The 72089-nt window shown below is 37.3% G+C and overlaps 5 protein-coding genes and 1 long non-coding RNA gene across 6 annotated transcripts; 4 read left to right on the plus strand and 2 right to left on the minus strand.

Moving 5' to 3' along the window:
* The first annotated feature begins 6834 nt into the window (after window positions 1–6834).
* Window positions 6835–9517, plus strand: LOC131328823 (protein MAIN-LIKE 1-like). Its single transcript, XM_058361753.1, has 6 exons — window positions 6835–6861; window positions 7005–7037; window positions 7141–7164; window positions 7271–8098; window positions 8191–8346; window positions 8999–9517. The coding sequence occupies exons 1-6, from the start codon at window positions 6835–6837 to the stop codon at window positions 9515–9517; spliced, it is 1587 nt and encodes a 528-aa protein (XP_058217736.1).
* Window positions 9518–11765: 2248 nt separating this feature from the next.
* LOC131328831 (PKS-NRPS hybrid synthetase cheA-like) lies at window positions 11766–16309 on the minus strand. The gene is made up of 8 exons (XM_058361765.1): window positions 16157–16309; window positions 16031–16092; window positions 15549–15614; window positions 15057–15108; window positions 14763–14903; window positions 13447–14669; window positions 12024–13344; window positions 11766–11933 (listed from the first exon to the last, which is right to left on the minus strand). The coding sequence occupies exons 1-8, from the start codon at window positions 16307–16309 to the stop codon at window positions 11766–11768; spliced, it is 3186 nt and encodes a 1061-aa protein (XP_058217748.1).
* A 452-nt stretch (window positions 16310–16761) lies between these two features.
* On the plus strand, window positions 16762–19700 carry LOC131334201 (F-box protein CPR1-like). The gene is made up of 2 exons (XM_058369118.1): window positions 16762–18024; window positions 19341–19700. Exon 1 carries the CDS (start codon window positions 16835–16837, stop codon window positions 17927–17929), a length of 1095 nt encoding a protein of 364 aa, XP_058225101.1. The 5' UTR covers window positions 16762–16834; the 3' UTR covers window positions 17930–18024; window positions 19341–19700.
* A 2557-nt stretch (window positions 19701–22257) lies between these two features.
* On the plus strand, window positions 22258–30270 carry LOC131324229 (uncharacterized). The gene is made up of 5 exons (XM_058356118.1): window positions 22258–22417; window positions 25031–25254; window positions 27886–28143; window positions 28604–28755; window positions 29857–30270. Exons 1-5 carry the CDS (start codon window positions 22331–22333, stop codon window positions 30054–30056), a joined length of 921 nt encoding a protein of 306 aa, XP_058212101.1. The 5' UTR covers window positions 22258–22330; the 3' UTR covers window positions 30057–30270.
* LOC131324238 (uncharacterized) lies at window positions 22444–24210 on the plus strand. Its single transcript, XR_009199271.1, has 2 exons — window positions 22444–23861; window positions 24073–24210. It is a non-coding gene; the product is annotated as an uncharacterized LOC131324238 (long non-coding RNA).
* A 1454-nt stretch (window positions 30271–31724) lies between the features above and the next one.
* LOC131317357 (uncharacterized) lies at window positions 31725–38354 on the minus strand. Its single transcript, XM_058346915.1, has 5 exons — window positions 37732–38354; window positions 36481–36584; window positions 36023–36199; window positions 32930–34803; window positions 31725–31964 (listed from the first exon to the last, which is right to left on the minus strand). Exons 1-5 carry the CDS (start codon window positions 37962–37964, stop codon window positions 31815–31817), a joined length of 2538 nt encoding a protein of 845 aa, XP_058202898.1. The 5' UTR covers window positions 37965–38354; the 3' UTR covers window positions 31725–31814.
* Between the last annotated feature and the right edge of the window lie 33735 nt (window positions 38355–72089).

A 72089-nucleotide genomic window follows, 5' to 3' on the forward strand; every position in this document is an offset into this window, starting at 1 on the left:
TACAACCCATGCAAAGCCTATAGAAAATCGAACCTCTTTAGACCAATGAGGTAATTAAGTTACTGCCTACAAGAGTTCCCAGCCACCACATCAATACTAAGCATTTGGCAATACGCACGGGTATGATTCACCGTTTACCTTTGCAGAGAGAGAGAGTTCAGTCCGGAAGAGTTTTTGCCGGGAAGGGGAGTACGTGAATGGGGTTGCCTTTCACCCTTGCTCGTCGGCTACCAGGGTTCAGTGGATGAGGAGAATGGAATGACGAAGCGAATTTGGGTGAAGGACGCAGTGATATTGGTGAGGTGTGTAGTCCTTTTGGAGCCAGGGGGCCGTTGGTCAGTTGGGAAGGAAAGAGGCGTGGGAAAGGACGTGTAATAGTTGCAAGTGACTGGGGTATTTGTGAAAAGTAAAAAAGAGAAAATATCTTCGCACGTTTAAAAGTAGTATAGATGTGTTCCCCTTCTTATCTATTTAACTAGAAAGGCCCACTAAATGGATGTTAATGGGACCCTCTATTACATCTATGAAAAAAAATTAAAAGGATTTGGGGGCATTTGCCTTATGTGCCCCGAGGTGGGTCCGTCCCTGCACACACCGTTTGTAACTTAAGGAAAGTAAAAGAAAAGAAAGGAAAAGAAAAGAGAAGAAAAATGGGTTTAAAAATTTACTATTTACAAAATTAAATTTTTTTATTTTCTTCGTTCTTTTTCTTCCAATCAAACAATAGAAAGCAATTTTTTTCTTTCTTTCTTTTCATTTCTATTTGCTGAGTTCCGAACAGAGCCAAAACATTTTGCGCTCTCTCTCTCTCAACCTTCTTAAACTACCAAAGAGATGTTCAATCTTCCATTAACTCCAGATAGAGACACGGAGAAAACACAAACACGCACACACAGATGGATGCCGGATTTTCCAATGGAGTTGATCGTGGAAATACTCCCGCGGCTTCCCGTGAAACCGCTTTTGCGTTTCAGGTGCGTTCCTAAACGCTGATAGACGTTGACAATTTCATCAAGTCGCATCTCAAGCCATCAACCCAAACAAGAAACCATCTCAGCCTTACACTCGGTATTATATCTTGTCTTCTGTAAACTTCGATTTACCCACTTTAATGTTGGGTTCTTGTTTGGTTTGCATTGTAATGGTGAAGAAGATATTCTTGCCATTGGGAACCCATCGACCCAAAAGTGCCAAAAGTTACCATTTTCAGAGAGAGATTACCCGGCCTATGATTCATATGTCAAGCATGAAAAGTACGGTGTCGGGTATGATTCCGTTACTGATGATTATAAGATGGTGAGTTTTGTTCAGTTTTGCAGTCCACATGGTACAGACTCTTTTGGCTCCTCAGTTAAGGTCTACAACATGAAAGTCTAATTCATGGCGAAAGATTCTGAGATTTCCCTTATTTTATTTCTTATGGGCGATGTTGTGCCGTGCTTGTTGGAAGTGCTTTACACTTGGGTGCGAGTCGAGTGCCATTAGATGCTGCTAAATTTGTTGTTGCTTTTGATCTTACAACTGAGGACTATTGAGTGGTGTCGCAACCTGAATTTCCCGAGAATGCCTTTGACATGAATGTAGCAGAGTTGGGAGGGTGTCTATCCATGCTTTGCAGTTATAACCAAGTCCGAGTTGATGTGTGGGTGATGAAAGATTGCGGAGTGAAGGAATCGTGGAGCAAACTATTTTCCGTAGCACAACCGGAAGTGATTCGATCGTTTGATTCTATGATTCTTGTAGCCATGGAGTGGTTGCATGTGGAGTCTTATTTGGTATGATCCCGAGCATAAAACAGTTAAGAAGATAAAGACTCGTGACATATGGCTTTGAAAGTACTCCAAGATTTGGGATTCGACCTTAAGGAGCACTCAATGTCTTTAAAGAAACGTTGCTCATAAAAGACAGTGATCATAATTTTTTTACATTTTAGAAATTATCTAATTCAATTATTTAGCCGATCGCTATTTGGTAAATTATCGGTGGGACTATTCGCAATCCTTTAATTTCTCCATTAGTCCACTTTCTTCATTTACTCCATACAACCCATTAATTTCTTTTTATTTACTCCATATAACCCATTAATTTCCCCAAATCTTCCGTTATACCCCTCTCCTTTCAAAACACCAAATCTCCATAGCCACCACCACCAAAGCTACAAACAACACTGAGACAGCCTACTTGTCGGTTGAGGGGGAGCAGGTCACAATTTATAAGGAATGATCCATCCTACTTGTACAATGTCTTTTAAAGCCGTGAAGGCGAGCTAAAGAACGTAGGAACTTCACAGTTAAGCGTGCTCATCCTGGGGTAGTCCAGTGATGGGTGACCCTACTAAGAAGTCTACGGTCTTTGGGCGCCTAAAACGGACAATATTGTACAAAGATGGATGAGATTGTCGTGGGCACATGGCCGCACCGGCTCTCTCTCTCTCTCTCTCTCTCTCTCTCTCTCTAAGAAGTCTACGGTCTTTGGGCGCCTAAAACGGACAATATTGTACAAAAATGGATGAGATCGTCGTGGGCACATGGCCGCACCGGCTCTCTCTCTCTCTCTCTCTCTCTCAAAACGAAACTCACTTGAGAGCCGATCAAGCACACAGAATTTTTAATTTTTTGAACCAGATTTTCGGTGTTTCAGGTCCGAAAAAATGTAATGTTTTCGACATTTGAATACCGTAATATTTAAATAATTTCGACAATTAGTTACTGAAATGTTTATATATTTTCAGCAGTCAATTACCGAAATGTATATATATAGAAGACTTTTCTAATCTTCAGTAATATAATATTGTCAAATAAATTTTCGGTAACCTAATACCGAAGTATATACCAGAATTCGGCAGTTAATTACCAAATTATATATGTATTTTCAACAGTTAGTTACTGAAATATAAATATGTTTTCGACAGTTAGTTACCGAAGTATATACCAGAAGGGCAAGTAAGACATTTTGCATTAGGGGCTCATGTTGTAATTATTTAAAAAAATTTAATGGACTAATAGAGAAAATAATGGGTTGCGAATAGTCGTCCCCTTGTCGGTTGGCCTTGACGGTAGAATTCTAAAGGTGAAAAAAATTATGAGGAAGGTCTTCAAAAAAATTCGGGGGCTGCTATTCGCAGCCCCGTATTTTCTCCCGTAGCCCGTTACTCCACGTAGCCCATTTGCAATATTTTAAAAAAGAAAATTTTCTCCATGTAACCCATTAAATGTACCTGATCTTCCTATTATACCCTTCCCTCTAAAAAATTACACTTAAACTCCCCCACCCATCCAAATAGAAACCCTAATCCCAGCCAAATACCCAGCCCACCCATTACGTCTCTTCCCACGCCACTCCATTTCCGTCGCCCCCCACCTCCACCTCCATAGCCACCACTGCAATACCGCCACTCCTGCCGCCGCACCACCGCCGCACCACCGCTGCACCACCGGCTCAGGTTCTTCTCTCTCTCTGATCTTCTCTCTCTCTGTTCTTCTGTTCTAATCTCCCTCTGTTGTTCTTCTTCTTCTCTCTCTCTCTCTCTCTTTGTCTCTCTGTCTCTCTGTGTGTGTGTGTGTTCTTCACCACCGCCACCCCACCACGCCAACCCATTTACATACATGTATTTGTGTAGAGAATTTGGTAATTAGATCCCGTATTTTTGTAAATATTTTGGTAATTAGATCCCGTATTTTTGTAAATATTTTGGTAATTAGATCCCGTATTTGTTTAGAAATGTTGGTAACTAGATCCCGAAATTGGTAGCAAAAAACGGTGAATGTGCCCGATTAGTAAGCTGTGAGATGCTACGGACTCCACATCCTCCACGGCTCCACCTAATTGGACTCCACATTCCCTGGTTCTAATCGATTAACCCTAACTTAGAGCAAAGAATATGAAATAGCTCATAACCATACAACTTAGACTAGCGCATAACCAACTAGGATTTAACTTATCAGAGAGTCGGATATTTTGTGTCCTCGACTTCATTGTGATGATTGAGCCATGGCTGCCTCCTTTCGCAGAAATCTTTAACCTATTTAAATTTAAAACATCCAAATGGAATAGATCCACCACCAAATTTGACCTAATTATGCAATAGAGTGGAACCTTGATTGATACATGCAACAAGGTGAAAAGATCATAGGTTTTCACAATCACCTTAGACGCGTACCCGATGAGAAGGGATTCAATTGAATGAGTAAGGGCTGGACTCTGAAGATGCTCTTCAATTAACTCATAGTCTAATTATAAGCCAAAAAATGCGCTAAGGTTCCTTGCTGTTTTTCAGTAAGCATTTTCTAGGATCTTAGCTTTAGATTGTCACCATCTTCAGCTATTACAAGAGTTACCACTAGTTCATATGCAAGGCCCTTTTCCCAAACAAGAAAGTTATAGTTAAATAAACAAGAAAGTTAATAGTGATTCCCAAATGGAAAAAATAATCAAGAGCTTTGCATACTTCAACAAAAAAAAAAAAAAAGGATTGGAAATTAGTCTTTTTGAAAGATATATTTAGGTTTTAAACAACGTTGCCAATAGCTTGTGTCCCTCGACAAAATATTAGTAAGGGTATTGATATTAGTCTTTTTGAAAGACGTACTCATATAGGGTACTGAGATTAGTTTTTCCGAAAGACGTACTCATATTTGAAACAGCATTCTCATACTCAACAAAATAGTACGAGGAATTATTACCAGACGAAATCAAAAGCTAAGGTATGGCCTTCATCATAAGTTGTCTTGGTAATTTGCTATTCTTCCTGTCCCTTCTCTGTTTTGGAATATATTTTGCAGAACACTTGGTACAAAACTTGTCAGACTCGATTTGTCAACCAAACAATGAACATATAAGAGGGAGAGCAATGAACACTTTGTTGCAGTGAGCCAAATGAGTTTGAAAATGTTATTGAGTTTGCTTTGGACATTGGTTGTCTCTATTTGCATCATTTGTATGAATTGGAGGAAGTCTGAGTATGTTTTTACAACAACGGTTGAAAAGCTATAGAGTACTATTATGGAGTTTTCATTTTGTCCTGCTATAAGCCATAGCTTACTGATAGTGCATAGTCTTATAGGCATTCTTACTTGTTGTTGTCTTTTCAGACTTGTAAATTTGTATTATTGTTATGATATGCAGGTTATTATGCGTCCACCACGTGGAGTTCGAGGCCGAGGTCGGGCCCGGGGTGTCCTTCAGGACGAGTCTGAGGCTCCTGAGGTAAACAGCTCAAGTCTTTCTCATAGACAAATTCTGCCATCTTCCTTCGTAGTGTCTCATGTTTAACAAGTTGATCTTTTTATCACATAGGTGGTATTCGACCTGAGAACACGAGACTTGACATACCTGCCCGAGTTTATACTCAATAAAAAAACCACTCGGCTTAGGTCGGATCTGTCCCACATATAGTGTAAGGGCATGTACGAACAGTGTGAAACATTTTGTACAAAAAACTGTTTTAGTTTGTGTACAAAAAGCTAAAAAAACCACTCCGCTTAAACTCGGATCTTTTTATCATGAATGTTCGATACTACTTGATGTGTACCATTCCTTGTTATGACTCATCGATAAGAGGGTATCGTTCCCTCTTTAAAGACTACGCATTTTTGTCCAGTATCCAGTAATACAATTTGACTGAATGTGAATTAACTAGCTAGCTTTAAGTTCTGTCATGCTGAAGTGGCGTAGAAATTGATGATGGCATACTGTTTGCAAGATTGATGATGATAACTTCAACCACTTGAGCCACGTTGAAGTATGTTTGCTGTTTGTTTATAAAGGATACGGGCATGATCAACCAAATTGATAAATAAGAACTGTATTCAAAATATTTTGTTGAAAGCATCGGAGTCAAAGTGGATATGTTTAGGTGGACAAAAATAATGAAACTTTGTTACTAGTAGTTTTTTGTGGAAGATTTTTTTCTGGTAATGGAGTTCAAGGATGTGAATAGGAAAAGTTTATGTCTCAGGCATTAACTGTTTGTAAGCAACAGTGTATTGCCTTTTGGTAAATTGGAGACCAGAAGCAGAAGCTTCACGTATGATAAAATGTTCTGACTTCTGAAACAAAATTATTTTTCGGTAACCAATCACCGAAATTGTTTATTATTTTCAGTAATCAGTAACTGACATGTTATGCTTATTTCGGCAACCAGACGTTAAAACTTCATGTGGAAATGGAATAACTTGTAATTGTATTATTTAGGTTATACGTTCACTGCCTCAAGTTCGAACTCGTGGAGGCCGAGATCGGGGCCGTGGCCGGGGCGAGGCCGAAGTGCATCGTCAGGAAGAGGAACATGCTTTCGTCGAGGACATACCTTTGGATGAGGTTAAAATTTTCCAATTTCACACCAGCTTTGTAGTAGTTTGTATTTTATCTTTGTTTGTTTTATGAAACGTTCGGTACCAAAAAATTGAAATATGTATGAACTGCCTCTTTTAAGACTAACTTGTAATTGTATTATTTTCATATACGTGTAGGTTATGCGTTCACTGCCTCGAATTAGAACTCGAGTAGGCCGAGGTCGGGGCCGGGGCCGGGGCAAGGCCAAAGTGCCTCGTCAGGAAGAGCAAGATGTTGTCTTCGAGGACATACCTGAGGATGAGGTGAAAATTTTCCAAAAAGGGTTCCACTACATTTTTATTTTGTTGAACACTAACTCATATTATTTGCAATCTATAGTTTTTTAGTTTTAGGAACACTAATATGTACTGTTTTTGTTTTTTCTTATACGTGTAGGTTATAGCACCGCAGCCACCGGTAGAGGAAGATGTAAACTTTTTTCAATTTCAAAATTGCTTTGAATAGTATTTTGTAATCTTTATTTGTTTTATGAACAATAATATGTATTGTATGTTTTTGCATATACGTGTAGGTTATAGCACCGCAGCCACCGGTAGAAGAAGAGGTAAACTTTTTTCAATTGCATAATTGCTTTCAATAGTATTTTTTAATCTTTATTTGTTTTTTGGGACATTCTAATATGTATTGTATGTTTTTGCATATACGTGTAGGTTATAGCACCGCAGCCACCGGTAGAAGAAGAGGTAAACTTTTTTCAATTGCATAATTACTTTCAATAGTTTTTTTTAATCTTTATTTAATTTATGAACAATAATATGTATCGTATGTTTTTGCATATGCGTGTAGGTTATAGAACAGCCACCGGAAGAGGTACATTTTTTTCAATTTTATACTCGCTTGCTTTTATTACTTTTTTTTAATAGTTATTTGTTTTATGAACACTAATCTGTATGGTATTATTGGCATGTATGTGTAGGTTATTCGAGCCCGGCGTCGACGTCGGGGCCGTGGCCAGGGCCGGGCAGAAGCACAGCAACATGACGATGCGCCTTTGGATGTGGGTGGTCCGGAGGACCTATCCTTGCTAAAGAGTTTTCACACACATGTGGCTAAAGCCATTTTGGAGGGAGAAGAGAGGGGTACATTAAGATTGCATCAACACTCGGGTCTTTTGGGCAATTGGGTAGTTACAGAAGACAGGTTCAAACAAAAGGTATTGAATTTGGGCTTGCTTCCATTGTGTAGCATAAATAAAAACGCGCAATGCAATTCCTTTAGAATTGCTGCATTTGTTGAAAGGTGGCATCCGGAGACGAACACCTTTCACTTTGACTTTGGTGAGATGGGGTTGACATTAGATGACGTAGAACATCTACTAGGGATACCTGTTCGTGGATTGCCTGTGTACACGGAGGACGAAAGGACGCCAAAAGAACTGTTAATGGATTTGCTTGGTGTGTCGAACGAAGTTGCGACAAATGCAATTACTGTGAATGCAGTTAAACGGTATACAGTTAAGTTGAGTTGGTTGGAGATGAATTTCAAAGACGTAAATGAGACGGACACAGACGAGCGGGTTGTGTGTTGTGCTCGTGCGTACCTGCTATATGTCATTGGGTGCACCCTTTTTTGTGATAAGTCAGGTGGGTTCGTACAGCTTGACCTCCTTCCACTATTGGAGGATTTAGATCAGGTTCATACGTACGGATGGGGCTCTAGTTGCTTGGCATATTTGTACAGAAATCTTGGTTATGCGAGTAGGAGGAATGCAAAGCAGATTGGTGGATTTCTTATATTACTAGAGGTACACCTACTTTTTCTGATTATGAAAAAACCAAAAAGTTCATGTTACGGATATATGATTGTAATATGCTTCACATGCGTATAATGCTATAGGCGTGGATAAACGAGCACTTCCCAACGCTACATGCTGTTGTTGACCCAGAGTACACGGAAGAACTTCCACGGGCACGACGTTGGTGTCTGCATAGCGAGAGTGGCACAAGTGTACAGCATTACCGGCGCGTGTTGGACAACTTACTTGTAGATGAGGTAGAATTCTAACACACTCTGCATTCAACATTTTGTAGAATTACGATGCCAATTATAAGCTGTCTTACAATATTATACAGTTTGAGAGTAGAAATTAAACTCTTCCACTGAGGACAGAGAACTGTAAGTACAATTATTTTATAAGCTAATCAAATATAGGAGAAGTTCCAACTTAACCTGTGTCAATATTCTCCAAATTCTCGGTAACACATTGAGATGCATGACATGGCTTTTGCTTAAAAATATCTACTATCAAACCATTAGCCTTCTCCATTGTCTTCCTTAACTCATCTTCTGAAGTATCGTAATTCTAGCACAGTGATGCAGGGACATTAATCGAGCAGAATCATTAATCGTGAAATTTCTTAAGCGTATGGGGACATGAATAATCAAGATAGCCTGCTATTGTAACCCTGCCTCAAATGGCTTTTGTTCAAATGAAGAAAACCCAATAGGAGTTCATGCCACTTTTCAATTGACGTGTGCACTACTTTGCCTCCTTGGCCTACTTATAAGCCAAGTTCCACATATATGCCAGACTTTAGTTTTTGAATGAATGATACAGTGTTAGTTGATGGCTTTTGCCGGATCGTTTGATTAACTTGTTAATTTATTGTACTATTACATATCATATGTTTTGTTTGACAAACAGGTGATATTTGACCCGTACAAGGCCCGCAGGCAAAATGTCTCTGAGATTGCTTTCTACACTGGTCCCATTCGTGCCATGTCCTATGTGGAGCCATACCTCCCCGACAGAGTCTTGAGGCAGTTTGGACTATTGCAGCGAATACCCGCAGACCCTATAGCACCTCAGCGTGCATCGCGAGGCCAGCACACCTACAACGTTGTTTACGAATGGACTGAAGGTTTTTGGTCTAGCCCTGACTACCACTTGGTGCCTGAGGATAAGAGAGAGCCTACACCACCTGGGATTCCTTGGGCGTGTACTGATGACTACATTCCGTGGTTGAGGGTGTTCTCGCACCCGAGGGTGGGACATGGTTTGGCACCTGGTGGAGGGCGTGTTAGGCAGGGTCGTGAGGAGCAGGTTCGGGTTGTGTTGGATGTGGTACACAGGGCTTTGGGCGATACCGAACTTGGAGCTGTTGAGTTGCGGCAGGCACTGCAGGACGTAGAAGCTATTTTACGGCCCACATTTGTTACTTAGGAGTTTGCGGGGTGTTTTGGGGTGAGGTTAGATGTTGGGTTTATGGATAAACAGTTCTTATTAGTATTTTGAATTGTGTAAGACATTTGCTACTTGGACATGTTGGGCTTTTTTTTTACGAACATTTGGTCAAGCTTGTTCTGCTTTTTTTGAACTACTATGAAAGTGTCTTTCACAAAAACAAACTTTCAAAATTTCAGGCCCTGTCCACATGGTCCTCCACAGGAAGAGAATCTTTGTAAATATGATGGAGTCCAGTACCTTGTCCAATCACAACATTTGTTTGAAGTTGCAATTTTCTCCATACATCACATTATCTACTCCCCCAGGCCAATTCAAAATTCTGTATAGAGCCCCCATACTCACATGCTCCTCCTCAGGGAGAGAATCTAAAAAGGCATTTATGTTCTGTAAATCGTACAAATTATTCAGTATCGAAGTGCTGAAATATTTATTATAACAACTTCAGGTTCTAAATGCTGAAACTTTCACAATTTTTGGTAGGACACTACTGAAAAATTTTAATAATTTCGGAAAGCAAATGCTGAAATGCTGAAATCAACCTGCAACCGAAATTAATAACACTTTTCAGTAATAAGGAACCGAAATTTTATAATTACTTCAGCAAGCAAATGTTGAAAAAGGGCAGAATCTTTTTCCCCAATAATTTCGGCAACCAAACTTCTGTATAGTGCCCCCACCCACATGCTCCTCCTCAGGGAGAGAATCTTTCGTAAATATGTGCAGTGCCTTGTCCAATCAGTTGATTTGTTTTGAACTTGCAATTTTCTCCATACAGCCCATTATCTTCATCTCAAAGCCCCAACGTATATGCCTATAAATTGGGAGCTGACAGAGGGAGTTTCAGACTCATACCTCCCTCTATATTTCCAACTATTTCATACAAAATTTAACCTGTGTCCCAAATTTGTAAACCCTATGGCCGGAGTTTCAATTAACATATGTACATCCCATAGCGTACATATATTTTCATCAGTCAAATTATTTCGATGGCTTGTGCATTGTCATGCTTTTTCCAAGCTAGGTAATCAAGCCGTGTCCATCCGAATATGAGGTATTGGGAATATTCAACGTCCTGACCATTCGTTCCCTTGTCCGAATAAGAGGTGTTGGGAACGTCGGTCAGTGTGCGTACATACTACAACGACCACATTTGGTTTTCTTGTTGAGTGGAAGGCACGTCACCTACCCTCCCTCTCGACGTCGTCGGAGTTGTAGTCACGTCGATGCTCCTGTAGCTGTGAAGGTGTGTGGAGCTTCCTTCACTTCCCCTGACGTACCCTGTCCGGGGCTTACAATAATACGCAGTTGTGCCTTGTTGCTGTGTAGGAGCCCTGAGCCACCCCAACCTGCTCCATCGTAAAATAGTATCGTTTGACATTTTCAATGTTATTTTATACTTGTTTTATATAAGTTTTGTATAAGTTGTGGTGCTCAAAGTGTGACAAAACGAGTCTTATAATCTTCTGAAACATTGTAAATGTTGGATAGACACTCAAATGTTGTCTTGTATTTTCTGTAAAGGGGGCGACAATAAAACATTCTCCTTTAGCCCAAAAAAAAATTTCATGGGCCCTTCGACAGTTACTTACCGAAATTAAGATACATTTTCATCATACAATTACCGAAATATAATATTTTGTTCAACAGTTATTTACCGAAAATGTTCGTTCGGCAGTAGTTTACTGAATGTTGAACTTATTTCCGACATGTAGTTACCGAAATATAAACTTTATTTCAACAGTTGTTTACCGAAATGTTATGTATGATTTTCAACAACTATTTACCAAAATATAGTGCTAAGGGAGAAATTACGGGGCTGCCAATACTCGGCCCCTCTGTAGATTGTGGTACTCATATTTGGGCAAAAAAGATTCAGATTCAACTCCATCAATGACACTTGGTGCCTCAGAGAGTCCACCTAACTTTTTGTTCAAAAATAAAAACATATTTCAGCAGGCACATGATGAAATAGAATGATTCGGTATCCAACTGCTGAAATATTATACAAATTTCGGGTCATAGATGCTGAAAAAATACAAAAATATCGGTATGCAGCTACAACAAGATTACAATAACTTTGGAATGCAGCCTCTGAAATGAACTTGTGCTCAGTCAATTTGTTCACATAAACCCCATAAGAGCGAAACCAAACTCCATGAATGTGCTTAGTTAACAACATTGCAATATAAAGCGTCAACATGATAACCATACGTATAAAACAAAACTAATCTACGTCAATCGACTCAGCGGTTGCTACATCACTTCCTATTATGGCTTTAAATGCTTCCATTTCGGCAGAAAAAAGTGTCTCCCATTCATTGGCCTCCTCCCATCGAAATTTGAACCAATTGTTGGCAATAGGCGGCACGGGGGAACATGCTTTTAGATCAACCTATCAAAGTAAAAAGACTTTAAAAATTGCACATGAAGGCAATTTGTAGTAATGTTGAATTTATGAGAAAGAAAATTATACAGTATGTACCTGTACGAAGTGATCTCCGTTCACAAGTCCAATTCCAAGAACCCTTATTTGGTCTGATGATGGAGGACGAGAATGGAGTGGAAGGAAAGTAAGGCATTGAAGTTGGGATAGGAGGACAACCACCACATTATAAGTTGAAGCTACAACGTGACCCATGTCAGGAAAAATCATCCACCTATCTTCGGGTGCAGTTCCGTCTTGAAAGAACGACAATCTATAACGCAACTTGTTAGCACCTCCGATACCAGTAATCTTTTCGTACAGGTCATAATGGTTATTCACCTCCAAGAGCAAATCATTTCGGCATGTCTTCCAATTGTGCTCGAATTGGTGCATAAAATAAGCTACCGCTCGGTACCCACAATTTCCATCACTTGTCACATCCGTTATAGATTTTACGTGCGGCCGAATTGGTTCCGGAAAGTTATTAAGGTACGGTCCTACAAAAAGGGTTCCAAGAAGTTTTGGCTTCTTCCGCCTCGGTAACTCCTTTGCCGCCTTGGGGGTTCTCACAATGGCCTTTCCCTTGGGGCTATTATCATCCACCGCATTGATGCTTTTTTTTTTTGTGGTCTTGTCGGGAGTTTCCACATCCGCCATGGCATTCGCCTTGGGCCTTTTTTTCACAACTGCCTTAGCCTTAGGGGTTTTTTCCTTGACCGACTTAGGAGTTTCCAAGGATGCCTCAACATACTCAAACTCAGACGGGTTCCTACGCATTGACTTATTGACCGAACCGGACTTTCGACCGCGGGTCTGGACCTTCTGTTGGGGTGAAGACAGGGATATGGTTGATGGATTCAAAATGGGTTTCAAAGTCTTCATCCAATGCATATGGGTCATAGGGTTTTGGCCAACCATTTTGGCCATAAAGATATTCCAATCGGCATTCATTAGTTTCAAAATTGCCCCATCATCTTTATGTTTCTCAAACGAAAGCATCTTCCAATGATCATTAATCAACGACAACGGTATGGGTTCACCCCGATTCTTGAATGGAGCAATCTCGTGAGCACAAGGTAAACCATGGATTCGGCGAATAGGACAGCCACAGTCAACCTTGTCCTCCACGACCATGTCATCAATTTTCTTAATCTCCGGCAACATCAAACCCATGGCAGTCTGTGAAGTAGCTCCCCTTAAATGGTCAAAGATAGGAATTCTAAACTGGTGCTGCCAACAATTCAAACTTTTCTCAAAGCTACCCTTTATATCCGTGATTTGTAATTTAACCAAGTCGTGCATTTTAGCCCAGGCCGCCGAGAAGTTGGCTTGGCAATTCGCAACGTGGGATTTCAGCTTCGCATGTTCAGACTCAACCCTGTGGAAATGGTAAAGGAAAGTTTTAGGCATCGAAATATCAATATCTAATTGTGAAAAGATATGGACACAGTGAAACATGCATATGGTGCTAGCCATTTACCTATTGCTTGTCAGGTTGCCAAAGTGCATTACATTGTTCGTCCAAGCTGATACAAATTTCTGCCTATACGGTCCCAACCAATTTGTCTCAACGTACAGAAGCGCATCTGGATATAGCACAAACTCCCGCTTCATTGTACAAAGTGTTTGCTCGTATAAAGATATAGTCGGTGAGTACACCAGTGAATCCCAAGCATGCTTAAATAGAGCCCAAGTCGTCTCATCAAACATCTTTCTACATTTGGCATATACATTTTGCCCAATATGCCATCGACAAAGAAGATGGCTGGCCGTTGGGAACACTCTTGTAATGGCATTCACTAGAGCTAACTCCCTGTCTGTCACAATAACACCGGGAAGTGCAGCAGGATCCATTATACTCTTCAATTTCTCCAACACCCACGTATAGTTTTCCTCTTTCTCCCCATCAATGAATGCAAAGGCAGCCGAAAAAGTCCTCTCGGTGGATGTAATGCCAACAATCTGGAGCAAAGGAAACCTGTATCTGTTGGTCTTGTATGTGCAATCCATCAACAAAACCCGAGGGAAAGCACGCAACATGTCACCAGAAGTAGGATGTGACCAAAATAAGTCCTTCACACAGTCATTGTCATCTTTCCGATTAAACTCGATGTACCCATATTCTTGTAACTTAGCCAATAAATATTGCATTTGAGATCTTCCCGCTCGGTCCTTAAACCCATGCTTGTAGCGTGCGTTGTAGATGGTTTTAATTGAACTTACATTGAATTCATCCTTGCCCTTTATTAGACTTAGGATCTCTCGCGGTGTAGACAATGACGAAACACACATATCCACCAACATATTCGACTGCTCCAAAGATAACCTCGCGGGATAAGCGTGCCCCTCAAGCTGTTTCGCAGGAGGATGATTGTGATTGCCGTTGTAGACAGTGACAGTCCAACCTTCCAACCCCTTAACACATCTCAGTTGAAACGGGCATTCGCATTTCTTAGTTCCTGTGACGCGTGCTATCTTCTTTGCCTTCGCTTCTTTGCCATTGCCATTCTCCTTCACATTACCTCCTTTGTCCTTTGCCTTGTTGATAAACGGTCTAAACTTTCCACCCCGTTCGCATGCAAACCGCATCCTTGGCCTTCGGTTCTTTGTCATTCTCTCTGCCGACTTTATGATAATTACAAACCCATTTTCCTTACCGGTAGATGTTATCCAATCTCTCAACATATCTTCAGATGCAAAAACCTACAAACATGATTCAACAAAAACATTTAATAACAGTAAACAAAGAAAATCCAAAGAACCATTGAATCATCCAACTATTTTGAAAACACTCACATTCTCCGTTGTAAACTCTCGTGTCAAATCATATAGGGCCATTGGACCTATGTGGCTGCCGTGCGCACTCACATTCTCCGTCGTACACTCCGGTGCTATGGTCACTGGACCTATATGGCTGCCGTGCGTTGAAGCGTCACCCTGAAGAAAGTATCAAAAATTCAAAAGTCCATTAAAACAAGTTTTATACCTCTCTAGATCTGTTTTGGTAAGTGAATGTCAAAAATACATAGAATTCGCATAAGTATCACTTTCGGTAACCACATGTCAAAAATATATACAAAATTCGGTAACCAACTGCCGAACGTTCGGCATGGCCAAAATTACATAACATTTCAGTAAGTACCTATTGAAAATAACATTACATTTCGGTAACTACACGTCGAAAATATGTTCAACTTCGGTAACCAACTGCCGAACTATGCATAGAAAAATTATTATACACAACATTTCGGTAAGTAGCTGTTGAAAATAAGATTACATTTCGGTAACTACACGTCGAAAATATGTTCCAACTTCGGTAACCAACTGCCGAACTATGCATAGAAAATTATTATACACAACATTTCGGTAAGTAGCTGTTGAAAATAAGTTTACATTTCGGTAACTACACGTCGAAAATATATTCCAACTTCGGTAACCAACTGCCGAACTATGTATAGGAAAATTATAACATAACATTTCGGTAAGTAGGTATTGAAAATAGGATTATATTTCGGTTGTTACACATTGAATATATATTCAAATTTCGGTAATCAACTGCCGAACTATAGAAAAAAATTATACATAAGATTTCGGTAACTACACGTCGAAAACATGTTCAAAATTCGGTAACCAACTACCGAACTATGTCTACAAAATTATACATAAGTAAATAAGATTATATTTCGGTAACTACACGTCGAAAATATATTCAAACTTCAGTAAACAACTGCCGAACTATCTATAATGGGAAAACCATGCATACATTTCGATAAATTGCTGTTGAAGAAAAGATTATATTTCGGTAAATACATGTCGAAAATATGTTCAAACTACGGTAAAGAACTGCTAAACTTAATACTATATAGGAAAATCATACATACATTTCGGTAACTAGCTGTTGAAAAAAAGATTCTATTTCGGTAACTACATGTCAAAAATGCATACAACAAAAAAACAATAAACATATATTTCGGTAATTAGATGCTGAAAATGTATCTCAATTTCGGTAACTAGCTATCGAATATGGTAATATTTTACAGTGGTTAGCTACCGAAATTACTTACTTTATTCTGTTCATTCTGTTCATTCTGTTCGAACCAGAAACATCGACGAAACCCTTGAAAAACTGGGTTTACAAAATCCAGACGCCACAACAACAAAACAGAGGCATTGTAAACGGAAAAACTTACCTCCTCACGCGGCTTCCAAGATACAGTATCCATCACAATATCATTCTTCTCCTCTCCCATGATATGGTTGTCAATAAAATTTGATTCAATTTCAAAATCAAATCCTACAAGTGGGTCAAAAAATGGATCAATGGAAGGACTTGAACCTTCCATTGATACAATATATGGTCTTTGCTCCTCCTCCATTGAAAAATTTGAGAGAGAGGAAAAAAGAGAATGATGATTTAGAGAGCCGAGAGAAGAGAAGATGAACTGGTACAAAGCTGAGAATGAAGAACTGGAGGTTGTGTGCGTTTTTTTTATTTTCAAACGTGAATGATGATTTTGGGAGGATTTTGAGGGGAAGGGGGTACTGGATAATTTAGGGATTTTGGTTATAAGGGCATATAGGTCATTTCATGTATAGGTATAAGGGTAAGTAAGTCATTATACATTAGGGGGTCATGTTGTAATTACTTGCAAATTTTTAATGGGCTCCGGGAGAAAATAGAGGGCTGCGAATAGCGGCCCCCAAAAATTCACTGATGACAAAAATACTCCAAAATATACAACAGTACAATCCAGGAGTTTACCCCTTTTCTTTTCTTTTTTGACAAGTGGAGTTTACCCCTTTTTCAATCACACATTTTACAATAGAGACACGGAGAGAACTGAGGCAGAGATAGAAGGGAAGAGAAAATGCCGGATTTCCCGATAGATTTGATCGTCGACATACTCTTGTGGCTTCCCGTGAAACCGCTTTTGCGTTTCAGGTGCGTTTCTAAACCGTTTTGTGCTCTCATAGACAGTCGCAATTTCATCAAATCACATCTCAAGCGATCTACCCGAACTAGAAACCATCTCACCCTCGTACTCTGGGATTATGTTGATTGTATCCCATCTTCGGTTAACTTCGATTCGCTGGTTAACTTCGATTCGCTGGATAATGCCGTAGAACTCGACCACCCTTTTGGGTCTAGTTTTTGGCCCACTGCAATTGCGGGTTCTTGTGATGGATTGATTGGTTTGCGTAACGATGAAGAATATAGTCTTGCTATTTGGAACCCATCTACCCGAAGGTGCCAAAGGTTACCATTTACGAAGATTGATTACCCTGGCTATGATATCTATTTCAAGCATGAAATGTACGGTTTGGGGTATGACTCCGTTACTGATGATTATAAGATGGTGAGGTTTGTTCAGTTTTTTCAACGTGGTACAGACAATTTTGTCTCCTCAGTTGAGGTCTACAGCATGAAGTCTAATTCATGGCGAAAGATTCGGGATTTCCCTTATTGTCTCTATCACGAGCAATGTTGTGCCGTGCTTGTTGGAAGTGCTTTACACTGGGTAGTGCGTCGATTGCCTTCTGATACTGCCAAAATTGTTGCTGCTCTTGATCTTACAACTGAGGACTATCGAATAGTGCCACAACCTGAATTTTCTGACAATGCCTTTGACATGGATGTAGCAGAGTTGGGAGGGTGTCTATGCATACTTTGTGATTATGTCCAAGTCCGAGTTGATGTGTGGGTGATGAAAGATTGTGGAGTGAAGGAATCGTGGAGCAAACTATTTTCTGTAGCACAACCGGAAGTGATTCAATCATTTGATTCTTTGATTCCTGTAGCTTATTCAAAGATTGGTTGTGAAGTCCTATTGGTTCAAGACAATACAAAGCTTGTTTGGTATGATCTCGAGCATAAAACAATTAAAAAGATCAAGACTCATGATATAACGGATGGTTTTGAGTCATTTGTCTGTGTCGAAAGCCTTGTTCCACTTAATGGATGATGCGTTGTACTCAATGAAGAGGGTGAAACTTATGCCACGGATTAGCACGATAAAAGGAAGGAGAAGAATACACCAAATCAGAAGGGTAACCAGAGGTAAATAACACAAGTCATTGTTGTTTTCCGACGATATCTTTAATGTCGCTTGATTGATGGCGGTCGTGAAATTGAAAATTGTTTCAGTTGGCATTTGGAAATCTCTGTTTTGATTTAGTCGATTAGACTTCTGTGTATATGTGCTAGTGTGCTATCAATGTTTCAGGAGAATTAGTTCTGTGCTTGCGTGTTTTCAGATATATGTTGATACTATGACATAAGATAGTCTTCAACTATTTAGTACAAAGTGTGAAATACTATGGCATCCCATCTAATATAAAATGAGACTATTGTGGTTTAATATAATGTCAATCAACACATCTTACGATTCTTATCAAGAAAAGCTCTTAAGTTACATGGGCCACAGGCATTTTGCTCGTTCATTAACATAGTTTATGACAAATCCCTCTTTTGTACGTGGGTGGCATCCCTTGAAGCCTTCTTCATAAAATTTTATTACGCATCAAAAAAAAGTTTATGACGAATCCCACCCTTATTCATTTCCTCTTAACATGTGATTTGTCTTATGACCATTATTCCTTCTAAAAATTGTGCCCAAAAAGATAGTTTAAGATTTTGGGCATCTATAACAGTCATCCTCAAATCTTAGATTTTCATATTAATGAGAGAGAGTGTGCGTATTTGTCTCCGTAGACCTTGTTAGTTGTTACATGACGACATAGAGTTTCAATTTTCTTATTTTATGAGGATTATGGAACTCAAGTTTTGGCTTTGTTATGGCTGGCAGTATTCCCTTTCAGAGAGGTAGATTGCCTTCTATAGACTGTCTTTCCATATTGGTTGGCAAGTATTTTGCTATTTTCCCTCTCATTACTTACCTCTTTCTTAAGACTTTTTCCCTTGAATTTCCTTTGTTTCTATGAGAGAGAATTTCTTCTCGATGGGGTACAGAGTGGTTCTTTAGGCAAGTGGAGTAATTCCGTCGATTGTCCTTATTCACAATGTATCCTGCTATTATCATATATTCTACTGGTATTCTCTACATTTGGCATCGCCTGCTCTCTAAAATAGCTTTCTTTTAGTTATTTTGGGTTTTCAATTGGTTAAAGGGGAATAGGAGAGCCGGAAGTGAGACTCGAACCGCAGCTTAAAAGTTCACTTGCTATCGCCGTCTGTGTTTCTAGTTGTAGCTGTGCAAATAGAGTCTAGTTGAGTTTCTTACTTTGCCTAGAGTGGTGGGCATACATTGATGCATATTGAATTGATCTCTTTCTTGATACTATCCTAGTATCCTTAACCTCGTTAGCTGGAAATTCACTAACTCACATAACCATCAATAATCTTCTCCATATCAGGTTTTTTTGTATGATCACTGCCGTGATGGTTCGATTAGATAAGTGGGCATGTCAACTGAGTACTGAGGATCAGAAATTCAAAGAAAAGAAAAGAAAGAAGACCAATATACTGGTAGTATATCATAAGGGTAACCTGTATGTATGTGTGACGAAAATACAGTGGGGAACTCTTGCAGTTAACGTATCCCTTTTGTTTAGTGATAATTATGGTTTGTGTATACTTCGCTTAGTGTACTTTATGCTAAAGTAATCAATAGCCATCTTTTGGCATGTAATGGATCCCTTCTTGTGTAATGAAGTTCGTTGGGGCTTCAGTTTAATGCTTTGCATGGGAACTAGTAATGTTGGATCCTTCTTCAATTTCGTTTTGCTTAGCAAGTTTCCTATATTGGTAGGGCTGCTCATTATGGAGTGGTTTGGTGAAAAGAAAATGTTGTCCTTTCACCTGACAATCTAGCACATGTGTCTTTGTTAACATCTCGAGATTGATGGGTTTTTCTTTTGGCTTTTTTATATGAACCCTCATGCTTTACATGGTTGTTTTCGACTTTTCGTTATGTTACTATGTACCCAAATAAGTAAGGGTTACGAAAGGAGTTGTGCTCGTGTTTATGATCAGGGCCCAAACCAGCACAGCTTCAGGAAGTTTAACAAGTTGGAAGTTGGAGCTGAGCACAATTGTTGCTTTTGATTAAACACAGGAATTTTCCTTTGGTTATTCATCAAGGATCTCTTGCATCATTTCCCATACCGCACGTTTTCCTATATGACATAATAAGCATGTTTTTGTTTTTGTAACAACAATCCGACATGTCATTGATTTGAATTGTTAGCTAAGATATTTGCATAGTAAAGATAGTAGCCGTTTCCCTCGATCCATTAACATCTGAAACGAAAGAGTATTTTCTTATCTAAATTAACCATAAGGCGTATTGAGGTTGTTGACAATTGTTGTGCGAACCGAGACAGCAGTCGATGTTTTGCAGATAATGGTTCCGCTCATGTTTGGTGAAAGTTATGGGGGGCTACAGTCGTATGCTTTGCATGCGAACTATGGTTAGATTCTCCTTGATTTCTTTTTGCTCCTAAACTGGTTGGGATTCTTGGGAATGCTCATTACGTAGTGACTCGGGTGAATAGAAAAGTGGTGTGCTTACATTTGACAATCCATCGCACGGTGTCTACATCATCAGGATTCGGTTAATTATCTGATTGTCGTTAACACGCAGCGTATGGCCTGGCCAAATCCTTTTCGGCTAACCGTGCAGATTTTGGATCTATTTGAAAAGGCTTACAGGGGCTGCCTTGAAAGGGAAAGATTTAAACAGTTATTGTAGAAGAGCTTTCGTGGAACTGTTGTTAATACTAGTTCAATCCCATTGAAAACTTCGTTTGGGTATTATATCGTCCTCATTGTGAAGACGGACCTGGTTCTATTGAACATCTCTTGTATAGATAGATAAAACGAAAGCTTGGTTGATTTACATTGGTTTTTGGAGTACTTTTTTATAATAAAAAAAAAAAAAACTAAAGAGAAAAAAGATATAGTAAGCTCCATAGGTCGAGCCTAAGTCACATAATGCGCTTGCGTACGCGTGGGCATGAAAACGTTTTTTAAGGAAGTTCTAAACTAGTAATTAAAACTCGCAAGAGTGATAATTGAAATTGTGAGTGAAGGCCATACTGAAGGATTACGTTATTGAAGGCCGAGCTCCTTTTGGTTGATTTACATTTGGTTTTGGTCATTTGTTACAGAATTTTGTATATTCTTCATAAAAAAATTTGGTATGGTCCTTCTATTTTACACAGAATTCAATCTTCGTCCTGTATATTTGGAATTATTTTAGAAAAATGGTCCCTCTAATTTATACGAATTCTATTTTCGTCCCTAAACCACCATTTCTAAAGTTATTCCTAAATTCTTTGATTTCGAATACCACACCTACCTAGCTATTACCTCTATTTCCGTTAGTTTTCTCCCAAACTTCAATTGGATCATGTTTGAAACCCTAATACCAAAAAAACAACAATAATTATAATGGGTGTGGATGTGTGTGTGGAGAAATTTTTCGGTACTGGGTGGGTACTACTTGGCCGTGCCCACGTGGTGCCCGAGCAATCTATCCGGGCCGTTCGAAAGTGTGTTAGATGGCCCAGATTGAAATCCTCTCTCTCATTTCATCCCACCACTCTCTCTTCTCTTTCTCTCCTTTTTCTCTCACAAAATCTAAGCTGTCCAAAATCGAAATAGACGCCCTGGATGTGCCGAGCGGGCATGTACCTACCAGGCACTGAAAAATTTCTCGTGTGTTTGGGTGTGTGAGTGGGTGGTGCTAGCAAATTTTGAAAAAACAAATACAAAAGGGAAATGATAATGTTAAAATTGTTTTTGTTTGTGCTAAAATTCTATTGCATAAAATCTTTGTATCAACACAAACAAAAACAGTTTTGGTATTAGCAACGCCCATAAAAAAAAAACCCCAATTTAAAATGTCTATCACATTACCACCGAAGGTGGTAGCCCGAATGGTAGGGCCTCCCTCTTACCCAAGCGAGACTCGGTTTCGAGTCTTGAACTAAGTCTCGCCAGTGGCAAAGGACTAGGGGGTTTGTGCTCCTGACACCTTGTATTTAGGTGGTGTTATGGTAACGGCTTGTCCTCACGGATAATAACTATGGCTCAACCGGACATTCCATAGCGGGTCGGAAGCCCATATGGTCACGTCCAATGGGAGTTGCTACGCTGTTCGTCCCCTCCTACCTTTTGGTGATTAAATAAAAATTGTCTACCACATCCGATTTTGCCCATGGTCCCAAAACCGGATCAAACCGGACCCGTTTCACCCCTGCTTACATGGCGTCACGCTATTGGCTTACTTGACGACGTACCACGTAATGCTATTAAAATGAGAAATAAATTACTCTGCATAGAGCATATGCACATACCTGTTTGGATCTTCAATTGATCGAGTTAGAGGGAGAGAGCTCCAATGGCGGAAGAATCCGAGACCCAGACTTCAACCTCCCAACAATCTCCGCCTCAGCCTTCCTCGCAAGGCCCACCCAATCCTCCCCAGGTAATTTGTTTTTTGGTTTTCTCATTTTATTTATCATTGTTATCACCGTTGGATATATTTTGTATATAGTACATGTTTTGTTCTTACAAGACCCACCGAATTTCGCTAGGAGTTATGATTTTTTTTTTTTGTTTTTATAACGAAATGGGTTTCGGTGACGATCTGTTGTGGGGTTTTGATTTGGTTCTCATACACCTCTGTTGTTCAGATTTCAGGCTTTTTGTTTTGGATTGGTTTGGTTTTTTTTATAACTAGGGGTCTCCAATTATTATGTCTCTGAGAGAATCTCCAGCCCTTAATCTAATTGGAGTAAAAATTTGAGCAAAAGCTTCATTTCGGATGAAATACTCGGATGGATGGACTAAAGTATAAGCACAAATTTGAGTAAAAGCTTCATTAATAGCATAGCTATAAATTGTGAGCAAAACAAGCCTTCAAAAATTTGAGTCTCCCTTGATTTGGTGAAAGTTTGATTATAACCCAATTTGATATGAGTTTGAGTAAAGGATTGGAGTAAGTTTGGAGGGGATTTTACTCAGAATTTGGTTCTGAGTCAATTAAAAGGGTAAGGGCCAGAGATGCTCTTACTAAGTAAGAGACATACGCAAGTGGCCATATAAATGAAAAGGATGCTACCGTGATAGTTAGGTGACAACCATGTAAGCTATGCAACAGAATTTGTCACGGACGATGTGATTCATTACAATTTTTGTACCTTGATTTATTTCAAAAACTTGCATGCGATTTTCGTACATAGATTAATTTCACGAAGGAGTTACTATGACCATGCAGATTTTATGTTGTATTTTCTTATTGGCTTACATGGTGATCACCATACTCTTTTTGGTTGTACTTTCCAATTTTTTTTTTTTTTTTGAGATCTTTCTAAGACAAGTAAGCCTCTCCAGACCATACAAGTGCACTTCGAGCCCACCTCTTCTATCTGCCTCTCAGTATATGGAGGAGCTTTCATGCCAAATACTTTCATTCCTATCATTAGCTGATCCTCAAGAGATACCGCTTCCTCATGAATTTCACCCATTGAGCAAAGATTTTCCTACTCACAGCCCCAGACCACATCTTTCTTAAACAAACTCAATAGTGAATCCATGACTTAAGGTTCCTGTTATTCTAGTGTCACTTCTAGATTCCAAATATTTACAGGGTTACAAGTTTAAACAGACAACATGTTATTCTTATAGTTGTAGTAAAAGTCGAGGATTATAGTATTCATGCTCATGCTATATTGGATCAGACAAGTCATTCCATGGTACATCATATTAGAATTCAAATTTGAGGCTATAAGCCTCTAGCAATTGAAGTTGTTGATGCTCCTCTTTCTCCCTAAGTACTTTTCTCAACACCAAGATGGTAGTTATGGATGTTTGTCGTGCCCCACTTTCTCCCCTCTTTTCTATATTTTGGCTACACTCGAATAATTTATGTTGTGTTTGGATGAGTTTTTGAGAAATTTTTGAAATTTTTTGTAGGGTTATGATTGGAGAGAGAAATGAGAGTAATGATTAGAGAGAGATAGAGAGAGAAATGAGAATAATGATTGGAGATAAGGGGTGAGTAGTGATTGAAAGTAGGGGTAATGAGTGTTTTTTGAGTTGCGAATTTTTTTTTAAAGCGCTATCCAAACAAGGCATTAGGCACATGGGTTGTCTACATGATCCCGCCCTAGATTGGGACACCTTATAATTTAGGGGAAATACATGACTATCTATTAGGAGCCATAGATGTGATGCTTTTGGTGAGTTGTCAATGGCTTTGCATGACCCTGCCCCAGCTTTTGACACCTTATAGTGTAGGAGCAACCTGTTTTAATGTAGTGTCCGCTAATAATGAGGCATATGTGTGCAACACTTTTGGTGAATTGTCATCCAAAGGAGACTTCGGAGTGAAACAATAAAAATGCAAAACATGTAAAGCATGTAAGTAATTTATCTGGATTTCTGGTATAATGCCAAAGTACTTGCTAAACAGGATTAATGCAAAACCTAGTAATTTGTTGGGCTTGAACTGTGAGCCCTGGTGCTTTCCGTTATCTTCTTCCCAGCTTGCAAGATAGGAAAGCTGATTTCACAGATTAAGAACTTCCAATGGTTTTCAAGTGTCTCATATCTATGTTGTTTAAGACCCTCTTCATTTTTCCTCTCGTACCAGCTTTTTGGTATAACTGGATAATTACTTGGACCTTTGCAAACTTATCCAAAAAAATGGTACCTGTAATAAACTTTTCCTACTACAGCCTTCAGCTGTATGACTCCTTTAACACCCGCCATGTACCAAACAACAACAATAACGACAATAACAACATCCATGGAATGCCCAAGCAATCTGGGTATGTGCGAGGGACAGGATACAGATCTGAAAATAAAAATAAAAATAAAAAGGAAAGCGGAACTAGTAGTCCAAAGACTCCAAACTGAAGAAAATAAAGATAATCCATAAGGCTGGTAATGAAATGGAAGAACTAAAATTGCAATTTTTTATTTTTTTTTGCAGATGGACATTGTACCAGTCATTTAGACTTGCTTCTAGTGCATTGTGCAACATATTTTGGCTTGGGGCTTGACATGATGTGCTTTTAATCACATTGGCTTTCAGATCCAGGGACCAACATACTTTATTCTTGGGGCTTCACAAAATGGTGATGGTCAGATGTTTCCAATCATGTGTCCGGCACTCGTTCCTGGGGGGTTCAATTTGCAAAACCAAGAACAGATGAACCGTGGAGCAGGCATATATGCCGTTCCCGTACTCCCATTCATGAATCCCATTGCTGGATTTCCCCCTAACACACTTATCCCTTTAACCTATAGCACACCCACGTAAGTTTTCTGCTGTGTAACCCTTGGTGCTAATACTGTGACTAGATATAAATGTCTGTTCTTTATGTTTTACTTTCTTACTTTTGGTGAGATATGCAGCTCATGTGACTGATATTTATGGAAGAATTCGCAGAAAGATCTATATATGATACCGATATTTGTCTATATGATATTTAAGTCATTTTGGGGGCAATTATCTCCCACTTTTCACAATATTTTCACCTCTATTATGTGTAAAAAGCCTTTCTTGTTAGATTGTGTCAGTAAAAGATCCAAAGGAAAAACTTATTGTTAATTGAAAATAACTTCCACATTTTGAAAGTTCGTAAATTCAAATGATGTTTTTGGTGTAGATTACCCATAAAGAAACACATTCCAAGGAGAGTGTCATGTTTCCATTTCTGTTTTGCGTACAGATGGTGTGTTTATTTCAGGTAACATCCATGAAAGAGATTTTTTTAACTAACTTGGGGGAACTATAGGTATGTACATAGTATTCTAAGCTAACTGTTTCTTGTACAATTGGATCGGATTTGAAATGATCTTCACCTAGTGGTTTTTCAATTTTCGATGCTAGGAGGAATGTATTGTGTATGGAGTCTCTAAACTTAACCTTCGACATTTCTTTGTGTTCATATGTGCCATAACACTCAAACTGGTGTTCTTATGCTTAACAATGTCGGAACAGTTCTGGTAACTAGTTTCAAAGTTTTTTGCACTCCCCTTACAGTTGATTCATTCCAAGCTGGGCCATAAGAATTTATTAGTGTTGTGGATTCATAATCACCTGGCATTTAACTATTTTATTTATTGTAAGTGTAGTTATTACGTGTGATGCAGTGCTCTAGTTTTTTTTTTTTTGGGTAGCGCATTGCTCAAAGTTGTAAAAGAACATTTCTTATTGTTACAGTCGTACCGTCCTACCCAACCTCACCTGTACCCAATATTTTGTTGGTTTTGCCGTATCAACGTACCTGTAGAGTACCAATACCCGTGCACTTTCTTCTTAGGTGTTGAGGGATTCAGGATTAGTAGTAGGCTAGTAGCAATATTAATGCGTCCATTAATGGTAATGGACGCTCCTCACTGTATATTGTTCATCTGGTTAGGATACATTTGCATCATTGCCATTATCGTCAATAACGACAGAACTAGTGGTTGGTGACTTGGTGGAGGTATTGAAGTAGAAGTGATGGTGATGGCGATTAGTATTGATGTTCATGTTGTATTGATTAATTATATCAATGTTTGAAACTATGTTCGCAGATTGTTCAAGTATGAGGAATGGTAATGGGAATGTGGTCCGCCCCATACTTAAACCATGGTACGCTAGGGGAAGGCTTCTTTAGATAACAAAACTAGAACTTACTTTTCCATGCGATAAACATCTAGTGAAGCTAAGTATTGTTTGTCAAATTATTCCTACAAAACACATTTCGAGGAGCATAATGGCCTAACTTTTTACTTTTTCTCGCACCAAAATTCCATTCTCTCTCTATTTTATCATAATAAGTTGACATTTTGGGGAAAACTTAGGGGATCACTGGATTGCTAACTTTACCATTTTGGAACGGTAGTGTACCATGTTTTGGAATGTTCGTGCCAGAACGCTAGTAACACTATGAAAACCGGGACCAGACTGATTGGTTTAATTGATTGGCCTGATGTTCGGTCTTTTTTCCAGTTCGGATAAACTACCAAAACTGTTTAAATACTCTAAAAGACTTGGAAAATTTTGTAATAACACAACTGGACCGTTTGAAAAGGTTCTGGTTCTTTGTAACCAGCCGAAAACACCTTTTAACAAGTCAAGCTCCCCACAGAATCTCTACTCTGACCGAAACAGTGGTGTGAAGGTTTGTTATTGTAATAAAAGGAAGTTCTCTTTGAAGTTTGAATCCCACCCAATTTGGACTGTTGGTTGTGTGGGGGATGATTTCTCGTATGAACTAAACCCCTGCCTCATGCCTTCTATCTGTGGAGATGTGGGATAAGTTGTATGGTATTCTGTTACTTCACATTAGATGCTACTATTGATGATCCGAATTACTAGGAATCCAGCAAACATGATGGCCATAAGGTTTGTTCACTAGTTAACATTTTCTGTAAACTAGTACCAGCTTATGCTTATTGGACTGAATAAGACAATTTGTTTATATGGTCCTTCCATTATACAGAATAGCGTGTAATAGAATTTCTAGGTTATCAATGCCGCTTCCATAAAGCTACGTTGGATGTTACTGGAAATACCTATTTGTGTGTTTACAACACTTGTTATTTCAGAAATGAGGAAAATATTGTGAGAAATTCGTTTTAGGTAATCTTCCTCGTTATTTTAATGGCTATTTATTCGTGTAATTATAAATATTTTATGAGTTAACTAAAACATCATGGTTCAATTCCATTTGCCCCAAGTTTCAGAAAATTGGGTATCTGAATGCGTTCTGCAAGTAGTTTCATTTAATTAAAGGAAGTCTCTCTCTCTCTCTCTCTCTCTCTCTCTCTCTCTCTCTCTCTCTCTCTCTCTCTCTCTCTCTCTCTCTCTCTCTCTCTCTCTCTCTCTCTCTCTCTCTCTCTCTCTCTCTCTCTCTCATGTACTTTGGTTTCAACTTTTATGCATGATACTGACAGTAGAACAAGTTCTTCTGAGGCTGCAACATCGGGTGAGCAAGGGCAACTGGGACAGCAACAGCAACAACAGCTGCAGCAGCAACAACAGCAACATCATCAAGCACCTCAAAGACAAATTGTTGTGAGGAGATTTCAAATTGCCATTCATCTTGACCTGTTACTTATACTAAAGCTGGCAGCAGTAATCTTTTTGTTCAACCAAGATGGGTCAAGACAAAGGCTTGTTCTCCTTGTGTTTTTTGCTTCACTTGTTTATCTGTAAGTCATTGAACTTGTGATTTACTTTTCCTCTTTTAGATGTGATACGATATTGCTCAGTCCACAACTTCTACAATGCCCTGGTCCATGGAAAAGAGAAGAAATTTAATGGGTTTGTAAAAGGGCGGATGTATGTTTATACCACCATGGCCAACTGACCCTATTCACATATGAGCAGTCGGTACTTTTCAATCCGATTTTACATTTCTTACCCAAGTGCCACTAGAAGTCCTTACTGCCCCAACCCAATCCTAGAAAGGCCTACATTGCTCAACCCCTTCTGTTTCTTTCACCCAGTTACTCAATTTTTCTGGCTCCACCTCTCAGCCCCTGTGTACATGGAGGATTTCCCGCTGGTCTTATCGTTATTCAGATGTGTGTTTGAAGTTTTGGGAACTCATGCGTGTTCCAAAATATTATTAAACAGTATCTGAACTTTGTTGTTCTTTGGATGGTGCAGATATCAAACTGGAGCTCTCACTCCACTGGTACGATGGCTTCAACAAGGAATGCAAAGGGCAGCTGCACCTCCCCAACCACCAAGACCAGACGCTAGGCCGGACAATCTGCCTCCTGGTGCAAGACAGGGGAATGAGAATGCTGCTGGACCAGGTATATCTTTACTCACATCTTTAAGTAGTATAACTTCTACGTGGGTCTTTGAATTCTCCGATGCCAAGCCCCAATACTGGTTTGATTAATGCAGGCACTTGAGAACATGGTAACCATGTAGATGTTCAAATTAGAGTTTAATTTCGTGGAAAAGGGTAGAAATGGATATTAGTATCTATTTCCCTGTTGAAAATTGTGTTTGTATCAACAAACATGTGTGGATGCTCATAGAAAAAGGGAGATTGGCCATTTTGTGAAATATGTTTGTTTTTGTGCTTGAGAAAATTTAAATAGCATGAGAAACATCTTAATTTCATGGTCTACTATGTTAGATCATCGCAGTTTTGGTGTTTGCCTTGCCTGCTATGTCTGTCTTTAGTTGATATTCGACTTTACGTTCCAATGCACCTGGATCTCTGAATTGTTATGTTTTTTGTGTCAAGCAATTTTTGTTATGACGTTTTACCTCCTGTAGTTTTTTTGTTCGGTTTTTGTGTGGAAGTTATTCTGAAAGGGAGGAGCAATGTGAAATCAGTTGTTCCAGCCTCTGCCTGGAATCGATCAAGCCGAAGTGGAACATTTGATTCACCTGTGCTATGTTAATCTTTTGTAATTGGTTTGTGGTCACAGCAATGATTTTATTTTTTCCTTCTGATGGTTATGGTCACTTTGAATTTTTTTTGAGGACTCTGATAACGTGGGTCATGTTCGGTAGGGCTGAAACAAGAGTTGCAATCAGTTGAAGTTCTTTTCCTTCGGAAGAATTAGCTACAGACGTTTTTCTTTTTTCATTGTTGTGTTTTGATGTGAAGCAAGCTTTTACACCAAAGAGTCGTTTTATTTATACATTTAGGCGGTTTAATAATACTTTCTGGGTTTGATGACCCATTACACCAAAATGAAAATTACAAGTTTTTCTAATCATCAGGAATTTTGAGCTAGGTCCATTTCATTTTTACTTAGGATTGATCCTCTTGGCTTAGCTCATCTGGAAACCATAGATTTTACTTCGTCTACTGTGCTTTCATTCCCATCAGTGCTACATGTGAATGTATTGCTAAAGATCATCTTTAATGTTGTTGGATATATCTTTCTGAACAGAGGGACAACCAGAAGGTGAGAATGAGATTCAGCCTCTCCTTGATGGGAATCGGGCAGTTGAGAATAATGAGCATGTGGTGGAACCTGGTGCAGACAATGCTGGCAACAGGTGGTGGGGGATTGTGAAGGAGATCCAAATGATTGTATTCGGCTTCATCACCTCACTTCTTCCGGGCTTTCACAATCTTGAACATGGATGAACTAGTAAGACACAACAGACACTGGAAACAGAGGTGTTCTTTTTGAATAAATACAAAATGCCAAAAAATCTTTAGAGGTATAGTTTGGTACATGCCATGTAATTTGTGTGGTCATATTTTGATTGGACCATTTAGATGACCATAACTTTGCTAAAGAATGTCGATACAACATGGTTGTCAAGTTTTATGGAGTATCTGATTGGGTTGTGGTTTATTTGTTGCGGGGCTTGGGCCTCCAATCATGCCCATAATGCATCTTGAGGTGTGGAATTTGCTGCTGCCGCTTGTTGTGTTTTGTTAAGCATGTCCAGTTTGACCAGCATTTTGTGCTCTCTCTCTCTCTCTCTCTCTCTCTCTCTCTCTCTCTCTCTCTCTCTCTCTCTCTCTCTCTCTCTCTCTCTCTCTCTCCTTTCTGGGCCAGCTTATGTGCACCTCAACCAATCTCTAGAGGACCAATTCCACTGCCCATGAGCGGCTCATGTATAGCCAAACCAAAGCTCTTTATGGAGTGGCCCCCATAAGAGTTTATAGCACCTAGGAGGCACATGAAACTTAAGAGGGAGCGAACTTTTAAGTTTAGGCCTTGACCACCAAGCCAACCCCTCGGGGTTGGTCTTTTGTAATTGTTTGTTCCTTCCAATTCATTTTTTTGCTGTTGTTGCATCTCTTTCATGTTTCATTTTTCAAATGCAACTTTATTGCCACATTTACCGATTGGAAAGCATGATTTCTACCAGAAAAAAAACTTCCACGTTAGGCGTAATGTAACATAAACCATACGTTTAAGCATCATTATCGAGAAAAGATATCAGCCACCCACCAAATCGCGATTGGTCTATACTTAGTGTGATAATCTTATTCAGCAAAGAGGCCTTGAAAGATTACTTAACTAAAGGCTAAATAAATAAACTCACTATACGGGTCTGGGTAATCATAGTCCTAATCAAGGGCGGCTCCGCTACTACTTGAGGGGTTCAAAAAATGTGCTAAAATTTTCGTTTTTTCCGATATGCAATGTGATTTTTCTTTAGTATTGCTTGCATTGGATTAGTAGAGCGAAGTCGAAATGAATAAAATCCACTTAAATTTTTGAATAATTATATAGGATGCTCAAGAAAACACAATAATTAAAGCCCAATAAATTTCTAAATAATATAAAACTTTCGAGTTGCATAGAGTTTCGTATCACAAAATTCTTCTATACATTTTTATCACCGCTGAACTCAAACCCTGGAGCCGCCCCTGGTCCTAGTAAATGCTCTATGTAATTATATAGCATGCTTAACAAAACACAATAACTAAGGCCCAATAAATTTCAAGATAATATAAGACTTTCAAGTTATATAGAGTTTTGTATCACAACTCTTTAATACATTTTTGTCACCACTAAATTCAAATCCTGAAGCCACCCCTGGCCCTACTAAAATGCTCTGGTCTTCAGTTTCATGTTGATACCGATGTCAAAATTTTGCCATTTTCGACTTTTTGGGAGAGAGAGAGAGAGAGAGACTCGCAAACATACATACTTCACATCTAAGTGTGCCAATTACAAAGCAACAGATGCATCTTTTGAGGCATATTAATGGCTAAATATTGCATTTGGAAAAGCATATAGTCTGATTTTTCAAACAAAATCTGAATTTCAGGGGAGATCAAAGGATATAAGAATTGAAAGAAAATCTTTTTTATTTAGCACTTGGGACGAAAATAATCGTAGTAATTACAAAATGTATGTACAGAATACAGATACTATAAGCCTCACATCTCAGATAAAAGGTTGCTTATTTTCCTAAGCTCCTTGAGGGCTGCCACGGCTGTAACTTGTCCTTTGCCTACAATAACATTTTTCGAGAAGTTTTCCGATGATCCCACTTTCCCAGACTCTTGCTGGAAAACTGAGTCGATTACCTGCAATGCAGATGGTTAGATGCAGCTGAAGCAGATCCTAAAAGAGAGAGGAAACGGCAGTAAATTCCATAGCAATATTTGGTCAAAATACAACTTCTAAGTTCCAAGTGATCCAGCGAACTGATTCGCAAATAAAAGTTTTCAAGGCTTCATTTGTTTCAACAAAAAATATTTGACGTCCAAACATAAATCTCCTGGTAAACTGAAATCAATAAATTTCGTATATTTCCTGTCGTTCAGTTGGAAACTTCAAAGGAAAATTTTCTCCTGCAGTCGCAAAGAGAATGCTTGGAAACAGGACTACCAAATCCATCATATCTTCCAAAGAAAACCAAACTAGTACATATTGAGATGTCGGGATGAGAATAAGGTGGCGACTGATACCAAAAATGACCCAGAAAGATTGAGTCCGTCAGTTCAGTGTAAAACATTCTTCTGCCAATTATTTTTACAACTAAAAAATAATTAGCAATACCATACTTAGCAAAACACTAAAACTAAAAAACCATACTCAGCAATACCATTTTACATCCAAAGAAACAGTGCCTAAGAGCCAACTTGTTTGACAGGACTAACAGTGAAGGACATAGTCCCGTTGTTCTAATAGTGGGGGAATTATTAATACAAGACCCCCATAATATTGTATATCCAACATCCCACCTTTAGTGTTGGATATTTTTAATCCGGGCAGCAGAAACTTTAACCATACGCCGGATATGTAGTCGCCTTGGACATATAGTCCAAAACCAGTGCTCATATCCGATCAAGAAAACACAGACCACCTTTTAAATAATTATTACAAGGAGAGAACTTCAGCGAGAAGGAAGGAACTGGACGTGCCAAAGGTAATATCAAAAGTGGAGTCTTGGACAGAAACAGAAATTATGGGCCAAAAGTTGCAAGCCAGCTATTATATATTCATGCCTATTCAACCATCTTAGCAAAATAAATAGTATGATTGGTACCTGAATATTCTCGAGCATAGACTGACCAAGATTCCTCAATGTGATCATCACATTCTGATCCACAGCATCGCCTTTGCTACTTACAGAAGAGTTATTTGAGCCGCCCACCATCAAACCAGCTGCTGTATTATTCTGATCACATCCACCATCGGAAGCTCTCGTAGCCTCAGATACGCCTCTTTCTGAGGTATCATCACCATTGTTCCGCCCAAACTTCCAAAGCCAGTGGAATTTACCAGACAAAGTCTTCCGGTCCTTCAAATTTGCCATTGGTTTTCCCATAGGATCGTCATTCTGTCCAGATTTTAAAGAGACATCCTCTGGAATATCCAATCTACCTGAGTTTTTTCCCAGAGAGTCTTTATTCAGTCCAGATTTCGAAAAGTCATCCGCCGGAGAATCTGAGACTGGAAGAGGAGACGAATCTTCCGTAAAACTCCTACTCCTGTCATCATCATTTTCATTAATGGATAGATTGGATGCAACACTACTTCCACCCGATTGATTTTGGAGGCCATCTGGACTTGGGGAATCTGAAAACATGGAAGAGTTATCTTCACTTCCAGCATTGCCACTCAAACCCCTCTCCTCATTACAGCCTATTTTCACTGAATCTAAATCACAGCCTATTTTCTCTGCATCTTCCTCTGATTCAAGTTGTCTGGACAAATCCTCAAGCAAACTTCTCCTTATGGGTAATTTGGGGTCCTTTTTGCTGCTGCCATCAACCTTTGAAGGGGATGGGGCAGATTCAGTTCTAGATAGACTCAACCTCACTTTTTCTGACCAACCCTTTTTACTGTTTGTATTTTTTTTATCTGACCTACTTTGCTTAACTTCTTCTGCCTTGTGCATATCTCTCCACTTCTCTTCCCAATAGCTCTCAGGTACCAAACTCAGAGGAGTCCTTGGGGAAACAGAATCCACTGTAAGGCTATGACTTCTCACATGCACATTTTTAATACTTCGCTCGAAGCCCCCACCAGGATGCGTCAGCAATGGCATTGAGGAGTCATTAGCTTCCAGGGCTAGAACCTGCAATGATTTTGCCTTTGATAATATTTTCTTCAGATTTACATTGGCTGGAAAATTAAGCAATCTCTGAAGACAGGAAGTAGCATTCTCAGTAGCAAGTAAGGACGATCTCACACAAAGTATCATTGATACTGCGACAGCAGAGATAAATGCTCCCCTGCGTGAACTGAGGATCCCAAAGCTAAACCCAGCACCATTACAAGATTTATTTAATTTGCTATTGTCATTTGCAAATATTTCATCCCAGATAACTAAGAGATCTCCAAGTGAGAATTCACGCCCAAACAAAACCCTTAACCAGCGAAGTGCAAAATACTGTGGTTCCACCCCAAGCTCAACAAGGTGACTGTAAAGGGATGCATCGACAATAGAAAGCAAATGGTACAATGCAGAAGAAGCTTCAATCACTGGAGGTAACCCCGAATGTGAGCCACTTGAAGGATATGGTGAGAAAAATTCCGCCATGGTAACTGCGCCACCAGCCCCATTCATCAAAGCATCAAACATACGGTAAGCATCATGCTCCATAAATTTCTCAGACAAGACAATACCCAATTCACCTTCTGCCCCATAAGCATCACTTAGCAATACAACATCTTGTACATTGGGATCGAGTTCATCAAGAGTGTGAACAATTGGTGGAGTTATTTGTGAGATCTCATCTTCTTTAGACTCCGGAAATTTTTTGAAGTCAAAATCATATGCTAAATCACTTTCCTGAAAGTTGAAGCCATCAAATTTGTCGGTGAAGTGGTCTTCATATTGCTTCCGCACTTGAGAAAGATGCTCCACATCAGCATGCAGAACGTACAGCAAAGGAGCCAAGAGCTCATGCATACCTGTGGACAAAACAGATAAAAGATATAAAAAAATGCTCTACACAAACTTCATGAATCATGAGTCGATGCGCCTTTGTAAGTCACTTTGATAAGAAAGAACAACTGAGATCAAAACAAATAGTCAAAATTCTTTCATTCACTTAAAATGGACTAAGGATGCAAGCAGCAGGAGTTTTCTCTCTCACTGGATTGCAAGATCAGACCTGGAACTCACCCTAATCCTTTCAATTAAAAGAACAAAAGAAGTTGCAATCCCTGCAAGTAAAATGTAACAATTAATGATTTCCACAGTTCCACTAGAATGGGAAACCTTCACAAGGTTTTTGTTGTTTTTATTTTAAATTTGATATAGCTTTTCTTCTTCTCCCCTCGAAATGGTGCGAAAATGTGGACTACCCCAAGGAAACGAAAATAGATCTAATTTGAAAAGGTTTACAAAGGATATAGAACTGTGCACATTCCTTTTACATCGACCTCCCAAGGGGTTTGTCACCGCTCAGAGACATCCCCTTAGGTTTCTGAAATTACAACCCACACACTTTGTTTTCCTGACAGTACGCAGAAACTCCCCTCCTGTTTAAGTAGCCGTTAGCAACCATTACGCAAAATGATGACATGTTGAAGGGATAAAGGCATATTAATTTCACATCACTTGCTGATTAGTAAAACCCTCTGGTTCATTTGTAAGAATCCTTGTATATAGATGATATATAAGTATCGGCAGACCTCTGTCTATGAAGATCTAGAGTACATTGATGGGTATTGAAACCGGATCCATAGAATCAGAGAATATATTCTCCAAATTAATAATGGCTCTCTCCACAGACCACACCTTTAGAAAAAACTCATTTACAGTTCAATAATCTTTATTAGCATAGTAGCAATTACCCATGACTGCCAGTAGCCTGATCATGGTTCAGGTTGTAGAGGAGAGATGGTAAAAAGACAAAAAGCAAGGAGGAAAGAAATGCAATTTTGATAATCGTACAGCTGTACAGAGGTGGTGCATAGTGACGAATAATGCATCACTGATGCAGCCAAGTTTCAAGAACAAACTCCAAGCTAAATCAACCATGCATACATTAATCGTTTGGGGGCCATGTGATGAAGAAGGAGAAAGGAAATTAATGTCTGCAAAGGAAGGTGATCTAAGACATTCATGGTTTTCGTGAGACCTGTAAAGGAAATTCATGGTTTTAGTGAGACCTGTAAAACCCACCTTGTCTGTATCCACACTCTGGATGTCTAAGACACCAGAATAACAGAATTCGTCTCAACATGCTTTGGCATCCTGGTGTCTGGAAGTAGCTCCCATGTTCGGGATATAAACGTGACAAATCTTGGTCAACCATTCTCTCCAGTTCAGCATTCCGGAAGAAGCGACCCCACATACTATCTGCACAACACAATCACAATTAACAGTGAATCATTTACAGAAGAACGCCAGAAGAAGTAAGCTAAACTATATACTCTAAATGGTAGCACTGCTATATGAAGTGTATATAGCTCTTTTCATAAAAAAAAACTGCCTTTATCTTCTGTCATAATATAAAAGTCTTACAAATTAGGCACCAGAATAGAAACAGTGATATTGGCAGGAGCAGCCATCTATTCTCATCAAGGCGAAAAGCTTTAATGCAAAGTCAGCTAAATTCTCAAGAAGTAAAGATATTTGACCTGGGTTTTGCGAAAGTGGATTATCCATGACCAGATTAGGAGAATCACTTCCATACTTGGGAATGCGTGGATCCATTAAGAGGCGCCTCCTCAAACCAGCATATCTGGTTAAAAAGATAAATTAAAAAAACCAACATTAGAACAGAATAAACGAGCTGTAACTGCAACCCTCCACATAACACCAGCAGAATCAACTAGTAAATCGCTGTTAACTGGATCTATGTAGACTTTAGAGGCTACTCTTATAGTTAAACGTAATATAAGGACTGGAATCAAGAACTGTGCCATTATCATCATTAGACGTATTCAATTCCCATAAATGCAATTGTCCATATGACAGGGAATAGAACTAACTCGACAGAATTTTTATCCATTTCATAAATTTACTAGGATGCCAAACAGCAGATACGCTCAAGGTAAAAGTCCCTCAAATTCTAAACAACTATTCTTCTATACACAACCAACTAAATAAGATCACAAGTTTAAAGCAGATAGGAATACTGCCATGTTAGCCCAAGAACTAACAATAAGCCCATAACGGCCAAAGGAAAGCAAAAAAACAAAAGATCGACGAGCTCAATCCGTTTAGTAACAGTTTCGTGACCGGACACACTACGCGTCTATAATTATAAAACAACCATTGGAACCAAATTGGTAATTTAGTTGCTCTAGATTTTAAGGAAGAAACCGAGAATGATATGAAAGCAGAAATACAATAACGGCTTACCAACAAATTCCCTTTATACTATTTCTTTTGCAAATAGCCCAAATCAGCTAAAACGTTTACTGATTTACATTTTCCGGAATATATATAAAAGCATCTCCGGCCCTTGCCTCTTTTTTTTTTTACTTCTAAATTCGAGTAAAATCCCTTAAAATCCAAACCCATACCACATTGAGTTTTACTCAAATTCGTACTCGAAATTTTGAAAGCCTGTTTTTTCTCCTTCTAAATTTACAACCATGCCATTAATGGAACTCTTAAGCAAATTTGTGCTTAGATTGGTGCCCCATTGGAGCGTTCTTTTCCTCAAATTCGAGAGAAATATGAGCAAGGGCTGGAGATGCTCCGAACACAGACCAACAAAATTGATCAGATAAAACTTCAGGACAATACACACATATCAAAAATATGTCAGCGGATTTTCGTACCCAACATCAAGGACAAAAATCATTACATTAATGTGAATTGACACACAGATGGAGAGAGAGAGAGAGAGAGAGAGAGAGAGAGAGAGAGAGAGGGATTACTTGCGACGAGACTCCGCGGTGACGCGGCGGAGATCGTCAAGAGAGGAGGAGGAGGAGGAAGAGGGCAAAATCCCCAAATCTATACGCCACTGGACGCCTCTTAAATGAGCGAAACGACGGCGATTCGATCCCTCCTCCGGGGGAAGCACGTGGGAAGGAGAAGGGGCCAGTGAGGAGGAGGAGGAGGGTGGTTCCTTAATCAGTGTCGGCTCGATCGGAGCCGCCGGTGACATGTCGGACAACGCAATTTCCCCAAACCCCTGTCCGAGAGAGAGAGAGCAGCGAATTCGTGGGGGGATTTGGTAAGACTTGTTGTATAAATAAAGAGAGCTAGATTACAGGAAAGAATTCCGGTGGAATATACAGATACGTATACAGATACAGAGAGACGGCGGGGGTAAATATAGACGAAACATAGATCGGGAAGGAATCACAATGAGAGAGAGAGAGCTGGATTAGGGGCAAGAATGGGGAAGGGAGAGAAATGGCTGAATTAATTTGTGGGTGGAGAGAGAGAGAGAGAGAGTTGCGTCCTGGGTTTGTTTTGGGATGAGAGAGAGGGGTGCCGTGCTGTTACCCCTCTCCCGATTCAGCCATCGAATATTTAAAGAATTCTTTCTAGAGAGAGAGAGAGAGAGAGAGAGTGGGTAGAAAATATGGAATTTTGTAGTATCTATTTAATAATCACAAGAAGTAAATTAGAACAGAAAAAATAAAATTTTACGTAGAAAAGAGGAAAAAAAAAAAAGGAGGAGGAAAGAGGATTTTGTTTGTTTTTGGTTAAGTAGAGGAAATTGTTGTAATTGGTCAGTCGTTGACCTGTTTGAAGGTCAGGTGAGGCCCATTGTATACTCCACTACTCACCAACATTCAACTCATGCGGCAATTTTTACAATAGCCTCCTCCAAAACTAAGAAAGATAATGATCCATAAAAAATTTACCCTTGGAAATGAACAATCTCACTAATTAATAATGGATGACCATTATAAAATTGCGACAAAATCCCTTTTGAACTGCACTGCAAGAGTTGATAACATACAAAAAAATTTCAAGCCTGATGATGTGGTTTATAATAAAAAAATTTCAAGCCTGATGATGTGGTTTATAAAGATATGATGATTTGGTTTCAAATATAGTTCCTTTTGAAAAGAAACTCTCGTAATCTTATTTTCCGTGTATTTAGTTTTCACCTATTTTGGATGGTTATCTTCTCAGGCCAATATGGAGAAAAATATCAAGGGTTGTAGTTTTTTTCTTTTCAGCCAAAAATAAAAATAAAGAGTAGTTAACAATTCGCTTATCTGGAAGCGCATTCTTCAAAGAATCAAAATTAGACAATTCATGAGGTAAGTATCGAACAACTTTCAAAAGATGTAAACTAATCAAGTTGAGCTGAGCAATAAGTTGGTCGACTTGAACAAGCTTAAATGAATGTAATTGCACGTCGACCTCCGTCTCCAATTTTTAGTCCCAATAGCACCTTTTATTTTCCTAAAAAGATTGTTTCAATAGAAAAGTAATAGGCAAAAAAAGTGACGAGTTTACTAGTTTACCATTACCTTTTGAAATTAAGTACACGCAATGAGGGGGTGTTCTAACTTTCAAAAAAGAAGATTTTGGAAAAAAGAATGTAATTTCAAGCCCAAAAATCATGTGTTTACGCAAATAATTTTTCTACCAATATGGATCTTGTTTGATAGATTTCATTGAGATCTTTTATACGGTGCAAAAAAAATCAAAAAATTATTTTTATTTTCATTATATTTGAATTTAAAAATTAAAAAAAATACTTTTTAAAAAAGAAGGTTAGTTGGAACACTACCTGAATATGTTTTGAAGGACAAAAAGAGAAAATAACAGTAAAAAATATGACGACGGCAATTATGAAATTCCCTGATATTTTGTAATATTTAAAAGGGATCAATAAATTGGAACAGCATTTAAATCAAGTCCGACAACCGCCGCCGCTGCTCCATCCTTGGAGGTAGCCCAAAGGGTTGGTTGGGTTGGTTAGTGGGTTTACTCTTCACACAATTAAGGCTCCATTTCAGAACACTTTTTTTTAAAAATAAGTACTTATTTCACATTTTCAAACTCAAAAATAATATAAATGAAAAATTATTTTTCAATTTTTTTTTCACCATATAAAAGATCTCAATGAGATCTATCAAACAAGATCCATATTGATAGGAAAATTATTTATGTAAACACATGATTTTTGAGTTTGAAATTGCCTTCTTAAAAAATAAGTACTTATTTCCGTTTTCGGAACGGGGCCTAATTATGATTCAATTCTTGAAATCATGCTGCAAGAAAGTAGAATTTTATAATTTCGGGATGAATGATCTGCATTTGACCGGATTAAAAAAGAAATTAATTGATATGAGAGGAAGTTGATCCAAACACCTCTGTCCGTTGAGCCAAAAAAAGAGAGGGTTCATTAATGGCCATAGTCATGACTCATGGAACTGTGGCTATCGTAATGGGAAGTTCACTGTCCACATCTGCTCCACTATCTTTTTGTTATTAGATCGAACACATTTATCAAAGTTGTTCGAAAGTCACGAAAATGGAAGGGGGGGAAAATCACTAGTTGCTAAGAAATTACCACACAAAAAAAATAAGGGGAAAAAATTGAAAGAGTGCTTTGATAAGAAGGAAAAATAAGGTGGCGACTGGGGAGTGGGATGGAAAATTCATGGCCTCTACAGTTCCACATATGGGAAGCATTAAGACCAGAGATTCCTTGGTTGTTGGATGCTGCATGAATGGGCTTCTTCAACAAACCTATCATCACTAGGGCTGCTCAAAAAATTCGGTAAATCGTGAAACCGGTCTGGATCGAATCGATCCGTACCTTTTGGATTTTGTCTGTGAATTAATGGTTCGGACACGGATTGAAAAATTAGAAAATCGTGACTCGCGGTTCGGTCCACGGATTTTCATTACGAAACCGTGGATTAACCGAACCGGACCGTGAGATATTTATTTTATATAAATAATATATATGTGTGTGTATTTATATAATAAATTGTTAATAATGTCAACACTTTTTTCCACCAATTTTAGTATTTTATCTTAATAATGGGATATAAAATATAAGGAGTAAAATGTAGTTTTTTCGTATAAATTACGGGTAACCTTAGTTGAGTTTCAGTAGTTCATTTTTTTTCCGGTTCTTTATGTTATGTAATATACTATAATGATACAATCCTACTAGTGTTTTAGATTATTTTGAATTTGATTTCTAAAGTAAGCATTTGGTAGTTTATGTAATAAGTACTTTCTGGTAGTGTTAAACTTAATTCTAAATGTAACATTCTTCTCTTTTATTGTGGGATATATGTTTGAGCTTTATTTTTGTTAAAATTCGTGGATAAAACCGTAACCGATCCGCGAGTCACGGATCGGATTGGAACCGGACCGTAGGACTTTTGGTCCGGACACGGATTTCATTTTGTAAAAACCGTGACTAGGGGTTCAGTCCTCAGATTCCTAGAAATCCAAACCGAACCAGACTGGACCGCGAGCAGCCCTAAATTCATCACATGCAAGAAAGAAAGAAGTCCATTTCAAAGTAGTGGGGGCCTAAATGTAAATATAGTAAAATTCGGGAGCAGCCGCGACAATTGATTATAGTATTCCAGGCATGTATATATATCCTCACGCGACGTGTTGTATGGGTTATTTCTCACCTCTAAATTCTGATGTGGCAGTGGAGTGAACCGCACGCTTGGATTTTGTAAAATCTTTTATTAGCGGTGGTTGAAATCTATGAAACTCTTCTTACATCCAAAAATATACCACCCAATAAAAAAATTACACGTGTCATTAAATAGTGTGCGGACCAATCAAAATACGTTATAATTATACCTAAGATACATGAGATCGACGGTTTTAATTATAATATTATTTTAGTACTATACGGTGTTGTTTAGATTGAAAATGACCACGTTTGACCATAAAGTGACAGATGTCAAGAGGATTATTAAGTGTAACAGTTGATTAACTCATTAACCATCGAACGGTGCCTTTTAGGGGCCTTTTGTGACGAGAATCAGTTATATTTATTTACATCAATTTGAGTAACCCATTTCAAAGCACTAATTCATGCTGCGTAAGAACAAGAACCCATTATCCACATGTTTAGCCACAACTTACAGCAACAAATGTGTGAATAGGAAGAGTTTACTGAGAAGACTAAGTCAACAAGCAGTTTGAAGGCAGTTACACTCATTCTTAGTGGGAATCAAGGCATTTCAAATCAAATTTGAATGAAGACTTGGGTGCTCAAAGAAAACATGGAGAATAAAAATTATGGACAGAACTTTTTGTCTATAAATAGAAGAAGCAATTGAAGAAGAGCCCCGACAAAATCATCATCTGACATTCCATACAAAATAGTTGCTCAGAGATCCAAAGTAGTTTTAGGACTTAGGTATTAGTTCGAAGTAGTTGTAGTTAAAGTAGTTGTAGCTTAATATTTTACAAGTTGAAGACTTATTTGAATGTAAGTTTGCTTTTAATTAAATTCAAGTTATCTTACATTGTTCTGTCTTTTTCTTGCTGAAATCTTAAGAGTACGTATATAAGCTTGCTTTCGATTGAATTCAAACTTGCTTATATTCAGTTATCTTTTCTGATTTCTCTAATTGAAGTGTGTCGATTCAGTTTGATTGATATCTTTTAGAAAAATCATCTTCATTGAGGTAATCAAACGGATAATCACAATTGTCTGATTAAGTTAGCTATTTTTGAGTTAATCTGAAAAGGATAATTTCTATTCTTTTCTGGCACGTCCGCACACAATCATTTGCCAAAAATTGAGCTAATTTAGCATAAACAAACTCGTAACTAATCAGTTGCTTTCACAATATTTACCTGTGAGCTTTTTCCTGTTTTGTCTTTATTTAATTTTTTTTCGTATTTGCTAGTTTTGCGCCTAACTTTTGTGGATTATTGATCGTCTTGAAGAGAGATATTAGAAAAGTAAAACCCAAAGTTTTTTCGGAAATATCCAATAAAAAGTTCCAAAGGCTGGCCTTTTGGGTTTTATCTTGGATATTTTTAAAAATATTTTGGTAAAATTCATAATTTTTACTTTTCTAATTTGTCTTGACGAGACGAATCAATAATTCCCAAAAGTTAGATGCAAAACTAACAAATGTGAAAAAAATTGAATAAGAACAAAATAAGAAAAAAAAACCCTAAAAAACTTGGTGGAACAAGGCCTAACGACTTTTATGGTTCCTATATCCCAAATTAAAGAAAATTAATCCTATTTTATTTATAGATTTTTTTTTTAAAATTTGCGTTAATAGGGCCCAAACCAGCAAAACAAACTGAATATAAAAAAATTGAAAAAGACAATTTTTGGGTCTTATTTTTATCTTCTTTAAATGTTTTTGAATTCCCATTCAAATTTGTATACTTATCTGATTCCTCGTTGAGACATGTTTAATAACATGTACGTTGAACGAAAGTTGAAAAAAAGGTTCATTAACCACCAAGAATACTCAATATTAAAGAATAATAATTGATTTAATTCAACCTTTCTCTCATAATTGTTTGGTAGGTTCCTGAATTTAGCATTTAAAAAATCATATTGGACCGATCCAAATCCTTAGAAATACTTTTAATTAATTTTACTAGCTAAAATATAAAAATACTATATGTATCCGTTTTTTATTCATTGTCTTAATCTACTACTTCGTATCTATGCATGGAGTTCCTTTTTTTATTTTTAATATCATTTATAACAAAAACAAATGAACTAAAAATTCAAATGGTAAAGTACACTTTGTAGCCATCCATATACTTTACACTTTGCCCCCTACACTTTTAATTTCATTTTTCAAGCCCACAATTTCATTTTTCTTTTTCTTTTTCCTGTCTCTCTCTTTCTCCCTTACTTCTCATTCAACTTGAGTACTGTTCGATGTTTGGTTTGGTTCTGGTTTTGTTGGTGATAGATCATTAAGGTTCTCCATTTTGGGTTTCCTTTGCTATGATGTTGGCACTTTTATCTTTTCCTTTGTATTTCTCGATGAACCCTTATCGAGTTGAATAAAGATTAAATTTTTTCTATTTTCAAATAAAAAACTAATCCCTTGTCATTAGATTCCTTTAGTTTCTGGTAGGAAAAAATGCTAGTTCAGTGATACGTAATTAAGTTCAAACAATCTCACCTATTGTTCCGCTAACATTCTTATTTTCTGCTTTACGAGACATGTTATTCTCTTATAATACATCACCTTCAATTCAAAAAATAAGTACTTATTTTTCAAATAAGTATTTTTTTTAACTTAATTGTCCTTGTTTTCTACTGGTTGTTTTAAAAATGATCTTTTGTTTTCTAAAACAATATCTATCTATTTTCTCACCAGTTTCTAATGCAACAAACACTTCTCATTTGCTTCTTAATGTGCAATAAAAACAAGTCTAGGAAAAAAGGGCGGTTGGTGTTCATTCATACGCATGGAACAGAAATTTGCAATATCTTCTACATTATTGGTGTAGTTTGTACTCATCCTTTGAGGGAGACAAGTCCTGCATTACTTTTGGAGTGTTGTGTTGCATCTACAAAGCCATAGAGGAGTCCCCCATCCCCAAGGGTTAGTCCGGCTCGGGTTTACTTTCCACATAAATGATTGGAGTTTAATTCTTGGAGTTAGACCGCAAAAATTAATTTCTTGTAAATTCTCTTGTCCTGACATGGATAGTCCTTTGACTAGATCAGAAAGAAGATTAGTTGAAGTTCGCGTAATTTAGCCCGAACAACCCTAACTATCGACAAAAACAAAAAGGACAAGTCCTCCGTCTCTCGTTTTTTCCTTGTTTTTTTAGCTTCACATGCTGTATGTTGGATGCACATCTAATTTTTTCTTTTTTTTTTAATTTTTCTTTCTGCTCTTTTGATGAGGGGACAACTCTTGTCAATACTATTGCAAATTATTAGAGTCGGTGCACCCTTCCAGTACTAATGAAATATATATTTTAAGATCAGAAGTGTCCGAGCTAGTTTAAACGCACAACAACTAATCTCATCTCCTGTCAGGTCAAAGGCAGACCATCAACGTTTGAGTTATTAAATTCACTTGAAATTACGTAATTTCTTGTGATCTGATCCCAAAAATCGAATCCTAACCAATCGTATGAATAGCAAACCCACTAACCAACGTGATATTCTTGGGACTACTTATCAGGTTTTAGGTGCAGACTCCGGCCAGTTTGATCAGTATTAGGTATTTCCATTATCAAAGGGGCATATCCCGCAATAAAAGTAGGTGGGAACTTTTATGTTTGGTTTAATGGAATTAACATTGAAATGGAATCCTCATTCTATCGAATACTTATTTTCATATTTGGTTCATTATTAAATAATGAAATGATCATTCCAAATAAAATTATATAATATTCACCTTAGTAAATGAATTGTCATCATTTCACTAAAAAAACTAAGGAATTGTCATTCCATTTCTTTGTCACACCAAAATTATTTATGTCACTCTAAGATTCACTATTGCCATACCGAAAATTATAATTGCCACTCCAAAAATTACTATTTTTACTCCAAAAACTACTATTGCCACACCATTCTATTGCGGATAAGAATGGCAATTCCTAAGCACAACCAAACTTGGAAATGGAAAGGATATTCCAATCTCATTTCTTCCAATTCCATTCCAACCTCAATTTCATCCCATCGAACCAAACATACCCAATACTTTTTCTAAAGGAATCCATTTGGGTCATAACTTAAAGGAGTCACACAAAAATAACCTTAAATGCATTTTCACCTTATATACTTTTTTTTTTTCTAAGCAAAAAGAATTTATTAATATTTATAAATGATTACAAAGATTAAAAGGATCAAGTGCACACCTGCAAAAGCCACCCAAGACTTAAAAGAAGGCAAGATGCCAACTGAACACCAAAGAAATCCACATCCACAGAACCTCAACAGCCAAAAACCCAAACGAACCTCACACCTTATACCTAAGCCCCATCCACGACAAGCCGAAAAGCCAAACAAAAAAGAAATAGCCAAAACTAAACCAAATTAACAGCGAAAACCAAAACCACATAGCCACTAAGCAAAACCAAACGAGCCTCATACATAGGGCCTGTCTGTGTGCCGCGGTTTTGAATTATGCATTATGCAGAATTGCATTTTAGGTTCTTGGGAGAGGATTAAAGGCATTCTGATAAATAAACTAGAGAATGCACAACCTGATCTCCAGAGAAGCTTTAAATTTTCATTATGTGTTTCCACACTATTCTCCTGCAAAATCTATTATTCACATTATCTTGCAAATACTTTCACAGATTATGGTTATAATCCAAAAATAAAAAATTTACCGTCTACAAATCAGAATGTGAAAAATAATTGGGTCCCAAGTCCCAATTAAACACTCCCTTGCCTCAGTGATGAATGTAACTATGTGCTTAGATCACCTTGAACCCTTTAAACTCTAGTCCCGCGCCATCCGTCTCAAAATGTTTGTCCGGTCTGCAAAACGATGATTCAAAAATAATGCATTTCTTTCAATACTTATTTTTCATAAATTACAAGAACTCATCGATATCTAAGGAATTGTTGGAATTTTTTTTTGAATTTTTCGTGCAAAAATTGTATATTATTTTTACGTCCTCGTTTTGCAGACCAAACAAACATTATGGGACAAAGGGAGTACATTTTTGCTAATTACGTCATTCAGCAACTTTTTTTTTCTATGTTCTAATTATGGTAATTCATTTTGGGAAGTTACACTTTACCCCCTAAAGTGAGACCTAACTCTTACTTTGGTCCTACTACTACATTTTCAATGTGTTATGTAGCCTTTAGACTTGAAATTTTCATATGAGGTGGTTGAGTTAGACTGTATTATGGGATGCGAAGACACTAACAAAAATAAAATAAAATAAAACAGACAATCACTGGGGATACGTAGTATAAGCAATAGTATTCAAACGTCCCCTTTAATTATAATAGCAGAATAGCCATCTCACATTGTGTAGCCAATATCGTATTTTATAAATAAAACTTTAATTTCTTCTGGTCAGGGTTAAAAAATATTTAAAAGAATCAATTGTCACGTCTCTTAAAAGAGTCACGATTTGTCCCTTTAATCAATCCAGTTTCGTTGACTTATTTCTTCATCCCGAATAAAAGAATTAGAAAACGAAAAAATAAAACGCGTTTGAAGAAAAATTCAAGGAATATATACCAATAATAATTCTTCTACTTCTTTTTGGAGCTGGGGGAGAGGGATGTTAATTTAGTCTTCCATGTACTTTCTTTTCAATTACGGCTACTATTTGTTTATGTCATTCATTGTAAAAATAAACCGAGTCTAGACAGATTGAGGTCATTTCATGTGATTCTTATATCTGAAAAAAAAAAAAAAAAATGAGACCAACTCCAATTTTACGAATCGGAGTTGTTCATATTTTAGTTCTGATATGTTATGCAAAATAAGCTTAATTAATCAATATCGGTAGTCATCTCAAAAAATTTATGTTGTCTTGGAAGAAATAGATGCATGGTTAGCATTATAACCATCTACGTCTCTCCTACTTATCCTCCGAGCCCTGCTATTCGCAAAGAAGATTTGTAGGAAACCACGTAAGGAAAAACGTATCTGGGCCCATTCTGGGTCTCACAAAAATTTAGAAAAATATTCATAAATTTTTTAATATTATTTTATGTGCCCTTATAAAAAAATCAGTTTCAACGGAAATCGGTAAGTATTACTTTTGGATTCGTAGGGGCGAACTGAGCAGTTTCGTCCCTACGAATACAAAAGAAATACTTATCGATGTTCGTTGGAGCTGATTTTTTTTACAGGGTCTCATAAAATAATATTAAAAAAATTATGGATATTTTTCTAGATTGTTGTGGCACCCGGAATAGACCCAAACGCGTTTTTCCTTGCATAATTTCCTGCAAATCTTCTTTGCGATTAGAATTTCCTTATCCGTATCCTAATTCATCAGGCACTTGCGATTTTCGGATGTTTTACACAGTGTTTACAAAGTTAACGGTTGAAATCATTGAAATGGGACCATTATGAGTTCTATTTCTTCTCACATAAGAAATATTAAGAACCATACGAGGAGATCACAAGAATGATTAAATATAACATATATGATAACCAAGATCCTGATTGGTTTTAGACATTAGAATCAAGCTTTAGGGTTGATATATGAGTAGATCTAAGAGAACCGATACTTTAGAATAAACCCGAAAGAGTTTGGCCAAATGAGTATGACTGCGGGTTTGAGCCCTATGTTGCGCTGTTAGGAATGATTTTAGTTTGTTTCACTTAAATGCGGGCCAGAATAAACCCTAATTAAGGAGTTTGGCTAAGTGAGTATAGAAAATTAAAGCTAATAACTGTTTGTCCTTCATGATGTCACATGTTCTGAATATCAGGAGGCCAAATATTTTAAATCTTGGGGCCACTAAAGGGTTTATCCGATTGTTAACTTCAGGACTCCGAAATTAGCCAACGTGCGCACAAACTAGCTCAGACATCTAGTTGAAGAAAAATGTGGACTAGATTAAACATTTTTCAGGTAAAAAATGTAGGGAAAATGACGGCCAATGACATGTTTGATAATTAATACCCTCCAAAGATATTTTCAGCATTAACAAATGTTCTCAGCATATTCTTAATGGGTATTAAGGTCCCGTTCCGGAACGTAAAATAAGTACTTATTTTTTAAGAAGGCAATTTCAAGCTCAAAAATAATGTATTTATGCAAATAAATTTTCTACCAATATGGATCTTGTTTAATAGATCTCATCAAGATCTTTAATACGGTGCAAAAAAAATTTAAAAATTATTTTTCATTTACATTATTTTTGAGTTTGAAAATGTGAAATAAGCTGCTTATTTTGTAAAATAAGCTGCTTATTTTTTAAGAAGATTTCTGGAATGAGACCTAATTGTCAAAATACGATATTGGCCGTCATTTTCCCAAAAATGTACTCCAGCAAAAAGTGCATGTCTGGGCCCCAACACTGTCCCATGGAGGCTATATGGGAGTCCACAAGATTAGAGAGGCCACCAATCGTAGTCGGTCTATGGTCGGTTTGTCTAACCTTGTCAATGTCCGGTCCATATTCAGTGGGCGGTTCCATCAAATTTCTGAAAAAAAAAATGAGAGGAAAAAACAATAAAGCTATACGTACCGACTCCCCCTAAGGAAATCGTACCGATAATAGCGCCGGGCCATCTTCGGCCACTGGACGGCCGATCCGAGCCGTCCAAAAATTCTATAAAAAAAAACGAGGGGCTCTTGCAAGAATCAACGGCATCTGATGTGTGTAGGATGTTTGATCTAAACATCCTATTTTTTGCATATTAATACGCAAAAAATAGGATGTTTAGATCAAGCATTAATGCGCAAAAAATATGATGTTTAGATCAAACACCCTACACACATCGGATGCCGTTGATTCCCGCGAGGGCACTACTCAAAAAATAGGATGTTTAGATCAAGCACCATACACACATCGGATGCCGTTGATTCTCGCAAAGGCCCCCTCGTTTTTTTTTTATAGAATTTTTGGACGATTCGGATAGGACGTCCGATGGCCGGAGATGGCCCGACGCGGTCGTCGGTACGATTTCCCTAGGGGGCGTTGGTACCTATAGCACTACTCAGATAAAAAAATATGTTTGAATTTATTGGCTACTTATGTTAAGGTCGGTTTATCTAATCTTTCTGTTGGGATTTTCCATTAAAATTTTTATAAGTAATCTTTGGTCTTGACGATATAATACGGGGAAGCGGGGATTGCTGTCCCAAGGATAGCAGCTAGTAACAGTGCCCAAACGGCACCGTTCCGGTTCAACTTTCACATCTCATTTTCCAAGTTCCAACCCTTAAGCCTCAGCCTCTACAGGAAAAAAAACCTTTACTGAATATTGTAAATTCTCACGATTTACAGAATTTTAGCACTCCGTATTTCCATAATATGGACGTAGTATTGTTTTTAGAAATGAGTAATTTATTCTAGGAAAATAATATTGATACTCCAAAAATTGATGTATGCACTCTAAAAAACAAAGGAAAATAGCTTTGGAGTTACACTGATTTTGAAGTGCCTGCATCAATTTTTGGAGTGCTAATATCATTTCCCTTTATTCTAAACCCACCCTTAAACTTCACGAGGGAGTGGTCGCCGGTGGAAGTGGAGGTGAGGCTGGTGGTCACCGGTGATCGTGCGACGATGAGTTCGTCGACCTCCTCCTCCTCTCTCCTCTCTCTCTCTCTGCGCTCCCACTCGAGATCTGTTTTTTTTTTTGGGGGTTCAAAATTTCAGCACTTTTTTTTCTACTTAAAGCTGAGATGGAGCCCAATTCACATCAGCGTTGTGTTTTGGAATGGGGGATGGTTTCATGCTCAGTAGACTTACCTTAGTTTCATTTTTAGTCTAAAGACATGCTTAATTTAAAATAATTAAAGAGTCGGTTAACATTTAACTTTTTTGTGGACAAAATTACCTTCAACGAATCAACATGATAAATACTTTTTGGCAAGATTAATGTTCTTGCAGAACTCTACAAAATGAACGGAGTAAATCATCAAAATGTGCTCAAAAAATAGCCAAAAGAGTGAAAACGGATCGAAGGGGAACACCACCACCCCTCCAATACCTGGGATATATAAAAGTTTCTTAAGGAAATATAGTCTTGTTTGATAGATCTCAATTAATTCTTTTAAACAAAGATTTTGAAATTATAAAAAAAATTATAGATTGTGAGATATAAACAATTTTTTGTGAGGTATCAAAAAAAAAAAAAAAAAACAGGCACAACAAAATGGAACAGAGAAAGTATATCTTTGCACTTCTCATGGTTGATTTTTAAAATATTACGACAAGTTGAACAAGAATTTTATTTGATCAAACTTCCTTTAGTTTTACTTTTCTCTCATATTTTTTGCAATATCATATTACCGGCCAATATGTTTTTAATATTACAAATTGATCTTCATCATGACTTTGTTAATTCAAATTGAGACACGGGTATTCTCAATGTAATCTCTACCAAAACATAATTAAATTCATTCTACACGCCACTTGATGTGTCTCATAAGCATTTTCGGTAATTTTGGCGTATCATGTGTTCCCAAAAAATTTGTCACGGATGCTTATCACAGTTACCGTGTCGATCCTCCAACTCGCCACCCTATACTTTGTCATGGGTGAACGTATTCATCGTCAAAATTAAAGTCGGTTCCACTAAAATGATGTGACATCATCCTTAACAAAAGTAACCCCATCATGTTTACACGTTTCACGACCTAATGGTGAAAGTTTTAGTTTTAGTTTTAGTTTTTTTTTTTTTAATGAAGGAGATAAGGTTTTACTTTAAGCTACACAATAAAGGGCGCATTTTGTCTTGTTTTAATCCGAACGAAGGGCATACTGAAACCCTTTTCTTATTTTTTAAGTATTTATTTTTCGCTTTACGAGAAATATCATTCTCTCACAGTATATCACATTCAATTCAAAAAATAAGTACTTAGGCCCCGTTCCAGAAACCTTCTTAAAAAATAAGCAGCTTATTTTACATTTTCAAACTAAAAAATAAAGTAAATGAAAAATAAATTTTTAATTTTTTTTGCATCGTATAAAACATCTCATTGAGATCTTCCAAACAAAATCTATATTGCATATTTTTAGATTTCAATAAATCCATAATTTTTGAACTTGAAATTGCCTTTTTAAAAAATAAGGACTTATTTTCGGTTCCGGAACGGAGCCTTATTATACTTAGTTGTCTTTGTTTTCTACTGTTTGTTTTAAAATGATCTTTTGGTTTCTAAAACAATTATCTATCTATTTTCTCACTAGTTTCTTAATGCAACAAACACTTCTCATTTGCTTCTCTTATCTTAATGCAATAAAGACAAGTCTAGAAAAGAAAAAGAAAAAAAAAGAAGGGGTGGTTGGTGTTCATTCATACGCATGGTACAGAAACTTGCAATGTCTTCTGCATTATTGGTATAGTTTAGTTTATACTCATCCTTTAAGACAAGGTCCTGCATTACTTTTGGAGTGTTGTGATGCATCTATAAAGCCATAGAGGAGTCCCCTATCCTTGAGGGTTAGTCCAGTTCGGATTTTCTTTCCACACAATTGATCAGGGTTTGATTTTTGGGGTTAGATCGGAAAAAGTAATTTCTTATGAATTCTCTTGTCTTGACGTGGATAGGCCTTTGACCAGATTAGGAAGAAGATTAATTGAAGTATGCATAAGCTGGCCTGAACAGCCTTGATTATTGACAAAAACAAAAAGGATAAGTCCTCCGTCTCTCAAATTTTTTTTGTTGTTTTGTTTTTTAGCTTCACATGCTGTATGTTGGATGCACATCTATTTTTTTATTATTTGTTCTTTCTGCTCTTTTGATGAGGGGACAACTCTTGTCAATACTATTGCAAATTATTAGAGTCGGTGCACCCTTCCATTACTAATAAAATATATATACATTTTACGATCAGAAATGTCTAGGCCCGCTTAAGCACACATCAACTAATTCCTTTCATTGTTAAGTCAAAGGCAAACCATTCACGCTAGGACTATGAAATTCACATGAAACTACGTACTTTCTTTTAGCCTGATCCCAAAAATCAAACCCTAACCATTTGTGTGATCGTATCAAACCACCAAAACCAACGTGAGTAACTTGGGACTACTATCAGGTTTTTAGGTCCAGATCGACTCCAAGTTTGATCAATATTAGGGTGGTTTTGGATTATAAAGTAAAGGTGACTCTTTCTTTTTTTGTCTTTATTCAAATTTTTTCGCATTTGTTAGATTTGTGTTAAACTTTTATAATTTATTGATTTGTCTTAACGAGAGGAATCGGAAAAGAAAAAAACTATGATCGATACTCATTATTTTGTTGAAAAAAGACAAAAATAAGTAAAAAAAACAGTTTAGGAGAAGAAAGTTTTCTTACTTGGTGCATCAATGGCACTTCTGATTCAACTCCTGGTGATAGGGAAGACAATTCCATCATTCACATGGTTTTTCTGTTTGTAGTGATTAGTGCTTAGTCTGATGCTATGATTTGGTTGACCAAATATGGGAAAAATGGACCGAGATCCCCTGTCCGACCCAATCCGAACAGAGGCATATTCCACTCGTCTCAGCCATTGATCTCGCAAATCAACGGTTGAGATGTGCCGAGCAAAAACGACGTCGTTTTGGAGCAAAAAGTGCTCAGCACATCTCAGCCGTTGATTTGTGAGATCAACGGCCGAGAGGAGTGTGACAGGCCCCTGTCAAGATTGGGGTTGAATAGGGGATCTCGGTCCGGGAAAAATGTAAGCCTAAAGTAATTTTTTCTTTAAGTAAAAACTTTGGATCCCGAATTACCGTGGGGATTCCCGTTCCCTATTTGAGGCAAGGATGGCGGGAAAAAAAATCTCCATTGGGGAACGGGTTGGGGAGAGGTACAGGGATAGTACCCTCTAGTACCGAACCATCTCCATTGTCAACCCTAAAAAATTGTGTTAGGAGTGATTTTCGTTTGTTTCACTTAAATATGGACTAGAATAAACCCCAAGGAATTTGGCTAATTGAGTATGAGAAAGCTAACGAGTGTTAGTCCTATATGAGGTCGCATGTTTCGAATCTCAAGAAGCCAATATTTTAAATCTTGGGGCCAATAAAGGGTTTACCCAATCGTTAACTTCAGGACCCTGAAATTAGTCGAAATATGCGCAAACCAGCCCAAACATCCAATTAAAAGAAAATGTGAACTAGAATAAACATTTTTCAAGTAAAAAGTAAAAATGGAAGAGAAGTCATCTGAAAAAGTGCATGACTAGGTTGCACTATCCCATGGAGGCTCTGGGAATCCAAGATTTAGAGAGAGGTGACCAATCGTAGTCGGTCTATGGTCAGTTCGTCTAACCTTAATTGCCAATATCCGGTCCATATTCATTGGGCGGTTTTATCAAATTTCTGAAAAATAAGGAGAGGAAAAAAGGTGTTGAATTAACGACTAACGAGCCGAGCTTTATCGAGCTCGGGTTGGCCTCCCTTAACGAGCTTAGTCCACTCGGCTTGTTTAATAAATGAGTCGATAAGAGCATCTCCAACCCATACAATGATAGGATAGTGTAAATGAAAAAAAATAATATTATGAGTTCAAATTATTTGAATTTACATTTGATGTTATTTCAAAATGCATTTACATGTACTTAATATTAGACTCATTTTGAAGGTATTATTATTGTCTTTCAATAATATCAATTTTGTGGAAAATGGATGCGTAATGTAAAAGTGATGTGCAATTGACGAAATTCTAGCAATAAAGTAAATAGAATATTAGTGAATGAGAGAAATGAAGATGAGTATCCATTTGGGAGGTGATTCTCCAAATACGGAGAATGAGAATTGAGTCTCCAAAATGGAGACCCCAAATGGAGATGGGTTGGAGGGTATGGATTCTTCGAAATGGAGTTTTGGTGCCCAAATGGAGATGGGCTAGAGATGCTCTAACTCAAACTTGAACTCGAGCTCAGCTCGTTTATTAAACGAGCCAAGCGTTAACAAGTCGTGCCAATCGAGCCAAACTCGCAAGCTGCTCGGTTCATTTGCAGCCATACTCAGGGATGGATCTAAAGAGGGGCAAGTGGGGGCATGTGCCCCCACTTGAAATTAAAATATCTTTTATACATTTTATATAAATTAGCATAATTATGAAAATGTGCTAATATATAAATATACATACTTGCATATATCTCAAAAATACAAATACATGATTGGTTTTTATGCCTGAATTTTATCATATGGTGCATTTATATTTGTTGCTTTATGAGCTGTTTGTCTATTTGGAGCTATTCTTTCTTGGTTTTCTTTACTTTTAACCGTCTGAGAGAAATATTTTAAAATAAAGTCATTGACCAAACTAGCTCGATCATTCTAAAACTTGTTGATGTTCATTTAAAACATATTTTAAAATTTTTGTCTAAGATTTTGTGCTCATTTTTACGTAATTTAACTTAAAGTACGCGTTATAAACTTTTGTAGTTAATAATACATGCCTTAATTTTGTATAATCTTACTGTTATTGACTAAAAAAATGAACTTTCGTTATTATAATTAACAGATGCCTCCACTACGCTATATTCCTGGATCAGTCGGTTTATTAAAGGGAAAAAAACTGTAATAGTCATTGTAGTTAAGTGTTTGTGTCAATTTGGTCCTTGTAGTTATAATTGGCTCGATTTACACTCTGTACTTTCCATTTTGTTTCAATTCGATCCAATTACTAACTTTCGTTAGTCTGCGTTAGTCCTTTAAATAGCAAAATCATATGGCCCCCTTTTTTAGGGTTAAAATAGACCCGTTCGGCTAAATAAGCCAACTTTCTTATTTTTTGTCCTTATTCAAATTTTTTTTTGTATTTGTTAGTTTTTCGTCAATTTTTTTGGGGTTATTACATTGTCATGACGAGAAGAATCTAAAAGGTAAAAAATTATTATTGAAATTCAATTTTTTTTTAATAAAGATGAAAAAATTGGCTTTGGTTTATTTTTCAACATTCCTAGTCAGCAATCAGTGCATGTGCCAAGTGTAGGAAAATGAATGGAATGACAGGACACTATTTTTTATAACCACTTGGGCTGTTAAGTTAGGGTTATTGTAACCTAGTTGAGTGATTTGTTATGTCTATATATTAGGTTATGACATGGTAAATTTGGAACTGAGTTTATATAATATTCTGACTTTTGGACATGGTTATTTATCATGTTATGACTTTTGGATCTATATCATATTGTAACTTTTGGACATGGTTCTATATGCATTTTCAGTACTATGCAGAAAAATAAAGCATCTCAGTATTTGTCCACAAGTTGAATATGTAGACAATATCAGTGGTTATGATGTCTCATGGCTGATCATGAAAATGCAGAATTCAATGGCAACTTTTTGTAGAAAATTATAACCAAATTTCTTCCCAAGTGCCTCCTTATCAATGGAGAATGGAAGAATGAGCTGTGTTTTGGTTCAGATGTATATTAGGGCAAGAGGGGAATGAGTAACCCTATTCAGCTAAATAAGCCAACTGGTTTATTTTTTGTTCTTATTCAAATTTTTTTCATATTTGTTAGTTTTTCGTCATTTTTTTGGGAATTATTGCATTGTCATAACAAGAGGAATCTAAAAAGTAAAAAATTACGATCGAAACCTAGTTTTTTTTTAGTTTTTTTTTAATAAAGACAAAAATAAGCCAATAAGCCAATTTTTTCGTCTTTATTCAAAAAAAATTGAATTTCGATCATAATTTTTTACTTTTTAGATTCCTCTCGTCATGACGATGCAATAACCCCAAAAAAAATTGACGAAAAACTAATAAATACGAAAAAAATTTCAATAAGGATAAAAAAATAAGCCAGTTGGCTTATTTAGCTGAACGAGTCTATTTTAACCCCAAAAAAGGGGGCCATATGATTTTGTTGTTTAAAGGACTAACGGAAGTTAGTAATTGGACCAAATTGGAACAAAATGAAAAGTACAGATAGTAAATCGAGCCAATTACAACTCCATGGACCAAATTGACACAAATATTTAACTACAGGGACTATTTCAGTGTTTTCCCCTTTATTTAATTTTTCGGCTGGGATTTCCCTTAAAATTTTCAAAGTAAATTTTTAGAAGTATCTTGACGACATCCATTACGGACGTGTATTGGTTTTAGAAATAAGTAATCAGTCCTGCTACACACACAGCAATTTGTTCACAGATTTCGTTGTGGGGCCCACCACGGGTCCCACACAAATCATCAGAGCCGTTCATTAAATGTAAAACATTTTTTCAAGGGTTGCATAAAAAATAAGCTCAATCCAATACCTATAGGTGCTTCATCCAACCATCTAACTTTTCATTCCGATTTTCGGATAATGAAAGTTATATCATTGGATCGAGTACCTATAGCTATCGGATTGAGATTATTTTTTACGGGGACCCTTGAAAAAATGTTTTACATTTAATACACGGTTTGGATGATTTGTGTGGAACCCGTGGTGGACTCCACAATAAAATCTGCGCACAATCATGTACAGAATGTATGTGTGTGTAAACTTTCTGATAAGCAATTTATTCCAAGCCCTTAAACTTCCCCGGTTGGTTTGATATGTTTTTTTCTTTTTTATCCTTCGTTTACTCTCCATATGTTTATGAAGACTTGTTCAAAACTCAGGCCCCGTTCCAGAAAGGAAAGTAAGTCCTTATTTTTTAAGAAGGCAATTTTAAGCTTAAAAATCATGTGCTTACGCAAATTATTTTTCTATCAATATAGATCTTGTTTGATATATCTCATTTAGATCTTTAATACGGTGCAAAAAAATTTAAAAAATTAATTTTCATTTACATTATTTTTGAGTTTGAAAATATGAAATAAGTACTTATTTTTTAAAAAGGTGTTCTGGAACGGGGTCATTTTTAGTCTAAACACATGCTTAATTTAAAATAGATTAAAGAGTCAATTAATATTGGGCCCGGAGTGCCCCATAGATTTGGTTATACAATGTCACTCTCTGCGACCGCTCTAAAAACAGCAGACTTGCGGGTGTGATGTCGAATGCCATAAAAGATTTAACTGAAACTCTTTCTACCATCAATTGGTTTTAGGAAAGATGATGGAAAAACGGTCTGACAAGTGGTATCAAAGCTAGAAGTCATGGCTTCGAGTCGCAGGAGCGTCATCGTGAGGGAGGGATTGTTGGGGCCGGAGTGCCCCATCGATTTGGTTATACAATACTACTCCCTGCGACTGCTCTAAAAACAGACTTGCGGGTGCCCCATCGATTTGGTAACACAATACTACTCCCTGCGACCGCTCTAAAAACAGACTTGCAGGTGCGATGTCGAATGTCATAAAAGACTTAATTAAAACCCTTCCTACTACCAATTGGTTTTAGGAGAGATGGTAGAAAATGGTCCGATAGTTAACATTTACTGTAATTTTTTGCGGACAAAATTACCTTCAACATGATAAGTTCTCTTTTTTCTATAAGCCCCATTCGTCACCACCACCACCGACGACGAATGATTAAAGGTAAATTTAATTCAAAAGTAGGAACTTGTTGGTTTTGATTAATTAGAATGCTCCAATTAATTGGAACTACTGGCAAAAAAAATAACACAGAACTAAGTGTAAAAATGACACAAAACTATTCGTTTCTCTTGACGAGAGAAATCGAAAAAGTATAAAATTATGAACTAAAAGTTAAAAAAAACTTAATATAAAATAACATTGCAGTAATTTTTTGTTACTTGTTACTAACAAGTTGTTAGTATTGTTTTGCAGTCAATACCCAGAAAAGTAATATTTTTTAATCAAATTTCTGGGATTGTTCGTTAAGCTGTGATGATTCTACAATGGTTTGTAATTTTATTGGATGTGGGCCATTTGAGTACGATGTTTTATATAGAAAATAGCTTGGAACAACATGCAAACAGGGATGATAAATTAAAGTAGGTTTGGGGTTTGAGCCAGCGTGTTCCAGATTTTCAAAAAAATAATTAAAAAATAAGAATCTATTTTTAAATTTAAAAATATTAGATTTACGAAAATAATTTTTCAAAATTTTTTTTGCAGGGTTTGATAGATCTCATCGAAATCTATCAAACAAGATCTATATTGCATATTTTTTGATTTCGGTAAGCTCATTATTTTTAAGCTTGAAAATTAAAAATATATAAGTACTTATTTTTTAAGGGGCCAAACTGAAACGGACTGGTCGCTTTGAGCGGATGTAGAACAACAACAAAAAGAAACCCTTTCCATTCCTCTGTTTGCAACCAAGAGGAGATCTCAGCTATCATATCCGCCAACAACTTATGAAATCCGCCACTCTTGCATGCGGTTGGGGACAAAAATACGTATCAAACTCCGTAAGTAAGCAATTTTTGAATTTCAAGAGATTTTTGTTTGCTTGATTGGGACATCATTATAGCATACAAACCGAAGAGTATGTTGGAAGAAATAGATGCCCAATAAATAGATGAGGATTATTGGTGTCAGAGTCGACCCTAACATTTCAAGGGCTTAAATCGAAAATTAAAAATAAGGCCTTTTTGTTGGACTATTATAAGGAGTAAAAAGTAGAAGGAGCCTCTGAAATTCAAAATTTTTTGAAGGCCTGAAACGGCCACAACACAACACAAGTTTTAGCTCAAGGTCAACTTTGATAATTTTTATGTTGGAAAAGATTTTAAAAGAGGAGAGAGTACTTGAGATAAGAGTGGGCAAGGAAACACTTGTATTACACTTAAATTCAATTTTTTTGACTTTGTACAAAATAACTAGAACCCATCCATGCATATATTTATAATACCCCATCGAAGGTTCAAGATATCTTGTTACAAGATATATATCTAGGTAGTTTCTATCTAGATTTTACATGTACATGTGACTTTTACTTACACCAAATATCTAGATATTTTCCAAGGATAATATTCTAGAATTTTTCTAGAAACTAGATTTTCTAAAAATTAGATTTTTATACTCCTCCAATAATATCTTCTATTTTGGGCTTATCTCGGATTTTATTTTTCTTAGCCCAAAATACCAAATCAAGTTCATGCTCCCTATAATTAATAGCTAATAGTAATATGGGTTTTTTTTTTTAGTTATGAAATTTCACAAAACTTTAGGTTTGCCACCATCGGTGTGGCTATTATCAAACCAAAATCTTCCAAAATGGCTGGAAATTTATTTGGTAACTAGCAATGCGAGTCGTATTACTGAAAATGGTTCATTCATTCCTTTTTTTCAGTCATGAACTTATGCCTTTTCGCTAGCTCAAGCGAAGATCGGGCAACTTGTTAGGCGAGCCCTTTTGGAAAATATGTGCCCGAACAACTTTTTGGATGCCCTCAAGGAACTTTTGGTCTGATTCAGCTGACACTATCTATCTCTCTCCACTTAAACCTCCTTTAAAATAAGAATGCTTGTAGCAGTTACAGTGTCGATCCTCCAGCCCGCCGCCTTATGCTGTGTCATGGTGAAAGTATTGAAGGTTTTAGTTTTAGTTATTTTTAAATTAAGGAGATAAGGTTTTAGTTTAAGGGGAGATTTAGTGATAGGTTCACTATAGACATTTCATAAATCCAAAAGTACACCTAATAGTTTTGTAAAGCCACAAGTCCACACAACCTAAACCCGAGTGTACCCTATGAAAGTGCCTAAAACCCTAAACCCTATGAAAGTGCCTAAACCATTAAAACCCTATAATGGGAAAATGCACCCTAAAATCCTATAAAAGTGCCTAAACCCTATGGTATCCTACCCTAGGGTATCCTATCGTCTTATAATAAAAAAGTGCATCCTAAAATCTCATGAAAGTGCCTAAACCCTAAGGTACTCTACCCTACTCTAAGGTACCCTAAAATGGACTTGAGACCTTATAAAATTAATAGGTGGACTTGTAAACTTATGAAGGCTGTATTTTTTGGAGTTTTGTTTAAGCTACAATGCTACATAATGAAGGCTGTATTTTGTCATGTTTTAATCTGAATGAAGCTCTTAAAAAAAAAACCGAGTGAAGGGCATACTGAAACCCCATTCTTTAGGTTTGAAATCCAGTAGTGTGTGAGGTCGGAGGAATATTAAATTTTTGCTTGATGTAAGATTTGATCAAATTTTCTCTCGCTCTCTTTTTGCAGTTGGAAATTGAGCCAGAATCCTCTAAGCTGAAAAATTCAATGCTTAATTATGTGCCGAGGGGTTTTCCAGCTATTGGATTTAAAACATAAATAAAAATCACACAATCCCACGGCTGGAAGACCCCTCGGCACAGACGCATGAGGATTTTCGGGACAGAGGAGATCAGCCCTTGGAAATTTATAAAGTATATATATCAAAGTGAACAATCAACTAGTAGTTAAAATAAAAAGGGGGAAAAGGGGAGGAAAAAGAAAGGTGAACAACCTTTTTTTTTTTACAAAAGTGAGAAGATTTTATTAATCTGACAGGCAAAAACACCTGTACATAAAGTGACGAACTCCATGGGGGTAAGATGGAAGTTCACATGTTGGACAAAATCACAAGAAATGGCCTGTTTAGCACAAACATGTGCGGCCCTATTATTGTCTCGTTTGACAAAACTAAACTCACATAAAATAAAATAAAAACTCCTTGAGAGATAAACAATCATGAACCAAAAGTTCGATATCAGAAGGCGAGTTATTGAAATTAACACAACTCTTGATGATTGATTCAGCATCCGATTCAATAATCACAAAATTGTTATTTTAACTACAAAAGAAAGTGCAATTGTGGTTTTATGGGTAGCACTTGTAACGGGCAAAATAAACAAGAGCATCTCCAATGCAATACGATTTCCTTTGCCAAAGTCATTATTGGACAAAATATCTCATAAAAAAAAAAAAAAACCACCTCAATTGTTTATATATATTTTTTAGGATTATTTATTATTGGCCTTATTTATGTACTTCAATAACAATTATCTATTGCACTAGTCAAATTGTAATTGTATTTCAATTGAGACCTTATCATAGTTAATGCAACAAATGGTGGTGCAAGTGTTGTGGGGACTGGTGGTGCAAGAACCACATGTAGTACAACATTTTGTGGTGTCAGGGCTGTTCATACTGATAGTGCAAGGATTGATAGAGATGGTGCAAGTGGTGGTGCAAAGACTGTTGAAGCTGGTACCATGATTAGGCGTGGGAAAAAAATTTATTTGAAGAGTCACCAAAGTCAACAGAGCTGGAAGATAGCAAGAATTGGAGATGGTGTATTCTCATCACAAGCCACCAAAGGATCCACTAAGGGATCAACCCAGTAAATAATGGTTAGAGATAATGACTAGTGACATGCTTGTCCACTGTTTTGTTTTTTTGGATGTGGACAATTTGAACAAATTGTAATAGATAATAGGTAATGACTGAGACTTTAAACATTACTTCTGGATGTGGACAATTTGAACAAGTTGTAATAGATTGTGGACACTTATGACTGTGCTCGTTTGTATGGGAAAATGCTACTAGTTTGTAATGAGATAATGCTGCTGTTTGCTTTGCTGTTGTAATGGGATAATGTTGCTGTTTGCAGTTGCTGCTAAATTTTCTGCTTCTTTTATTTGCTTTGCAGCACAGGTTTTGTATATGGCTAGGTTTTGAGTTAATACACTGGTCATTTGTTGCACAAGTGTAAATGCCTAGTCTTGAGTAAAATGGCCAGGTTTTGAGTTATATGGTCACGGTCTTTTAAACACATAAGTATTGAAATCATTTTCATTACCAAAATAAAAACAAGGCATTACCATTATCATTGCCATCACCATTCCGATTAGTACAATAGATTAAGCACAAAAAACATCACTTTGTCCGCCTAAACACAAACTTACCCTAAACTTACACACATATACCAACTAAGGTAATGCCAATATCTCCTTCTTCAACCATCCTTTACCACCAAAATAAATAATACCTATGCCAACTAAAATCACCACAATTGCAGTCAACCATTTCACCTTCAAATTAGCTAACTCAATATTCTCTTTCATTATTTTGTTTCTACCTCTAAAAATCACATTTTTTGCTTCCATATTTTCTATCTTCAGCCTCAACTCCTCATTCTTTACTTCAACCTCTTCTATCTTCCGCATCAACTCCTCATTCTTTGTTTCAAGGTCTTCCATCTCCAATGCATTTCAATCCTCCTTCATCTTCCACTCTTCCAAATTTTCCACTCACATTGGAGTCATCTTCATACTACAGTTATAAGCCCACCGACTTTCGGTTTTGAAGATTTTGATTCTACCCATATTAGAGAGATGGCGTAAATAAGAATGTCCAAAATTGGGAATTAGGAGTAGTAATTATTCATAGCCTAAAGAGAATTGATGATTTAAAAGTGCATAAGTGTGATGATCAACTAGATTAATTAGTTAATTTCTCATTTTCTTAGATTATAGTTGTGATTACGTGTAAAATAAGAGTGTATAATATTTCTTTTCAGACTTACGTGAGAACAATCGAGTAATACTTAAAATTAAACTAGTCAAAGGTGGGTATTTCTGAGGACGGTTTGACTATACTTTGAGGGGGTTAAAGCGAACCCTCTGGGTTCAAGAATGCACTAAATTTTTAATATTCGATTACATATAATTTAGTGTTTCTCTAAATTGTCTGCACTAAATATTTGTATGAATGAAGTCAAAGCAAATGAAAATTCGCTTAAATTTGCCAGTAAACAAATAACCTAGCTCAACAAAATTTAAAAAAAAACAAGCCTAATAATTTTTCAACCGAAATAATTATCCTTACATTATATTAAGTTTTATTTAAAAAATTCTTTAAACATTTTTTTCATTGCTGAACTAAATCTCTAGAGCCACAGCGGAAATTCCACTAGCTGTCGATCTGTTTTTGAGACTTGGTCTCCTACATAAGAAAACACAAGACACGGGTGATGATAATATCAAACATGCTCAATTTTCAGGCTGTCTTCTTGGCCAAAAAGCGGGCTTCCACCAAACGGGACCCGGAATGCTGCCAGGCAATTCCTGTCGGACCATCTATCTCAGCAATTAATGATCCGAATTGAAAAAAAAAAATTCAAGGAATAGTTCATTTTTTAATCCGGACTCACTGAAAATACTTTTGGACAATCCAAATACACCTTACACCCTCTCAGCAGGGTACTTGACAATGACAAGGACCGCTTGACAGCGTCCCGGATCCCACCAACCGTAACCCTACATTTCCATGTCTTTACTAATGACCACAAGGGCCAAGGTTGGCTTCCATCCTCGTAGTTGCTTTGATGTTGATCATATTGATGTTGATGTGTGGGACATCAAAGCCACCATATATGACTAAAAACAACAATATCATGCATATTCTTTTCTTCTGGTAGACACCCCAAATTGAGACTCTCCGAACTACTTAAGATCTTCAATGATAATACGGAACAAAACCATAAATTTGAAGACTTGATCAATGACTCTTGAGCATCCCAGAAGCTGAACCCATCAACTGCCCATCGCAAGACATCAAGTGCCCCGCACAAAGCACCAATTGTCCAACACAAAAGAGTCCAAAAGACTCTCTAGCGCTGGACACTAACTCCTCAGCAATGGGAATTATTTTCTGTTACTGACAACTCTGATTGCTGTAGGAATCTCATCATGACTCAACAAAGCATTTAGCCGACTCTAAGTCTGCCTAGATGTTCCCCCTCCGTTTTTCCTAAAAATAGAGGTGTTTAGAGCCATATTCAGGGATCCCACTCCACAATACAATATACAATACACAATACACCTCCCCTCATCCTTGAAACTCTTTTCTCTCTCTAGAATATATACATAATTTGAGTTTTCTTCATATATATACCTGAAGATAAATCTGAAATGTCTTATATTTGAAGAGAAAAATCCCACTTCTATCCCAAAAATCTATATTTCTTCAACACTCCATTATAACAAATCTTCTTTGTCATTCATCAACTTTAAACGACCCTCAAATCATCCAAACTGAATCTCAAAGTCTCATTCAAGCACTCAAAAGGTAGTAAACTATCTGTATTTTCGGTTTCTGTTCATCTGAGGAAATCAAGAACTCAAAGCAGGGCTACGAGCTAGGCTAAAGCGATCGTGGGCTTTTCTTACGAAAAAAATATGATCGCGTGTGCTTTGTGCTAGGGAGTCAGTCCCTAGCGCTGGGCATCTCCTCCTAGGCTAGCTGATCACTTCAAATATCAATGGGGTCCACGGGCTTTTACATCTATTCTCAGCATTTATTACTTGTTTTCAATACTTTTTAATATTGTCTTTTTACTTTTTCGTCCAATTAATTTTTAATACTGAGACCCTAGCGCAAAGAAGTTATCCCGGAAAATGTTTTGTGCTGGGCACTACGACCCCAGCACAAATGAGTTTTTCTCATTTTCTACAGATTTTCGACAGTTTGCATTCATCTCACTTATAACACGTAACTTTCTATTTTATTTCACTCTTGTATATACTGTACACTTCAGCACAGACCTACACCACACATTCAACTTGCTATGTATTTAAAAAGTTAAAATATAAGCATTTTCTAAAATCCTGCAAGTATTTAGTAGTGACCGGTCCTCGTATCGGACAAGAAGGGTGCCGAACAAAAGCCTTCCCTTCTCGTAACTTGGCTTCCGGGCTCAAAGTCTCTGGTTTATCTAGCTTCAAGCTCAAATATCATTTTCTAGTTCGAGGTTTCTCGGGTGACAAGCCATTTTATAAAACCCTGGGTGGCGACTCTAAAATCTTCTAAATTGAGTCCATCGGCGGGAATTTTCTGGGCAGTAGCCCACACTTCTCCATAACTCATCATGACCAGTTTACTCGTACTTCGACTTATTCTGAGAGATCAATCAATCCTACCGCCTACTAACGAGAAGCCCAATGAAAGCCATACGATATTAAAATTCTTCATGCATGTCATGGCACTCTGCTTGTAAAGTATCAGGAAACAAAGAGAAGAAAATAGGAACGAACAATAGTATATTATATGATTCTAGGATAAAATCAACGCACGAAAGTAGCTTAAATTTTTTTTCACCTTCTCCAACAAAGTTTAAAGAGAAACCGACAAAAAAAGCGATGGTTATTTTTTAGTTAGTGTACATGTTTAATATGATGAACTTTATGTGCTTTTTGATTTCTCTAATTGAGAAGAAGAATTTTTTGTAAAGTGATATTTTGATGAAATTAAATTTAAATATAAAAGTAAAAGGATTTCAAGAAAGGATTTAATTACCTTTTAGGGAGGCCAAATAGTGGCTAAAATTCTTTATGCAAGACATGCATATATGATTGTGGATGTCACGTCTTCCAAGAATAAAGAAAGAAAGAGACAAAAATACAGAAACATTAATTCAATCATACAAAGTATGTATGATTAAGCATGTATGTAGCTGACTAGCTGCTACTCTGTATGTGATGGAAATAATTATTGGAAATTTCCGTAAACTCAATAATAGGAGAAAACAACAACATATAGTTGTCAAATCAAATATGAAATTTGATTTGGCGATGAAGCAAGAGGCGATTTGGCGATCTTATATCGGTCGTCTCCTACCTTCTTCCATCCCTGATTTGGTTAGTTTATGTTCTTAATTCATGGATTTGAATTATTGGAAATTTCCGTAAACTCAATAATAGGAGAAAACAACAACATATAGTTGTCAAATCAAATATGAAATTTGATTTGGCGATGAAGCAAGAGGCGATTTAGCGATCTTATCTCGGTCGTCTCCTACCTTCTTCCATCCCTGATCTGGTTAGTTTATGTTCTTAATCCATGGATTTGATGCGAGATTTTCCTATTCTTAGTTCTAATTCTGGTTCGAGTAGCCCTAAAGTGCTTCGTACTATGTGTCGAATAAGGGTGGTTCTCCGTCTGCTTCGCACTTAAGGTTACAATTACCTATTACTCCAACTATGTTGAAATGTGATAACCTAGGGCCAAATTTTGTGAATCCTGGTATCGTTCATTGTTCTAAATCTCCAATTCTTCATAATGAGGCGTCGAGTGTTGATAGTGTTCATCATTCTCCACGGAAGGTGAATTTCATTGAGGTTTTGGAAGCTGTTACTGTCTCAAACACTGCTCATCCTGAGATTCAAGAGGATGACACTCCCACGGTTAGGCAGGTTAAAGGTCTATCGATGGAGGTTGCTACGCTTCGTAAGGAGTTAGTTGCTAAGGACACTTTGATTGAATCGTTGAAGGTTCCAGTTGCTGGTTTGGTTTCTGGTTCATCGTGGAAAGATAAAGTTTCTCCTCTTGGTGAGGCTCTTGCTAGGATGGCTTTAAGCCAAGAGGCTCCTGCTGGGATGGCTTTAAGCTACTTTCCTCCTAAAGTAGTTGGGAAGACAGTTCGGATTTCTCCTCCTAAACATATTGAGGTTAAGGCGTCTGAAAAATGGAAAGACTGTATAGTGGGACATTTTGTTGATAAGAAACTCCCATTTAAGTCTGTTGAGTCAATAGCTTTTTGCATTTGGGGTGATTTCGGTCTTAAGAGAGTTCTATCGAATGAACAGGGCTTCTTCTTCTTTCTATTTGGAGTGGAAGGTAGGTGCCTATCGACATATCTCTGAGATTGGGGCTTGGCACTTTGCCTATCAACATATCTCTTAAGAGTGTTCTATAGAATATACAGGGCTTCTTCTTCTTTTTGTTTGGAGTGGAAGGTCCCTATTTATAGTACTCCATAGAAGTTTCAAATCATATTACAAGATATATATCTAGGTAGTTTCTAGGTTTTATACATGTGACTTTTACATACAATAAATATAGATATTTTTCAAGGATATTCTAGAACTCTTCTATAAACTAAATCTTCTAGAAATTAGATATTTATACTACTCCAATAATATTTTCTATTTTGGGCTTATCTTACACTTTTTTTTTAGCCTAAAATCCCAAATCAAGTTTATGCTCACTATCCTTTTTTTTTTTAACAGCGATTTTTTTTTATTAATCTTTGAGAGAGATACAAAAACTAAAAGGTGCAAGGAGAAGGCAACAAAAGATCATCCGAGACCCAACCCCTTGATTGGCCAGATGCTAACCAAAGAAAAATCCCAAGGGACAAACCCAACACCTAAGCGGCCTAAAAAATTAATAGTAGCTAATAGTAATATGGATTTTTTTCAGTCATGAAATTTCACAAAACATTAGGTTTGCCGCCATTGGTGTGGCTATTATCAAACCAAAATCTTCCAAAATGGCTATTACAACCCCTCCCAAAGCCGTTTCACACGCTTACGCAGGGGTGAGGTGGCCCTAAGAATTATTGGCAAGGAAAATTGAACCGGAAACTTTAGGATAGTAAACAATGAGAGTCGTATTACTGAAAATGGTTCATTCATTCCTTTTTTTTAGTCATGAACTTATGCTTTTTCGCTTGCTCAAGCGAAGGTCAGGCAACTTGTCAGGTGAGCCCTTCTGGAAAATGAGAAAATCTTTATTACGGAGGTTCTGTAAATAAAGTTTACGAAGTTCAATCACGGCTGTTCAAAAATGTTTTGGACGATTTGAATTAAAAATAATATATTATCCGGACCGTCCAATGCCGAAACGGACGGCTGAGATCGTTTAGCTCCATAAAGAGTCGCTTTACAATGGTTCCGTGAATTAAGTATATCTCAAATGCGCCCGACCAACTTTGGATTCCCTCAAGGGACTTTTGGCCTGATATTCTAACCCAACCGATCGGTGTCTCTATCTCTCACTCTCAATAGCACAAAAAAAAGACCTAGAAACATCTAGAGAGAAAACGGAAAGTGTTTCTTTGATTGTACTTGGAGATTTACATATATAGTTCCATGGATCACTAAAACCTTATCGAAGATCTTCACGAGTTTATCATCTTCTTCAACCCATTTGAGTAAAGCATTAGGGTGAGAAATCTTCAGGAGACACTTTGAAATATTGAGGAATCAAGACAGTAGCCGACAGTCAAATACTATGGTGGGCAAAGTTTCGACAAATAGACCTTAGGATGATTTGTGAGTATTCAAAGCCAGATGTAAAATTGCTTCGGGAATAGTGCATTAATTCTTTCCCGTGGTTTTCCACATACATTATTGCATTGTTTGTTTGGCTCCTTTCAGTTTGTGTGATCAGTTGATATATTGGTTAGCGGACTGTTGATTGAGAGATCAAGTAGAGAAAATCTATATGCCTATGCGATTTAAGATTTCACATTTCATCCGAAAATAGTGAGACTAATATATATAGTAGTATATCTTTGCACTTCATATGGTTGATTTTTAAAATATTACAAGTTGAACAGGAATTTTATTTGGTCAAAGTTCCTTTAGTTATATTGTTTGCAATATCATATTACCAAATATGTGTTAAATATTATAAATTGATCTTCGTCGTGACTTTGTTCATTCAAATTGAGACACGGGAATTCTCAACGCATTCTCTACCAAAACATAATCAAACTTATTTGGTCAAAGTTCCTTTAGTGGTTCCGGTGATTTTGGTGTATCGCGTGTTCCCAAAGTATTCGTCACGGATGCTTGTAGCAGTTACGATGTCGATTCTCTAGCTTGCCGCCCTATGCTTTGTCATGGTGAACGTAGTCGTCATCAAATTAAAGTCGGTTTCACTAAAACTAACCCATCTTGCTTACACGTTTCACGACCTAATAATCTAGAGAAGGTTTTAGGGTTTTTTTTTTTTTTATTTTTTATAGGAGAGATAAGGTTTTAGTTTTTAATTAGCTACATAATGAAGGACATTTTTTTAATCAGAATGAAGGGCATACTGAAACCCCTTTGTTTAGTAGGTTTGAAATCCAGTAGAGTGTGAGGTCGGAGGAATATTAAATTTTTGCTTGACGTAAGATTTGATCAAATCTTCTCTCGCTCTCTTTTTGTAGTTGGAAATTGAGGCAGGATCTTCTGAGCCGAAAACTCTTGTGCTTATGTGCCGAGGGATTTTTCGGCCGTTGAATTTAAAACATAAATAAAAACCGCACAATCCTACAGCTAGAAAACCCCTCGGCACAGAGGCATAGGGGTTTTCAGGACGGAGGGGATTGGGCCCCTTAGAAATTTATTATAAAGTATACATCAAAATGAACAATCAACTAGTAGTTCAAAAAAAGGAGAGAAAAAAGAAGAAGAGAACATTCAATTACGAAAAAAAGTGCAATTGTTTTTTATGGATAAAATTTTGTAACGGGCAAAACAAAACAAGGGCATCTCCAATGCAATACAATTTCCTTTGCCAAAGTCATTATTGGACAAAATATCTCAGAAAAAAAAAACCCAACTCAATTGTTTATATGGTTGAAATCACCTCAAATTACCAGCCGGTGTGAAATCAATGGCCAAATAGTGGCTTTGAAACCAATTATAACACCAAATCTGGCACAATTAAGTCATATTTTGGTGGCTAGCTCAATTGGCCAGATCATGTCACTAGGAGGTCATGAGTTCGAATCTTCTCACCTGTGTGTGAGAATTCTTCTTCCCTTAGAGGTGTTTTTCATTTTTTTCCCTTTGTTTCTACCCTATAATCAACTTATTTCTTGTACTGGCTGAGTTGTTGGGCTTCATCTTCTCATGGACTTTCATAATAGATGTAGTGTTTCGGATTTGTACTTTGTAATTCATATATGATATAAATGGTCTCTTCTATCAATTGACAAAAAAAAATCACATTTTTCCATGCCTCTCTCTCACATGGACGGTACGAATATGGCTTAGGCCTTCAATCCGAATCTGATAGGAGCTGACTCTGATTTGAATCTGAAATAGCTTGAATCTGATCAGAATTCGAATTCCATAAATCCGATTACACTAGTCTGAATACGAAAATATGGGTCAATCCAAATTTTCCAATCACAATCTCCATTTACCCATTGGAGTCATCCTCACGCTACAGTTTTTTTTTTTTTTCGACCAACCAAAAAATGCAAATAATATATATAAGAAAACCTCACACTACAGTTACAAGCCTGTTATCAAAAATTCTTGTTTTCTTTCCAATCGACGGAGAATCGACGGGAAACTGTATCGTAAAGCTTGCTGGAATGTGGATGTGAAAAGTGGAGTTTGGTTCCTTGCCGTATTTCAGGACTTCTTTGGAAACAAACAATGAAGTGGGTGGAGTATGAAAGAAGATTAACAAAATGGACTTTATTAACCCTCAAAGTAGAAGAACAATCAATCGAGATGATTGAGTGAACAATTACAAGTTAATTCTACTCCTAGAAAAGAAAAGATAAAGGCCTGATTGGCGTTGTTTGTGTGTGTCCCTGAAACTGCTACTGACTTGTACTTAAATAGGCCTCCTCCCATTACATTTGAATTCAAAACTTTCCCCCCAAAGTGGCAGTTGAAAACTTCTCGGATTCTGATTATGAACCTCCTTCAACTGCCGATCATGCCCACATTGAGAAAATTGTCTCGTTGATTGCGGTTTCCATCCACTTCAATCGTGGAATCATGAGATCCACGCTCATGTGACACCTGTCACTCGATCGACGGTCCAAAGTGCCACCAGGATACGCCACGTGTAGGTCAATCGATGGACAAGACTGTTTATAGTTTTACCATCGATTCACCTCTATTCTGAATCATTAAGTCAAGTCCATTCTATCCTCACATTCGCTCATATTTACCCTTGCCACGTGTCACCTAATCGACGGGTAAAAAATAGAAATCTTAATTGTGGCACAAACAATGCCCCCCTTATTTGTTTGAGTTAAAAAGACATCATTTAACTCGAATAAATAATTCCTTCGCCTTTTCCAAAAGGCGTGGTTAACACACGAGGCTCTTCCAACGTATATATATTCTCTCGTTTATAAAAATTAGGGCATCGTTTGAAACCATCAACTCCCGAATCGATGGCGCGTAAGAAAGCTCCTCAAGGCAAAGCCATGGCTTCCAAAGCTTTCTCCAAATCGTCGTCTCCTCAGACAACTCAGAAGAAAACACCGAGTTCTCAGAAAACGGAAACCCCAACAGAGTCATATCCCCCAAGGTATCCTTAATGTCTACGGGAGGCACCACAGTTTCCTCTTTATTTTATTTCTGTAGTTGGTTGCCCCTCTAAATTCATTCTGGGCCCTATTTATTCTCCAACCCCTCCTGATTCACTACCAACCTATTATCCGGTGAATTTTGATGAGCCCTTGCTCCTCTCGCTCCCAAGTCTCCATCGCACTGGCTGGAATACCAGAGGGACAATCCGATCATGGCCCTCTGTATTTCCATCTTGGACCAAGTGGGTAGACCGTATGAGGGGATACTTACACCTCTCGTGGCATGCCATGGGAATTTACGAAACCATAGACCTATCCACACAGGCTTTTGAGTTTAACACTAATTTGATTGCTGCTGCCGCCTGTTTTTGGTCTGTTTCATCCAACACCTTTGTTTTTCCGTACGGCCCCATGAGTCCCACAGTCTTGGACATTGCTCATCTGACTGGCCTATCGTGTATAGGTGCAGAAGTTAACGCTGCTTTGGATCATCGTCCTTGTGATCCACCGTTTGAAGCTTCTACTGATAATTCGTGGAGTTATTCACACTTTATATCCCTTTTTTGCACTTCTGATCTCAGAGAACCATCATTTACTGAGAAAGTGGCCTTTTATTTGTATTGGCTCAACAAATACGTGCTATGTGTGTCTGGTTTAAAGATTACCAAGGAATATGTCCGTTTGGCTATCTGCCTAGCTCAAGATGCACAGCTTGCTTTAGCTCCTTTTGTACTAGGAACATTATATAAAGGGTTATGGACATTTACCAATAATAAGATCACCAGTAACTGTGGTG

This window comes from Rhododendron vialii, chromosome 1a, assembly GCF_030253575.1.
Source record: "Rhododendron vialii isolate Sample 1 chromosome 1a, ASM3025357v1".
NCBI lineage: Eukaryota > Viridiplantae > Streptophyta > Magnoliopsida > Ericales > Ericaceae > Rhododendron > Rhododendron vialii.

Bases quoted from the DNA above. Each gene is read 5' to 3' on its own strand.
- LOC131328823 (XM_058361753.1), top strand. From the start codon at position 6,835: ATGTATTGTATGTTTTTGCATATACGT. The intron at 6,862-7,004 runs GTAGGTTATAGC...ATATACGTGTAG, and splicing joins GTATGTTTTTGCATATACGT to GTTATAGCACCGCAGCCACC. The intron at 8,347-8,998 runs GTAGAATTCTAA...TTTGACAAACAG, and splicing joins ACAACTTACTTGTAGATGAG to GTGATATTTGACCCGTACAA.
- LOC131328831 (XM_058361765.1), bottom strand. From the start codon at position 16,309: ATGGAAGGTTCAAGTCCTTCCATTGATCCATTTTTTGACCCACTTGTA. The intron at 16,093-16,156 runs GTAAGTTTTTCC...TTGTAAACCCAG, and splicing joins CTTGGAAGCCGCGTGAGGAG to TTTTTCAAGGGTTTCGTCGA. The intron at 14,670-14,762 runs GTGAGTGTTTTC...TCATGTTTGTAG, and splicing joins GAGAGTTTACAACGGAGAAT to GTTTTTGCATCTGAAGATAT.
- LOC131334201 (XM_058369118.1), top strand. From the start codon at position 16,835: ATGCCGGATTTCCCGATAGATTTGATCGTCGACATACTCTTGTGGCTT.
- LOC131324229 (XM_058356118.1), top strand. From the start codon at position 22,331: ATGGCGGAAGAATCCGAGACCCAGACTTCAACCTCCCAACAATCTCCG. The intron at 28,144-28,603 runs GTAAGTCATTGA...TGGATGGTGCAG, and splicing joins TTTGCTTCACTTGTTTATCT to ATATCAAACTGGAGCTCTCA. The intron at 28,756-29,856 runs GTATATCTTTAC...CTTTCTGAACAG, and splicing joins TGAGAATGCTGCTGGACCAG to AGGGACAACCAGAAGGTGAG.
- LOC131317357 (XM_058346915.1), bottom strand. From the start codon at position 37,964: ATGTCACCGGCGGCTCCGATCGAGCCGACACTGATTAAGGAACCACCC. The intron at 36,585-37,731 runs GTAATCCCTCTC...CTTTTTAACCAG, and splicing joins ACCGCGGAGTCTCGTCGCAA to ATATGCTGGTTTGAGGAGGC. The intron at 34,804-36,022 runs GTGGGTTTTACA...TTTTGTCCACAG, and splicing joins AGAGTGTGGATACAGACAAG to GTATGCATGAGCTCTTGGCT.